General features: G+C 39.2%; 1 protein-coding gene across 1 annotated transcript; it reads right to left on the reverse strand.

The window, feature by feature from the left end:
• Nucleotides 1–214: 214 nt before the first annotated feature.
• On the reverse strand, nucleotides 215–36,256 carry zmp:0000000896 (caspase recruitment domain-containing protein 10). Its single transcript, XM_049473459.1, has 25 exons — nucleotides 36,088–36,256; nucleotides 33,441–33,470; nucleotides 24,499–24,738; nucleotides 23,719–23,856; nucleotides 21,957–22,143; nucleotides 21,628–21,766; nucleotides 19,195–19,368; nucleotides 17,675–17,794; nucleotides 17,413–17,538; nucleotides 16,257–16,439; nucleotides 14,910–15,005; nucleotides 14,736–14,772; nucleotides 13,239–13,276; nucleotides 12,920–13,008; nucleotides 12,138–12,184; nucleotides 11,380–11,482; nucleotides 11,074–11,245; nucleotides 9,971–10,094; nucleotides 8,239–8,479; nucleotides 8,064–8,130; nucleotides 6,845–6,947; nucleotides 5,601–5,759; nucleotides 3,702–3,814; nucleotides 3,440–3,555; nucleotides 215–2,440 (listed from the first exon to the last, which is right to left on the reverse strand). The coding sequence occupies exons 1-25, from the start codon at nucleotides 36,092–36,094 to the stop codon at nucleotides 2,236–2,238; spliced, it is 3,054 nt and encodes a 1,017-aa protein (XP_049329416.1). The 5' UTR covers nucleotides 36,095–36,256; the 3' UTR covers nucleotides 215–2,235.
• Between the last annotated feature and the right edge of the window lie 17,026 nt (nucleotides 36,257–53,282).

Here is a 53,282-nt window from a genome sequence, read left to right on the forward strand (position 1 = left end):
GTAGTAAAATTCATGGTATAAACTCACTATATTTACACCACCAAATTTACTGATATTTAATCAAGAGAATTCAGGCCTACGTTTTAGCCTGTCTGCATATCCTTTTATTTTAAATTATTTCTTATGTCCTCTTTAAATTTCCATTGATCTGTGACCACGGTATTCAGCAGCTGATAAAAATACCAAAAAGAACAAATAAATACTTTTTTATTGTTTATTCTTCAGTCATCACAGTTTATAAACAACTTGGCTCAGTAGAAAATGTCAAAAAGGACTTACATATAAAAACACTGGTATAAAAATAAGATTATAAAGTTTAAGGATGATATAAAGTAAAGATATGTGATAAAAGCTTCTGAAAGACCACAACTAGCACCAATTTTTCACCAGTTAATTATTAATATTAATATTCCTCATTCAGTAACTGCTATAAATGATATGGTAACAGAGTAAAGCCCTCTTGACCTTAATGAGGTAATGTGCAAACCGAGTGAAGCTGAGAGCATCAAAAAATGTCTGTTTATACATCTGGCTGACTCCTCTGGATTAATCAGATTCTAGGGGAGGCTAGTGATAGAGATCAAAACGGATTGGGGTCGATGGCTATATTCACATTACCAGAATAAAGTGACTCAAATCTGATTTTTTGCTCAATGTGGCTCAGATCTGATTTTTTCATGGCTGTGTAAACGTGCCAAATCTGTTTTTTTTCCCAAACCAGATTTGAATCACTTTCATATGTGGTCCTAAATCGGATACATATCTGATCCATGGACATGTGAGATTAATGTGAACGGTCAAATCGGAATTCATGCATCTTTTGCACGGTTTGTTTTGTTACAAACAGCAGAGATGTAGTTATGATACAGGACGCTGATAAACATAAAAATTTAATGCTGAAATACTTTGTATTATGTTCTTTAACAAAGACATACCTATGGTATGGCATATTAATAAATGTTTAAATTATTTGTTTTTAATATTTTAATGAAGAAACAAGTTTTATTGTTAATTTGAAATTATTTCACTCTGACAAACACACACACACACACAGACAGATTTTCTACGTTTACATACTTTCAAACAAAAAGTTACTGTTTCTAGGGGCGCCGAGTGGTCCACGGGTCTAAAGCGAGTTTGCAGGTTCGAATCCCCACTCATGCAGCTTTGCCATCAAGCTGCCGGCACTCAGAGGGAGCAAAATTGGCCCTGCTCCCTCCGGGTGGGTAGATGGCCATCTTTCCCCACATCACTCCTAGGGTGATGTCCACAGCATAGGGCGTCTGTGAGCCGATGTACCTGAACCGAGTCGCTGCACTTTCCTCCGAGCGTTAGCTTAAATAGAGGCGGTGGATGACTTCACATGTATCAGAGCAAGCATGTGCTAATCTTCGCCCTCCTGGTGTGTTGGGGCATTACTAGTGATAGGGGGAGTCCTAATGAGTGGGTTGGGTAATTGGCTGTGTAAATTGGGGAGAAAATGGAATAAAATTTAAATAAAATTATATATTTAAAAAAAAAGTTACGTTTTTTTTTCTTTACAGCTAAAATAACAAAGATGCAGAGCTTTTAGACCTCAAAACAATGCAAAGAAAACAAGTTAATATTCATAACGTTTTAGGAGTTCAGAAATCAAGATTTGGTTGAATGACCTTGGTTTTGTGGCATAGAGTTATCCAAAAGCAGCGTGTAAGACTGGTGGAGGAGAACATGCCAATATGCATGAAAAACAGGGTTATTGTACCAAATACTTATTTCTGAAAAAGGTATGAAGATTAACTTTTTTTTCATTATTTGAGGTCTGAAAGCTCTGCATCTTTTTTTGTTATTTCAGCCATTTCTCCTTTTTTGCAAATAAATGCTCTAAATGACAATATATTTATTTGGAATTTGGGAGAAATTTTGTCCGTAGTTTATAGAATAAAACAACAATGTTCGTTTTACTCAAACATAAACTGATTCAGAAACTAAAGTGATCTCTTAATTTTTTCCAGAGCTGTATGTGCATGTGTGAGTGAAATAATTTTAAATGAACAATAAAACTTCTTTCTTCATTAAAATATAAAATTATTTCATTTATAATTATATATTACATATATACTTATATATTACATTAATATAAGTATACAAATATATAATATAATTAAAATACGTATATAAATAATAAGTCTGTGCTTTTGTGCAAATTGAAAAGAATAAGAAGTGGAGACTCTGCCCCCTGGCGGATCTGCTGCTCTACTGCAGCCTGTCCATTTCCACCCAGGCCACCGCCCCCTGCTGGCTGTGGATGGTGTTGCGCACGGCGGTCAGGAGCTCCTCGGTGCAGCTCCACATGTTGGGCTCCACTGTGCAGCACAGCAACGGCAGAGTCTCCAACTGCAGCTCCTCAGCCTGCAGCTCCAACATCAGCTCATCCTCACCCCCACACAACAACAACTTACTGCACACACAGAGAGAGAGAGAGAGAGAGAGAGAGAGACAGAGCAAGAGAGGGAGACAGAGAGACAGAGAGAGAGACAGAGAGAGAGATGATAAATGTGCTGTAATTTTTAATGTAATTGGGAGTATTATTTAAAAAAGTTAAAATATTTATTAATCTAATTGGTAATATAATGGCAATATACAGGGGTTGGACAATAAAACTGAAACACCTGTTTTTAGACCACAATAATTTATTGTCTCAATGGACAGTTCTGGTGGAAACAGGAGAGTTGAGGTGCACATTGAATTCTGCCGTGATTTTGGCAGCTGTGGTTTTATGTTTTTTGGATACAATCCGGGTTAGCACCCGAACATCCCTTTCAGACAGCTTCCTCTTACAGCGTCCACAGTTAATCCTGTTGGATGTGGTTCGTCCTTCTTGGTGGTATGCTGACATTACCCTGGACACCGTGGCTCTTGATACATCACAGAGACTTGCTGTCTTGGTCACAGATGCGCCAGAAAGACGTGCACCAACAATTTGTTCTCTTTTGAACTCTGGTATGTCACCCATAATGTTGTGTGGGTTGCAATATTTTGAGCAAAACTGTGCTCTGACCCTGCTAATTAAACCTTCACACTCTTAATCTTGCAATTAATGAAGATTGGCCACTAGGCTGCTCCAATTTAGCCATGAAACCTCCCACACTAAAATGACAGGTGTTTCAGTTTCATTGTCCAACCCCTGTAATTGGTAATGTAAAGGTAATGTATTTTCAAATGTAATTGTGTATGTTTTGCGATGGTAATGTGATTGGTAATGTAACTAGTAGTGGAATTATTAATGTAATTTTTAGTGTAATTGTTAAGGTAATAGGCAAGGTAATTTTATTGTGTTTGTAATGTAAAGGGTCATTGTTTTCTATTGTAATTGTTTTGTCATGGTATTGTGCTAGGGAATGTAATTGGCATTGTTATTTTTAATGTAATTGGCAATGTAATTGTATTGTAATCTTACCGGAACTTCCTGCCCTTCTTGTCTTTGGGTTTGATATGGATGACGATGGGATACAGACCCTGCCTCAGGAGACCCTCAACACTGCTCAGTCCCAACTCCAACAGACAGTGCTTGTCCTGACACACACACACACACACACACACACACACACACACACGTAAACAGATAAACCAAAATATAGATATTTAAAAGTAATATTTGTATTCATATTTAATGTGTCGTGGGCTTATGTGTATAACTGTGTGTGTGTGTGTGTGTGTACCTGGTTTATAACCTCCTGAATGTTCTGCAGTCTGATTCCCAGGGTTTGGTCTGATGTTGAATAATCGAGCAGGAACACACTCTTATCCTGCTGCTCACACACTGAGATCGGCTCTGCAGGAGAAATCAGCAATAACATGACGCTATAAATATCATTATTATACTCTACCACTCAAAAGTTTGGGATCATTGTGAAATTTTCTTGTTTTCAATGAAAACACACTTGAGACAAAGAAATATAGCACATAATAAGAATATGCAGGCATGTATGACAAAGTAAAAAATAGTGATTTTAATGGATGTGCTGCCAGATACTTTAGGGGATAGGGAAATTTAAAAGCCAAGATTTTATCCTTGCAGCAAAATATAAAATAAAAGGACAATAAATTCCTACTCGCCATCTCCCAGGATACCACTTGTGAAAAGACTTTAATCTTTATATCTAAAATTTGATGCTATTTAGCATTTGTGGGAGCATTTAGAAATACAACTTGACAATGAAATTGATTACAGTAAAACAATCAGTGATTTATTTTTCAAATTTATATCCTATTTTCTCCCCAATTTACAGGGTCAATTACACAACCCACTTATTAAGACTCCCCCTATCACTAGTGATGCCCCAACACCAGGAGGGTGAAGACTAGCAGATGCCTCCTCCAGTACATGTAAAGTCAGCCAACGCCACTTTTCGAACTGCTGCTGACATAGCATTGCCAAGTGGCGACTCGGAGGAAAGCGCAGCGACTCGGTTCTGATACATCAGCTCACAGACACTTTGTGCTGATCAACATCACCCTTTGGAGTGAAGTGTCGAGAAAGCGCCATCTACCCACCCAGAGAGAGCAAGCCCAATTGTGCTCTCTCAGGACTCCGGCAGCCGATGGCAAGCTACATGAATAGGATTCGAACCGGTGATGTCCTTATCATAGTGGCAGTGTTCAGCCTGCTGGGCCACTCTGAGCCCCCATCTGATGTGATTTCACACCATGCTTTATGGAACATCTCCCACAACTAGGCTTAGCTTGATTCAGTCTTTCTCCGTAACATACACTCAAGCTCCTCCCACAACAGCTAGAGCAGTCCACAGTGTATAGTATAAGTGTAGTACTTATTGTGGTAGATTTCCTTCTTTAAGGTCCTTTACACTCTTTATAAAGCTTAATTTTACCACCTCCAAAGCATCCGCAGACCATCACACTGCCTCCACCATGGTTGACAGATGGCAATAAGGATTGGTCATGCATCTTTTCATTGGTTCTGAGCCTCACAAATATGTTCTTCTGTTTGATCCAAAGACCTCAAACTTGGACTCATCTGACCACAACTCCTTCTTCCAATCTCCCAGTTCCCAATTGCTTTTTTCCCTTTGGCCCATAACAGTCTTTTCTTTTTATCGGCCAGTGTGAAATATGGCTTTTTCTTGGCAATGCTGCCATTAAATCCAGCATCCTGAAGTTACCCCATCATGGGGAATGTTGACAATAGTCAGCATACAAACTTTAACCTATTATAATATAATAAAACTAGTACAAATTACATTAGAAATACTCATTTTTTTCAGTGACAAATGTGCATTATTTATTTTTTATTTCTCTTCAACAATTGTGTCTGTCTCTGTCACATCTTGTGTCCCAGAAGCAGTTCAGGAGCTGCTGGGCCTGAACAGGTTCTCCTGAATGATGTGGTAAAACTCTCTCTGCTTTGTCCAAATACTTCTATTAAACATTAACATTTTCTGTCCATGTTCCTCAGTTTTATCTGATCTTTAGTTCAGAGCTTCAGTAAATATCAGTCAAGCTGAGTAGCATCTGCATCCACATGAGTTACAGATCAAACAACGGTAGCAAAAGAAAATTCATTCTTTTGTGTGTGTGTGTGTGTGTGTGTGTGTGTTTACCTGGCTGGCAGGTGTTAAAGTGCAGTCCGGACTCTGCAGGCTGCAGTAATCGCTCTATGAGTCGGCGGGAGAGCAGAGAGGGAGAAAACACCACAGGTCGTTTACAATCAACCTCCACAGGCTGCACCAAACTGTAGGGGATCAACTGATCCTCATGTCCTACACACAAACACAAACACAAAAACACACATTATTCCAGACAGCAAAATTCCCCTGCTGGAGAGGACAGTATGGGGGTGGTGAGTGGTCAGAGAGAGGTGAGAGGATGGAGAGTAACCAGTAAGAGGATGGAGTGTGAACAGTGAGAGGATGGAGAGTGAACAGTGAGAGGACGGAGAGTGAACAGTGAGAGGATGGAGAGTGAACAGTGAGAGGATGGAGAGTAACCAGTAAGAGGATGGAGTGTGAACAGTGAGAGGATGGAGAGTGAACATTGAGAGGAAGGAGAGTGAACAGTGAGAGGATGGAGAGTGAACAGTGAGAGGACGGAGAGTGAACAGTGAGAGGAAGGAGAGTGAACAGTGAGAGGATGGAGAGTGAACAGTGAGAGGAAGGAGAGTGAACAGTGAGAGGACGGAGAGTGAACAGTGAGAGGACGAAGAGTGAACAGAGAGAGGACAAAGAGTGAACAGTGAGAGGAGGAAGAGTGAACAGAGAGAGGACAAAGAGTGAACAGAGAGAGGACAAAGAGTGAACAGAGAGAGGACAAAGAGTGAACAGAGAGAGGACGGAGAGTGAACAGAGAGAGGACAAAGAGTGAACAGAGAGAGGACAAAGAGTGAACAGTGAGAGGACGGAGAGTGAACAGTGAGAGGATGGAGAGTGAACAGTGAGAGGATGGAGAGTGAACAGTGAGAGGACAAAGAGTGAACAGAGAGAGGACAAAGAGTGAACAGAGAGAGGACAAAGAGTGAACAGTGAGAGGACAAAGAGTGAACAGTGAGAGGATGGAGAGTGATCAGTGAGAGGATGGAGAGTGAACAGTGAGAGGACGGAGAGTGAACAGTGAGAGGACGGAGAGTGAACAGAGAGAGGACGGAGAGTGAACAGTGAGAGGATGGAGAGTGATCAGTGAGAGGATGGAGAGTGAACAGTGAGAGGATGGAGAGTGATCAGTGAGAGGATGGAGAGTGAACAGTGAGAGGATGGAGAGTGAACAGTGAGAGGATGAAGAGTGAACAGTGAGAGGACGGAGAGTGAACAGTGAGAGGACGGAGAGTGATCAGTAAATGGAGAGTGCTCACGGTTACTAAGTGTGTAGAGTAGCGGGGAGAAGGAGCCATTCTTGCGGCAGCTCGTAGACGCCGGTTTCACCAACCGCATACGCTCAGGAGTCTTCCTAAGAAACTGTGCACACACACACACACACACACACACACACACAGACACACACAATCACACACACACGTGTCAGAAACCATTTCTGGCAGCAAAGGACTCACTGGCCACTTTAATTAAAGTAGGGTTGCAACGATTAGTTGACATACAGGGGTTGGACCCTAAAACTGAAACACCTGGTTTTAGACCACAATACGGACAGTTCTGGTGGAAACAGGAGAGTTAAGATGCACATTGAATTCTGCCGTGATTTGATCAGCCGTGGTTTTATGTTTTTTGGATACAATCCGGGTAAGCACCCGAACATCCCTTTCAGACAGCTTCCTCTTACAGTGTCCACAGTTAATCCTGTTGGATGTGGCTCGTCCTTCTTAATGGAATGCTGACATTACCCTGGATACTGTGGCTCTTGATTCATCACAAAGACTTGTTGTCTTGGTCACAGATGCGCCAGCAAGATGTGCACCAACAATTTGTTCTCTTTTGAACTCTGGTGTGTCACCCATAATGTTGTGTGCATTGCAATATTAATATTTTTAGCAAAACTGTGCTCTTACCCTGCTAATTGAACCTTCACACTCTGCTCTTACTGGTGCAATAATGTGCAATTAATGAAGACTGGCCACCAGGTTGGTTCCATTTTGCCATTTAGTTTCAGTTTCATTGTCCAACCCCTGTATATGACATTGTTAATTATAAACATTTGTTAAAATGCAATGAGTTTCATTGGTCATTATTTAAAGTTGCTATGGGAACTTGTTATGGTATGTTAAAGCAGAGACTGGAGAACAGGTTAACATTCACAGGTGTGCAGACTGTAGGTGAGGTAAATCATTCACTGGAACAGAAGCTGTGCTCACAGGAAGCAGAGGTTGGGGGGGGGTGGCAGATATAATTTGTTGACTAAGCAAGTAATAAAAAAAATAAAGGATTTAAAATTAAAAGATTAGTCAACTACTAAAATACTCATTTTAGAAACACCTACATTTCTACTTCCGTTCATGAGCCACGTTATTAGTAGCTGGTTGTTCTAGTGAGAAAAGAGGATGACTGAATTATATATAACTGTTTGACAGGGATGGATGGATGGATGGATGGATGGATGAAAATATAGTAAAATCTTACCTTTTTCTTGCTGTCTTTATGCTCCAGTGTCATCGTCTGCAGCCTCACCAACATCAGCTGCTGTGCCCTAACACATACAACCACACACACAGAGAGTGAGGTATGAAGGTTTGCTCCATTGTCCTCTAATGTGAAGGGCAGTAAGTGTGTGTGAGTGTGTGTGTGAGTGTTGTACCTGTTATAGTTTGGCACAGCTCCAGCCTGCAGCGCTCTGGCGGAGTGCGTGTCGACCCGTGTGCAGCGCCACTGGTACCTCCCGTTGTATCGAGTGTCCGTCACGTGCAGGATGTCATTACAGCTCAGGCGCAGGCAGGGCGGGTCACCGTGTGGACAGAGGTCCAGGTTCACACGCACGTAAAAAGAGTCAGCACCCGTGAAGGAGGGAGAGGAGAGCTCACTGTTCAAACGAGAGTAACCTGAGAGAGAGAGAGAGAAAGAGAGAGAAACAGTTTACACTTGGCTGTTTCATCCATTTGTAAGAATAAGGTTCATATCTGATTTTCACCAGTGTTTCACAAGTGTTGGTCTATTGGAAAATTCTGTACAGTCATAACTTCACTTCACATAACTCACTAATTTGGAATAATCGCTCCATCACAGTAAAAAACAAATCCTTGTATATTAAGGACTAGATGGAAAAAGGTATTTGGTCTGTATTACATTTACAACTCTGTTGTCTTACAATGCTTTGTCATCAGTATAATTTTAAAACAAACCAGAAAAAAACATTTAAATCCATTATTAATGTTATTCCTAAATCTTTTTTGTGTTTAATTGTACTTTTAAGGACTCCAAACTTTTTGATAAGGTAATCCGGCACTACTCTGTATCCCACTCTTACATTTGTCAAATTTACCCACTACAATCAATTCAGAAGTCGCGTACCAGATACCTCAAATAACCAATTGTTCCAAAAGCCAAAGAAGTCCACTTTAAAACCTTAAATGGAATTCACAATTGTAATAAGCCTTGGAATTAAATAAAGGCATTGAAATAAACAATAGAAATAAACCACAATGGAAATAAGCCTTAGTGCTTTATTGTGTTTTAGTCCTTAATGATTTGAAGTGCATAAATTTGTTGTCTGTGTATGTACTTTTTGAGTCATTAAATAAATTCAATTCAATTCAATTTAATCTATCCTTACAGCCACTTTATTCAAGGTTGGTTTGGTATTGAAACACATATCTGTGTTTGTTGTGATGATACTGAAAAAACTGAGCATTTATTTTTTCAATGCATATATGTTGAAACACTCTGGTCTGATATTTTTAATTGGTTATCTTCCAAAGTTCCTTTTCTTAAAATGTATATAATTTATGGAATTGTAAAAAAAATGTTGGAAAACCATTTAATTCTATATATGGACAATTACAATGATGACTTTCTCATCCACTCTTAGACTGATACATGGTAAAAACGCCCACCTACTTTGTTCTTCAATAGAATATTATAATTTAAAATCAAGACACTAGCTGCCCTCCTTCCCCCCCGCCCCCTTTTTTTATATTGGTGCACCTATCCTTTGTTCATGCACCTGTCCTTTCTTCAATGTGTAGTAGTATTTTTATTTGTGCCGTATTGTATGTAAATTGCACATTTCTCTGTATGTATTTCTGTTCGTTATTCAATTAAATAAAATGTCTTCTGTCTGTGTTATAAGGCCTGTACGCAGCTGCTTGGCCATGGAAACCCATTTCATGAAGTTCTCTACACTCTACTGTTCTACAGCTAATCTAAAGTCTGAATGAAGTTTGGAGTTCAGTAGTAGTGGACTCTGCAGAAAGTTGTAGATCTCTGTGCACTATGCTCTCTGAGCCGCTTTTGTTACCTGTTGCTTCTATTTTGTTCTAACAGCACTGACAGCGGACTGTGGAATATTTAGTGTGTTAGACAGAAAGACTCACCCTCCTCATTAAGCTTGTATTTCAGAGAAGATGGTTCAGTCCACCACTGCAGAGAGAAATGAGCCACTTCCCCTGTACACTGACTCAGATCAACCCGTCCACCATCAAACAGCTCCTGCTCCAGCTACAGCACACAGAGAAACACCAGATTAAAGCATATAGACTACAGTATGGATTTTAAAACTAGCACACAAATTACATCACAGAGATTAGCACAAGCACAGAATGCAGTAAAGAGAATAACACCAGCACACAAGTTACAATATAAAAATTAAACTAGCACACAGGCTACAGAACAGAGATTAACACCAGAACACAGATTAAAGTACATATAATAAAGTACAGATATTAAAACTAGCACACAGATTACAGCACAGAGAACACAGTAAAGATAACAACACCAGCACACAAATTACAGTTTAAAGATTACAGTGTGGAGTTTAACACCAGCACACAAATTACAGTTTAAAGATTACAGTGTGGAGTTTAACACCAGCACACAAATTACAGTAGGGAGAATAATACTACAACATTGGTTGCAGTATAGAGATTAACAACAGCACCCTCAATTCAGTACAGCAACTACAGTATAGAGAACTGTATAGAGAGTATCACAATATTAAACAATGCAGGACCTGTGATAGGAGCAGGGCTGGTGACATCATGGGTCCGGCATTGTTTAATATTGCGATATATATTTCCTGGAAAAAAAAGATTCAATATCATGCAGTCCTACTATAATCTGTGTGCTGTAAAGTGTGTTCTGGTGTGAGATCCAGACCAACCGAGAGCTAAATCAGCACTTTAATGTCAGCCAAGCACTCAAAAATCGAGAAAAACAGCAAAACAACAATAATCAAGCATTTAAATGGCTTTTAAAAAGGTAAATATACAGTAAAAGTTTTATCCAGGATTAAAATTCGTGATTAAAAACATTGCCACATGACGTGTTTGTAGGTAACATCGCACGTTCTGCAATGTGACTATTGCACACTGTGATGACGATGCTTAAATGATATATTGTGCAGCCCTAGACTATAGTATATGAATTATTATTATATTGATGCACACATACTATAGAACACGTTCTTGCTTTATCTTACCTGCAGAAGCTCACTGCCCTCTCTGAGACCAGCTTTATCTGCCGGTGAACCCGCCCTCACCGTCTGCACAAATATTCCAAGCCGGTTGCCCCCCACAATAGTGATGTCATTAGCCAGGCCCACGTTCTTGGGTGGAGAGGGGGGTGAGGGGACGACAGGCAGGGGCTCTGAACTGAGAGACAGAGAGAGAATATGAACTGCATTCTAATGATAAGGCTGCATCCAGCATCCTAGCCTTGTTATACTGTCACACGTGTAACACGTGTGTGTGTGTGTGTGTGTGTGTGTGTGTGTGTGTGTACTCACAGTAGTAAAGGTTTGCTGGTTTCTGTCTGGTTTTCCAGATCAGGAGGGAAAATCTGAGATGATAGAGAAGCGCAGGACACCCACAGAGACGACTCAGAATCATCTACACACACACACACACACACACACATTACAGTTAGATTACAATTACACAAAAAAGGTATATAACCTTTCCAAAATTACATGTTCATCTGCATTGCGTTTGGTGATGTAAAGCTTGGATGGAGCAGCTTGGCCACAGAAACCCATTCGATGAAGCTTTCTACTCTCTACTGTTCTTGATCTAATCTGAAGCTACATGAAGTTTGGAGGTGTGTAGTGATGTGGTGAATCTGCAGAAAGTTGGTGAACTCTGTGCACTATACTCCTCAGCATCCGCTGACCCCACTTTATACTTCTCAGCATTACACTGACAGAGCACAGAGTCGCTGTTGTTCCCAGTCACTTCCACTGTGTTATAATATCACTGACAGTTGGCTGTGAAATATTTATTAGTGAAAAAAAAAATTCACAACTGGATTTGTTGCACAGGTGCTGCATCCAATCACTGTATCACACTGGAATTCACTGAGCTTCTGAAAGCGACTTATTCTTTCACTAATGTTTGTAGAAGCAGGTGCTTAGTTATACACATTTACACACCTGTAGCCATGGAAGTGACTGGAACATGAGTTCAATAAATTCAATGGGTGAGTGAATACTTGTTAATACAGTGTATCTTAACAATGTGTCTATGTAAGTGTGTGTGTCTGTCACACCTGTAACAGTGTCAGTCTCATCACTGCCCCAAGAGTCCATATCAAACCTGAAACACAGTAAACACATCCTGTCACACACTGACACACTGATTGGCAGGATCAAAAATAGGAAGATTTTACAGTAAAAGTAGACATTGTTTTAAAATATAATTTGGGTTTATTATCTAAAATTTATATTACAAAACGTCAAGTTTCATTCTTTTTCCTAAAAGCACACCATCGTAAAAAGTGCTTTCAGTAGTGCATTGTGTTCCAGAGTGTGCTGTTTGAGACACAGCCATTTAATTTATTAACGTTTAATTTATTTTTATATTTTTTTATATTTTTTTTATTATGTAATTTCAGCAGTATGCCACAAAATAAAAAAACCCAGGACACAACAGAACAGAGTTTTTTTTTTAAAGAGTGGAGTAAACGTAAGTATACAACAGAACTGACATGCCAATACATAATAATAACAATAATAATAAAAAACAAATCTGTTATATTATTTTACATTTTAGCTGATAACTGATTGTTTTTTTAACAACAGTAAATGTGGAGTAACATGTTTAGGTTGTAAAGTGACCTTTAGTTGGATTTCACTAATAATAACAACAGTACAGAAATATATATTTAGTTTTTTTGTGATAAACTGTAATTCTGCAAATATTTTTCTAAGTCACTTAGGGTGGGCTTTGATTCATATTAGCTAATGTGTTGCTCCTACGTCTTTGGACAGACTAATACCCTCATTTGTAGATGCGTGTGTGTGTGTGTGTGTGTGTGTGTGTGTTTCTTACTCAGTGTTGACTCTGCGGATCATGGAGTTTGTGCAGGGGGGAAACGGGAAAATGGACAGCCTGTTTATGTCCTTTGCAGTGTCACACTGCTACACACACACAGACACACACACACAGTAACACACACACACACACACATGACAACTTAATACAACAGCTTCACCTATTTAAAAATGTTCAGATGTGTAAAAAGAGAAGATTTGAGTAGATTTGGTGTAAAACACTAGATAATATAACTCAGTCAGAATAGAGTAGAGTGGTGAGGAATAGAAGCGTGTTTTGTGTGTGTGTGTGTGTGTGTGTTGGTTTGGCTACTGACCGGACTGAAGATTTTATCCTCAGAGTTGGAGAATGAGTCTGAAACACACACACACACACACACACACACACACACACACACACACACACAAACACAGACAAAATATTGTTTAAAAAAAGGGTTTTGATTAGGGGTGTGCCATATCGTATCAGATCACCTACCCCTAATTATCACATCATGGTACTACTGTTTTGCTGTTTTTAGCAAAAAAAAAAAAATCACACTGTTCTCATTTCCTATTATATCTACTATCTACTAGAGACAGATTATATCTGTCCAGTATCATTTATTTCACTTTAATTCTGGATATATGGAGATATTTGGAGTGCATTATTATTAGTATCATAACATTCTGAATCATTGCCTTCTGTTACAAATCTGATAAATTCTTGTATTTTTTAAATATCTCAGTTAGGGGTGTGCCATATCATATCATATGCAATAAAAATAAAACATTTGTCATATTTTAATTTTGTTGCAGTAGTGTATTTATTAAAATAATTTGTGCTTAAGTGTTTTGTCATATCGCCAAAAATATCGTTATCGCAAAAATATCATGAAATATTTTGTATTATTTTAGGGCCATATCACCCACCCCTAGTTTCGATTAGATCAAGGGTGTCCAAACTACGGCCAGCGGGTCGGGTATTTTAGAAATAGAATGAAAGTTGGCCCGCTGTTAAGCAGGTTTTTATAATGTGAGATTCAAAGTTTGAACGCTAGGTGTCAGAAACGGGCCAAAGAGTCTAAAAGCAGAGAGTGCGCATTTCTAGCGCAGAAAAACGGTGCAAAAGAGTCTAAAAGCAGAGAGTGCGCATTTCTAGTGCAGAAAAACAGGACAGAGTCTAAAAGCAGAGAGTGCGCATTTCTAGTGCAGAAAAACAGGACAGAGTCTAAAAGCAGAGAGAGTGCGCATTTCTAGCGCAGAAAAACGGGGCAAAGAGTCTAAAAGCGGAGAGATGAAATATGAAATGAAATAATCAGGAAAAAAATATTATTTAAAGTGGTATATTTCATTATTTGTTTTATTACAGAGTCTGTGGCCCGTGACTTCAAATATATTTCTCCTTATGGCCCCCAACAAAAAAAGTTTGGACACCCCTGGATTAGATCATAAGTGGGAGCAGATGTGTTTCAACAAGAAGAAAGTAAAACATGCAGAACACCAACCTAACTGAACCTCTCTGAACACACCTGAGAACACCTGATTATAGACCAATAAATCATCTGTTCTCTTTAAAACCCACCTACAGAATCCTCACACTGACGTGCTCAACAAAAAATAGTGTGTTAAGTTTGAACAAGCTTGACAGAATCCTGGAAAAACCCAAACCCCAATCCAACCCTACTGAGAGACTGTAGCTCTGTAGACTGCAGGAGTTTTGAACATAGTGATTTGTGAGTGTTAGTTTGAAACGCTAGATAATGTATAAAAAAGTATATAAAAGTATATACTGTAGGTTTTAATGATTTTCAGGAGAAGACTGACTCTCTTACCTTCTGACTGTTCACTGTACTGGCCAGTAGAGGGCGACTGTATATAAGAGAAATAATAAAAGTACTTCAGCCATAAATAAACTAAGAATAAGAATAAATAAAATTATAAAGAAAGGGGAAAGTTATTATTCATTGTATGTTTGTGTGTGTGTGTGTGTGTGTGTGTGTGTGTACCATGCAGAGTATCTGGTGTGTGCCGTTGTGGTGGTTTAGGCTGAGAGAACAGCAGGGTCCAAAACACTGATCCTCACTGAGCAGAGAGAACTCAGACTAGAGAAAGAGAGAGAGAGAGAGAGAGAGAGAGAGAAAGAGAGAGAGAGAAAGAGCAGTTTAAGGCAGTGCTAAACAACAAAACCACACTTTTAAAACAACAGAAAATAATAAAAATTTGCTTCACATTATCATAAATAAAATCTAAGTATCCTCTAAGGCAATTCTAAACAACTTATGCAATTTATAATAAATGACCAAATATCATTAAAGACATATTAGTGGTATGCATGAATTATGTTTTTTTTTTATTACTTTAACAACCTCGAAGCACGCAAAAGACATATAGTTATTCTCTTAATTAATCATGAGTGTGTTTTGGGCATAACATAAAATAAACCAATCAGCGTGTCACTTACCATTCCCTTTAAGAGCTAGGTGCGCTCTGACTTTGGCAGATTGCTATGTTAATGGCGCAGCTACCTGAGATTAGAGTGTACTGCACCTTGTGTATGCGATGCATTAATTTCTGAAGACGTTCTGAATAACCAATTCTTCAGACACAGGATAGCTTGCCAGCCATCATGCACATGTGAACATGTTAACAGCAAGTATGTTTCTTGTAGTGGTGTAATAATGCACTCTGCTCACATTTCGATTCGATTCAAGATACAATTCTAACAATTTTTAGAACAAATATTAAAAGACAAAAAAGTTCAAATAAATACTTTTTAAATTTTTTTTATATCTTAAGGATAGAAACAATGACAAAAGCACCTTGTATAAATGTCCCCTGTACTGGTTTAAGCGTAAAACTACTGTTTACTATTTCTCAATTAATCACTTATTTATTTTGTAAATTTAGAGTAAAATTATCATTGTCAAAGTGGACAGTAACAAATGAAATATAATTTGTTACTCTACATAAGTGAGCATTTTGTGTATCTTTACTAAAGTATTTTCGTAAATTTTTTTGGTAACTTTTCACTTTAATTTGGCTGCATTTAAAAATTCAAACATCTTACTTTTTTGTAAATAAATTTTATTCAGTTTTCAAGCAAGAGAAGCACATATAGGGAAAAAAGAGAAAAAAAATAACAATAGTTCAGTCCTAAATGATTGTTATATTCTAAACAATTTGCTTACGCCCACTGGTTCTTTGGTCTCTGGTGGAATTGTTTGTTCACATGATGCAAATCGTCAAATTATTCTATTGCGATGCATCGAACAATGATGTTCCATTACACCACTAATTTCTACCCTAAGTAAATCTTTTGTGTGTGTAAAAGAACAGTGGTGAGCAGTACTAACCCCGTGCCTGCAGGGGGCGCTGCTCTGATCTCGGATTCTCTCGTTTTTCTCCTTCTCTTTCCCCAGTTCTCTCTGCTGCTGCTCCAGACTGCTCTGCAGCTCTGCTATTCTCTTACGCAGACGGTTCTTATCCAGCAGACAGTCTGTAAACTCCAGCTGCAGACTGTCCCGACTGCGCAGAGCCTTAACACACACACACACACACACACACACAAACACACGGATATACTATTTTTTGCATACTTTCAAACAAAAAAGTTATCGTTTTTTTCCTTTATTTGTTCAAAATATGGTTAAAATATCTGTATTGACATTTGAAATGCCGGTGGGTGTGGCCTAAACCTGATGTTTATGGCTGTGACCGAAATGTAAAACCAGAATATGTTTTACATTGCTTAGATGACAGCTTTGCACATCTTGGTTGGATTTTCTAAGTCAGCTTTATGAGGTAAAGTCACCTGAAATTCAGGCTTTCAGTTAACAGCTGTGCTGAAATCGTCAAGAGTTAATTACTTAAATTTCTTGTCTCTTAATGTGTTTGAGAGCATCAGTTGTAAAGTAGTGAAGAGGTAGAACGACTCAACTAAGTAAAGAAAAAATACTTTAAGAAATGAAGGTCAGTCAATTTGAAAAATTTGAAGGACTTTGAAAGTATCCTCAAGTGCAGTTGCAAAGACCATCATAAAGTTATAATGAAACTGGCTCTCATCAGGACCGCCCCAGGAAAGTTACCAGCCTCAAAAAACGCAAGTTAACAGCACCTAAATGCTTTAGAGTATTTTGGCTTGTTTAAAACTTTTAAGTTACTACAGGATTCCTTTATATGTTCCATCATAGTCTGGATGACTTCAAACTCATTTAAAATGTAAGAAAAGCAATATCTCACTCTTTTCTACTAGAAAGGCAGAAAGGCACCAATTCATGGGCATTTATTAAGGTGCATTATCAAAATTCCTTGATCTAGAGGGCAAATCACCTTAATGTAGTGTAAGAAGGGGCATTTAATCAAGTTTTCCCAGATGCTCAGTCTCCTTTTTGCCACTCTAGAGGGCATTTTAGTAATCAAAAAATGTATCTGTCTATTCCCAGTAATGCGTTTCTATTCGGTTAAGCATGTGTGTGTGTGTGTGTGTGTGTGTACACATGTGTGTGTTACCTGGTCCCTCTCCCTCTCTAGTTCCATGATCTGATTGAAGTAGGACACACTCCTCTTCTGCTCCGCCTCCCAGTCCAGCTGCAGGGTCTGCATCCTCAGCTGCAGCTGCTCACAGTGAGCCTCCAGCTGTGCACACACACACACACACACACACACACACACACACACACACACACACACACACACACACACACACACATTCACAGGTCAGATGGCTGATCTTGGGTCAGCAGAGGAAAAGGTTCAAGGTGTTCAGTCTGACCTTTTCTCTGGCTGCCTCTGCGCTCCCCAGCTCCGCCTGCAGTCTGAGGACGGTACTGCACAGCTCCTGCCTCTGCTCTGCTGCCTCTCTGCGGTCCTGCTGCAGGATATCCAGCAGAGCCTGAGGGAACACACACAGACACACAATCTTAGTGCACTATTTTAGCGAACGTTAGTGCACTGGTCAATTGCTCATTAAGCAGCTTAATTGAGGGTGTGTCAGTGTTTCTTTGGAATCGAAAGGATGTTTAAAATACACCTTGCGCAGCTCGAAATGCACAAACGACATGCATTAATTAACTTAATTAATGAGTGTGTTTTTGGCGTGATGTAAAATAAACCAATCAGTGTGCCAGTTGTCATTGCCTTTAAGAGCCAGGTGAGCTTTGACTTTGGCACATTCTTCTCTTAACAGCACAGTGCTTTTGTGCATCTCAGCAGAGGATACTGACCTGTGTGTTCATGCTGTGAAGGTACACCAGCAGCTCATTTAAGGGAACAGCAATGATATCTTATTCTTTATTCTGTTTATTGTTGTAAAAGCTGAATTTGCACACTGAAGCATGTTTATTTGTGTGTGTAACGAGTGAAGGTGTACGCACACTGAGCGTGCGCAATGCACACAGCATTAAGGCATGACTAAGAAACCATTGGTCAGCAGACTGTTGACTGTTGTCAGGGTTTTAATCAGTCAGTGGTGCACCTGTATTTCCCAGTGCCAAGATAGAAACACGTCAGAAACTTTCATGAACACACCTCACTTCCAGACCACCATGCCCATCAGTGTAGATATATTCCTAAACTCTGACGTTATTTTAACGGCATGGGCGAAAGGCTGATGAGGGGGTGTCAGATAGCAACGAGCATCGCAACACACCTCGGAAGGTTTAGGATAGGGCTCTTAATCTTAATTATCTTTATAAGACAGTGTCTGATCACAAACATAATTAAAAAAAACAATTTTCCATGGGTTAGGTTACACATGTAATGTGTTACCTGTTTAAATATGTCATTAAAATATAATCTAATTGATTACTATCTATGAAAAGTCTCATGAAAGTGCTTTTGGATAGTGTACCTCTTGGTGAAAGATTGCTGACTGCTAGACTTGCCTAAAGTAACTTTTGCCCAGATGAGACACGTTGAAAGGAGGTGCATTATTAGACTGAAAGAACCAGTATGGTCTTTCAAACTAATTGTGAGCCACCGTCACCTTCTTTTGTGTTGTGTAGTAACCGAAACTACAACAAACTAGTATTAACATTGTCTTTAGTGATGAATCCACATTCTGTTTAATGATAAGTTAAAGTATAAAGGCCTCAATCATGCCTTTGCTGTGGAGTAACACACTGCCTCAACTGCTGGTGTGATGATCTGAGGAGCCGCTGCATACAATAGTCAGTCACCCCTAGTAGTGATACGAGAGACACTAACAGCTCAGCACTATTTGTAGGACATCCAACTGGTATTTTTCAGCAGGATAATGTTTGTCCACGCACAGCAAGGGTTTTATATTTATACCTGAGTTCCAGTAAAGTGGTCTTTCAGCGCCTCAGTGGGCAGTTTTGTGTTTTGTCCAGCAGGGGGGCTCTCTGTGTTTACGCACACTGTGCTGGTCCTCTTGATGGAAAGGGTGGAGGTGGGGTTTCCAGCACTTTTCTCTGCCTCCATCAGTCTGTTCTTCAGCTGCTCCACCTGCGGGGAGCAGATGATGATTTAAGAACACACAGATTATAAACAGACTGGGTATTTCACACTTCCCCACTGACTTTTGATGACTGTACTGAACTGAACACACCCAAAATGCTAGAATATGCAAATAGTAAATGTAGACGTATAATGTCAGGCTGGTCTGTATAGATCTCAGAGAGCTGGAGGTGAATAGCACAACACATATTAAAAGCAACCCTACAGACAAAAGGCAGATGTTAGATTCGTATACAAATTTATGTTTCACCTTAAATCAGGGGTGTCCAAACTACGGCCCGCGGCCCATTTCCTTTTTTGGAGCAGCCCGCGAGGTATTTTAGAAATAGAATGAAAGTTGGCCCGCTGTTAAGCAGGTTTTTATAATGTGAGATTCAAAGTTTGAACGGTAGGAGTCAGAAACGGGCAAAAGAGTTGGAGAGGGTGCGCAATTCTAGCACAGAAAATCATGGCAAAAGAGTCTAAAAGCAGAGAGAGTGTGCATTTCTAGCGCAGAAAAACGGGCCAAAGAGTCTAAAAGCAGAGACAGTGTGCATTTCTAGCGCAGAAAAACGGGCCAAAGAGTCTAAAAGCAGAGAGGGTGCGCATATCTAGCGCAGAAAAGCGGGCCAAAGAGTCTAAAAGCAGAGAGGGTGCGCATTTCTAGCGCAGAAAAACGGGCCAAAGAGTCTAAAAGCAGAGAGGATGCGCATTTCTAGCGCAGAAAAACAGGCAAAAGAGTCTAAAAGCGGAGAGGGTGCGCATTTCTAGCGCAGAAAAATGGGGCAAAGAATCTAAAAGAGGAGGGTGCGCATTTCTAGCGCAGAAAAACGGGCCAAAGAGTCTAAAAGCGGAGAGAGTGAACCTAAACCTATGTTTAAGTTTACATTTAAGAACTGGTATCTTACCACAAAAGAGCTTAAGACAGTATGTTCTATTTTGAATAGTCTGTTATGGTAATCTGTTTGTGTTGTAACATCTGCTACCTCCCGCTGTCTGTCCCACAGTCCAGTTTCTACACCCCAGGTTGCCAGTTATGGAACACAAAAAGCTAAATCAGCAGCGTAAAACAGTAAAACATCTGTACTGGAGGCACCAAGAGCGTTTTCACACCTGTAGTTCGTTTCTCTGGTCCGAATCAGTTAATGAGTTTGTTTACTTGGAGCGTTTTCTCGCTCTGTTCGGTCTGATTTCACATAGGCATAAATGTAAACGCACCAAAATGCGCATTAATAAACCACGTGAGCAGCCTGTGTCCTCTGATTGGTCAGAGCTGTCTGACATGGGAGTATGTTAAATATAAATATACGAAAAAATAAATACAGCGAGAAGATTTTGTGTTCCAGCGCAAATATCTGAATGCAGCGCAGACGGCGCTGGCATGGACACAGTGTTTGTTCTTAGCTGTGGTAATTAGCGTTATCTGGCTAATATATCAGTTTAAACTGTGCTTGCTTTATCAGCAGTTTAGCTCAAATAAATGGATTATATTTAATAGCTGGGTCGGATCGAGACCGGATCACGTTTTCACCACAAGCGAACCGCTCCAGAGTTCGTTTGGTACCGGACCGAGACCACCTCCTCTAGCTGGTCTCGAGCCGGTTCTTTTGATCCGCACCCGAGTGCGATTACTGTTTTCACACCTGCTCAATCGAACCGCACTAAAGTTACAAACGGACCAGAGTTTGTTTTAAACGGACCAAATAGTGCTGGTGTGAAAACGCCCTAAGAGCACAGAAGAACTACAAGGCAGATACTGATCTGCTAATTTTACAGTGTTTTTTGCTGTTGCTAAGACCCAAAAACTCATACTTGTAGCACATTTTTGGAAACTACTAACTTAAAAAGCCTTTCTATTATCCTGGTAAACTAAACACAGCCTGTCTAGTTCCTGTACTTTCAATAGAATTGTACTTTCTTGAGCATATAAACAAACATGAACCTACTGACACCACAGTGTTCTGTGGAGTGATGGAGCTCCATCCAGTACACTATTGGATTAAATAAGTTGGAGAGTTAGGGGTGAGGTGGAGTGGTGACCAGCATCCAACATTCTGAGTTAAGTAAAGCATATCTTGTAGTCCAAAGCAATGGATTTCTCACAGTAATTTTCCACAATGTAGTAGATAGGACTGTAGAAACACTTAATCTAACAATAGCAGCAATAGAGCAGGTGTCCCAGTATGATCATATAGTTTTTTTAAGCACATTAGAATACAGGTGAAAATATTTGAAATTGTACAATGTGTTTTACAGTGTGTGAGTTACCTGTGTGAGTAACTCCCTCTCACGGGCGGAGGCCTTCCGCTGCTCCTCCAGGGCTCTGGTGTATTTCACGGCCTGCTCCAAATGCCTCTCCTTCAGTCTGCCCAGCTCTCTCGCCCCCGCCTCCCAGTCCTGCCTCAGCCTGACACACACACAGACACACACAAACACACACACACACACACACACACACACACACACACACACACACACACACACACACACAGTTAGGCCAAGTATTTCTCTATTCATTGATAATGCTTCAATGCTTGTGAGTAATGTGTGTTTGTGTATGTGTATATGTGTGTGTGTGTGTGTGTGTGTATGTGTACCTCTCCATCTGTCCTCTCTCCTGTCTGAGGTCCTGTGTTTTCCTCTCGGCTCGGCTGCGCTCCTCCTCTGCCACTCTGCAGCGCTGAGACAACCTGCGCTCACACAGCCGGGCGCACCTCACCTGCTCCCTCAGCTTCTTCACCTCCAACAGCAGGAACTGAGTCAGACCCTCCGGACCCTCCTCATCTACAAACACGCACATACAAATTTGAATATCATTGAAAAGTTACTTTATTTTAGTAATTCAGTTCAAAATGTGAAACTCATATATTATATAGATGTATTACACACAGAGTGATCTATTTTAAGCGTTTTTTTTTTTTTACTGTTGATGATTATGGCTTACAGCCAATGAAAACGCTGTGAAAAGTCCTGTGTGCCAAGTCCTGCTGGAAAATGAAATCTGCATCGCCATAAAAGTTGTCAGCAAAGGGAAGCATGAAGTGCTGTAAGATTTTGTGGGAAAACAAAACTGCACTGACTTTATACTTGATAAAATATAACACAGTGGATCAACACCAGCAGATGACATGTCTCTCCAAACCATCACTGATTGGTGGAAACTTCACAATAGACCTCAAGCAGCTTGGACTGTGTGTCTCTCCACTCTTCCTCCAGACTCTGCTCCCTTGATTTACAAATTAAATGTGAAATGCACTGATGATCAGTGATGGTTTGGAGAGACATGTCATCTGCTGGTGTTGATCCACTGTGTTTTATTATCAAGTATAAAGTCAGTGCAGTTTTGTTTTCCCACAAAATCTTACAGCGCTTCATGCTTCTCTCTGCTGACAACTTTAATGTGCCAAGTCCTGCTAGAAATACAGATTTAATTTTCCAGCAGGACTTGGCACACTGCCCACACTGCCAAAAGTACCAACTGGTCTTATATAATATTCTAATTTTCTAAGATACTGACTTTTGGGTTTTCATTGGCAGTAAGCCAAAATAGATCACTCTGTGTGTAATACATCTATATAATATATGAGATTCATGATCTAGATTTTGCTTTTAGCCTGGATAAATACAGGTTCCGTAAGGCATCCTGCAGTACTTTTGTACACAGAATGTAGATTCTGCTCTACAGGTTGTTAAAAAGGTGACATCCCAGCTGATCCTATAAATGCTAAACTGATGATCAATCTGGCAACCAGGCATGCCAAGAAAAAGTAGTGATATATCTGGGAAACATTTGCTGTGTGTGGTAGAGCATTATCCTGCTGAAAATTGCCAGTTTGAAACACTGCCAGTAGCGATAGACACACATATTACTGAGCTGCTAGTTTCCCTTGTATTACAACTAGGGGTGACCGACTGTGGTATGCAATGGCTCCCAGTTCATCACACCAGATGCTGGGGCAGTGTATCACTCTGCAGCAAAGGCAGGATTAATAAGCTCACCCAAATTAGCCTAGATAAGGTACTAGTCTATTGCAGTGCAGGTTTTTCATTCAAAATGCCGGTGCAAAATGAACGAAAAATGTCTTGCTTAGAGGTGGTCTAGATTGCTGGCAATTCATGAAAATTACCATCCTGCTTCTCTCTGTCCAATGATGCAGACCCTCTCAAAGTCTGTCAAATGGGCTAAATGTCTCGAGTGCATTGTAGAGGCATTCCTAGCAGTCAACGATCTCTCACCAAGAGGTGCACTGTATATCCTCGTGTGGCAATAACCAGTTTCCCAGTTTTGGCACAAATATAGAACCCCTCAACCCTTAAAATTAGTGCAATACAACAACAAGACAAAACACAAACCCATACCGAGCATCATGGAGCAGCGCTGTGTGGCTTGTTGGCCTGTGAGCTGTGTGTACTGTTCTGGATGGTAAAATTCCAGCGACTCCATGAAAGCCTGCAACCCTCGTTCACCACGTCCCCTGAGGATGTCCAGTAAACGACCTGCATAACAGTATCGCAACCAATCAGAACACTCCAAACTCAGACACATCTCAATCACCTTTACACAAAGTGGGGGTCAATCAGAATTAGCTAAGGAAAAAAGCATGTCTCATTGTGATTAAACTGATGTTATTAAACAGGTAAATTAGGGGGTTTCCAAGTGCAGGCTTAGCAGGCTAAGTGCTGCCACTATGATCAGAAGATCGCTGGTTCGAATCCTGTCATGTAGCTTGCCATCGGCTATCCAAGCCCTGAGAGAGCACAATTGGCCTTGCACTCTCTGGGTGGGTAGATGGCGCTTTCTCCCCACATCACTCCAAAAGCTGATGTCGAACAGCACAAGGCGTCTGTGAGCTGATGTATCAGAACCGAGTCAGTGCACTTTCCTCCGAGTGCGCTGTGATGCTACTCGGCTACATCAGCTGCAGTTTGTAAAGAGGTGGTGGCTGACTTTACATGTATCGGAGAAGGCATGTGCTAATTTTCACCCTCCTGGTGTTGGAGACTAGTTATAGGGGGGGAGTCCTAATGAGTGGGTTGGGTAATTGGCTGAATAAAATGGGAATGAAATGAGGAAAAAAAGGTAAATCAGGCAGTGGATGCTGGGGGTGCGAGATGTGAGGGTCAGTAAAGAGTTCTCACCAGCCTTGCTGATCCGCAGTGGAAGCTGACTGGAATTCAGCACCTCGTCCTCGTCCTGCTCGTCGATGACCTTACACTGCCGCAGGTACGGGGTCAGCTTAGCCGGGTTCAGGATGCGGGTCAGCTTGTGTCTAACCCCCTCCACTCGCTCCCACATTTCCTCATAAGCCTCCTCACCCCACGGGGGCACCTGCGAGCTCTCAGCCTCACCAGCATCAGGTAAAGACCACTCACACACACCTGCAGAGAGAAAACAAGAGAGAGTACACACCTGGTGTTAATGTGTCCTGGATGATTTACATTACATTTAAGGCATTACCTGACGCTCTAATCCAGAGTGATTTACAAGGTTATTCCTATTAAAGAAGTGGGTCAATATAGTGTAAGGAGTCTTGCCCAAGGACTCTAATTGGTATAATTGGCAGGTAGTGGTGTTATCCATTGCACCACACCAACTATACGATCACAAATAATTGCCTGGATCGTTTTTTTGTGAACACTGCCATTAGTTAGCGAGGAGTTGGGCAGTTTTCCACTTGTAGGTCATGTTCTTGGTATTATATTTGATGCACTGAACTGATGCACTATGAAATAGACAGTAGACAGAACACTGATAGGTCTATTGACCAAAGAGTCAGGCCAATAAGGATGTACATCTCACCCACAGAGTAAACTGATAGGTCTACTGTTCACAAAGACAGACCACTGCTCTTTTTGTCATTCACTTACTACTACTATCGGTCCCTCACTCTGTCTCCCTTATTCATTACCAAACAGTACTGTATCATATTTTCTCATCTTTACATTTTTTAGAATCAACCAGGTTTAATAATATTACAAGTTCTTAGTCTTGGCTCATGCCAACTTTCACATAGATATTGTGAATAAACAACAGCAAGAAACAAGAGCAAGAGAGTAAATATAGCGAGAAGGTTCTGTGTTACAAACCAGCGCATATAGTTGTGCAACGTGAAGCTAAAAAATTTGCCACGGCACTTTTTTTAATAGGAAGCGCAGCGCAGATGTCCATGTAGTAAACAGAGCTGCGAGCAGTGAATGCTGCACATACCATGTTCAGTGTGTAAATGGAGCATGGAGCAGCATAGACAGTGTTTGTTTATTCCTGTGATTAATTGCGTTAACTGGCTAGTATATCAGATTAATCTGTGGCTTATCAGCTGTTAAGCTCAAATAAAAAGAGCATCATTGACAGTGGGGTCGGATCGTAACCAGACCAGTTCTCACCAACTGCTCCGCTCCACTTTGTTTGCTGTGTAAAAGCACAATTATAGATGATTCAGACTTTTAGACCAATCATCACCTATTAAACAATAGAAGAAGAAAAAGAACTGGCTTTCTTGTCCCTTGGGTGCAGGTGCATGACGCATCAGTACGGGTCTCACCAGAGATTACACTGGTGATCACCATATCTACTGTAACTGTAGATTAACCCAGAAATAAAAGGAATCAGAGGGGAATCGGTTACTCTCATTCTGCGTATCTGCACTCAAAGTGAATCTCATTCTACAAACCAATCAGTGTCCAGTATTTTGAGCTGCTGGTATAAGTGTATATTCTAATAGACTCTGGTATTAGAGTATTTTCTTCTAGGGTATGGTTGGCATCAGATGTAGCAGCATCTACCTAGAATATCAACTCAAAACACACACACCTGCTTTATGTTTTACAGCCAGGATGCATGCAAAATGATTAATATTGAGTACTATTTACTATTTACAACTATCCAGGCACAGTAAATTGCGGTGGACTGATCTAGAAGCAATAATATATAAACCGAGTGTATTACACAATGGATACCCTATTCTAAAAGATCATATTGTTGATCAGGCTATATTAGTTAATGCTTCTCAGGCTATAGTTGTCAAAAAGCAAGGTGATTGGAAGAGATCTGATAGTATGTCAAACCTCAGTGAATTCAACTGTTTTGGACTAAATATTTAATGCAGGCTTTGATTAAATCACAGTGCTGGTATGCAGGTGGATTCCCTGAGAAGGATTATTGGGTATCAGTAGAAGGTGGGTGAAGAGGGAGTTTTTAAGCTTGTGGGATCTTCCCATTATCTCATCCAGAGCAGATGTGGAGGTTTCTCGGATGGGTAGAGCGCAGCATAATGCTGAGCTTTGTGTTTTGCCAGTAATTTATGAGGATCTCATCAACGGGGAGGACGTCTGTCTCACTTCTCAGGAATGCAAACAGCACCATCCAGCCCTCCCCTTTACACTGCCTGATACTCATCAGCGAGAAGAAAGAAACAGAGTAAAAGAGAAGAGAGAGAGAGAGAGAGAGTGACAGTGGAAAGCTTTCTGTTTATGCCTCTCAGTCGCTAACATCAGAGACTGTGTGCCATGGTCTAGGCACGCAAAGGTTGAGCTGTTTGTCTGATAAGGCCTGCATGGCCATGCCTCATCTGCTTTTCCGGCAGCCTGTGTTTGGAGTCGTGGGTGTTTGGGAAGGGGTGGTGGGTAGAAACAGTAACCCTACACCCTCCAAAAGCAAGCCCTTGAACTCAGCCATAACATTTCAGCTTTATTCAAAAAGACTCTATGCACTATGATTATTGGAAATAAAAATAATTTACAGTAGTTTAGAGTAGGGCTGGGGCGACGCGTCGACATAATCGACGTCATCGATTACGAAAATACATCGATTTGCATAACGTGCGTCGGCGCGTCGTAAATATGTTAATTAACACGGCAACATAGAAGCATAGAACTATTATTTAATTAAAATGATTTTTAAGAACAGCTAAACACAGTTCTGCAAGTCAAACGCGGAGGAGTTCACGTGCGAGAGAGAGAGAGAGAGAGAGAGAGAGAGAGACACACACACACACAGAGAGAGAGAGAGAGAGAGAGAGAGAGAGACACACAGAGAGAGAGAGAGAGAGAGAGAGAGAGAGAGAGAGAGAGAGAGAGAGAGAGAGATTCGCTTGTTCTGGTGAGAGCTCATATTCTAGTCCCATACATAATTCTGCAGCTCCCTCAGTGTTTTCTGTCGGATTTTGCGGCTAGCGCGAGCGCTTACAACTGACACCGCGGACCGCGAGGTGCTGCCGCGCTTGTGCCGAATCCGACTCTCTGCTGAATCTGACTCCCGCTTCGCGGACAGAATCGGCACAACACCCCCGCTGTAGAACTGCGGTAGTGCAAACAGCGCTTATAAATAAATTAGTTTAGTTTCACTTTCAGTTTTCGTTATTTCTTTTTTTTTAATAAAAATATAATTAAAAAACAGACGCCTACATCTCGGACTATTTTCTGGAGCCCGGGTCGGATTTCGGGTCGGACCTCGGGTCATGTCGGGTTCGGGCAGAGAATCTAAGTTCTAGAGAGCATGGACTCCGGAGAGCAATCTCCAGCTACAAAAAAACGCCAGCGGGCATCTAAAGTTTGGGAGCATTTCACGCAAAAGGGCAACAATGTGGTCCTCTGCCATATGTGCAAAAGGAGCACTTGAAGCGCAAACATCCAGGAGCACTATGTCAACAGGGTCACACAGTAAGTTACCGTTTACATCAGGGTCTCCGCGGGTGTCCTTAAAAAGACTTAAGGCTGTCTACCAAAGGTTTTAAACCTGCCACAGGCAGAAATTATACAGTTTTGGTTTATATTTGTGCATGGCATTTCACAGTTTCCAGAAACAGTAGCATTATTCATAAGTTCAGGTGTTTAGCTAAGCTAGCTGCCTTAAGTTATTTTAGCTAGCGCCGTCGGCGCTGCGGTGTTACACCGTTTTCTGTCACCGTCGGAATTTTGTGACCAGTGCTCACGGTTATGAGCGTTCATTGGCAAAACGGAAGCTTTCTATACCTACACCTTACCCTCAGCCCTAAACTTAACCGTTTTGGCCAGTCGGGGTAAACATTAGAAACGAACACGTTTCGAATCGGCCAGTGCACCGGTCTGCTGAGAACTACTTGCCCGTGGTCACAAAATCTAGCGGTCACAGAAAACAGTGCAACACACGGTTGTGATGTATGGGAGCTTATTCATTTTTAGCGTTATAGATCTAAACGTGTTGTACATGTAAGTGATTATAAGTGTGGGGTTTGGTTTAGTAGGCTTGTGTTGTTGTTGTTGTTATTATATATAAATATAGTATTTTATCGTTTGCTTTAAAACGTAAAATAATAATTATTTAAATATGTTTCTCAATAAATAGATTAGTCGACTAATCGAAAAAAATAATCGTTAGAATAATCGTTTAAAAAATAATCGTTAGGGACAGCCCTAGTTTAGAGAGTCACATGAACATGATGAGAAAATCAGTTCTGACACTGAAGTAAACTTCCAGTGAAAATCTAAAATAATGAAAAGCTAAAATAATGTAGCATCCCAAAATTCCCTTAGAACAACATTTTCAAAAGCTTTCTATAATTCTAAGAATATCCTTAAATTCTAAAATGGCAAACATTCAAAAATTTTGGAGTTTTACAATTTTAACTGAATTTTGGGGGTTTACAGCTGGTGTTAATGAAATTCTATAATTTTGGAGCTTCATGTCTGTTTTCAGATATTTCTAAGGCCATTGCACACTAGATATACATCACACTGCCTAAAAATTCTAAACCATTGTTTTTAATTGAGGAAGACAAAGCTCTTAAGGACTTAGAGCACAAAACACTATGCAAGACATTTTTTGATTGTTACATTAAATTAATTTATAATATATGACTTCTGATTTAAAATCTAAACGAAAAGCAAAAAAGTCACAGAAGAGAACTGTGCACAATTGCTCTTTTTTTGTTCCAGCAGTGCAAATATTTTTGTTGGTGGATCGCAAAATATGTTTGTTGTTGTGCTGATGCAAAATGATGCATTAAAAAAGGGTTAAAAATGCAACCAAACAAAAAATACAGTTTAAATTTATCTGAACAAACAGATTTTTTTATGTTGAATGGACTCTTTTTATTATGTTTTATTTACTAACACCCTGAATCATTTTTAGAGTGTTTGTGATATGTCTTGAGTTTGGCAGAATTTAGTGACTGAACATTTTGGAGACTGTTCATAGAAATGTTTGGAATTATAGAATTTTGTAAGTACTGTAACTGACCAAGGAAAAATGTTTATCTCTATTTTTAAATAAGTTTTCATCATTCCTGAACACTGCATATGACCTTTATATTGTCTCAGAATTTCATTGTAAATGGACCAACGGAAATGCTCCATAAATGCTTACTTTGACTTTCATTGACTTCTCTTGCAATCTTCTGTAAATTTGTCACTTTGGAAATACATAAAATGTATTTCTTTGAAGAGTAACACCATAAACATAAACTCTTGAATTCTAGAATTTCTAAAAAGTCTTAAAACATGTAGATGTCCTTTACTAAACTTTACTAGAATTCTTGGATCAATATCAACATTTTTGCATATTTGCATATTTTGCATATTTGCAGCTCTTCAGCTGTTCATTTCTATATTTAGAAAACTATCTAATGTAAGTTTGTAATTTACAGCTGGTTTTGTTTGAATCCAGATGGAGTCCTGCAGTAAACCCCATCATTTGAGCTGGTGTGGCTCAGCTGTCACTACTGCTGAGGCCTATTTACTTCTTTGTGCCTCCAGGGCAGATGATTCAGGCATTTCTCAACGTCTCTCTCTCTCTCTCTCTGTCTCTCTCTCTCTCAGTGCTGTACACAGATACCAGGCAGGTCGGGGCAGGATGCTGGAATCTGTTGAGCCTGAGTGTCCCACAGGTATTCCATTGCCATTCACTAAACAATATTGGTCGGGGCAGGATGCTGGAATCTGTTGAGCCTGAGTGTCCCACAGGTATTCCATTGCCATTCACTAAACAATGTTAAATAGTGTCTGAGTCTCGTTCAGGGTTATTTGTATTCAATACGGATGCTCAGTGAAATTTCCAATATTCAAATATTAATTATATTCTGTCTGTATGTCTGATTCCATCCAAGACACTATAATTCACCTGCATCTGTGACATCAAACCAAGCTGGACATCCGAGCTATTCTAGATAAGAGTAACATCTATAAAACAGTAAGTATCTATATAAGAGAGTTATAGGGCTGTTTGACAGTTTGTCACTCAGTAAAATCATTGAGCGACCTGTTTTTGCCTGAAATCACAGCAGTGATACCAGTCTTAACTTAAAAGTTACCAATTTAAGTACTAGATCCTCAGATAACTGAGTTAGTTGTAGGGGTATAATGGTATAACACCAGAGTGTGAATTATACAAGGATAATTGGGGGGTCAAGTATTTCTTTGGGGTGTAAATGGAAACCAGTACAGCAGAGTCTTACAATCCTTACAGTGTCTCGCTTCCTTGTAATGTCCACAGCATGTAAACGATGCATCAAGAGATACATTACATCAGCTAATGTAGCATTTACATACCACACAATAACCTTTATAGTCATTAATAATATATTATACAGCAAAATACACAGTTAATCCTGCAAAAACACACACACACTTCTATTGGCTGCTATCATCAGCTTTCTTGCAAAAAAAAAATAAATTTTACATAAATAGACATACTAATGTAACTGAAAATGTAACTGAAAATCCCTGTAAGGCCCAGACACAGTGACTACAATATTAAATGTAATGGGGAAATGTAAAAATGCATTTATATAGCTTAGCTAGTGCCTTTTAAAAAGCTTGTTAATTTTTTAAGTAGCCCAATAAAAACATAGAAAATAAGTTAAAAAAATGTAATACACCAGTTTACTGTAAAACTACTCATCTAATTCCTAATGAAATTCTACTCAATCTAATTCCTAACTAGGTCAATTTACTGCAAGCTTTTAAAGTTTCTTGTTTACATTTCCCTTCCACCTTAAAACACATTTCCTTAACAGTTCCCTGCATTAAAAAAATTTCTCCACGTTAAAACACAGTTCTCTTTTTAGACTGTAGTAGATGATAAAGTGTTTTAAGAGTTTTACACATTTCTGCTTCGGTTGTGCAGAAATCACAAGCAGTCCATATAAAACAGAAGGTGGATTCCCATTAGAATCTTCTGGTCCACCTTAAAAACGCCACAGTCTCTACTACAGCCTGAAGCCTGGGTGCCGCCACGGCAGCATTTAAGGCGGAATTGTGGGATAGCAAATTCACGTGAGTTATTTATGGATGTTATTCAAGGAAAAAGTGTGTTTAAAGTTTATATTTAAGGAAGCTAAGTAGATAACAAGCTACTTACACGTAATGCTGTAGCTTGAGCAGCGTGCGTACTACCGTAACTGAGACGCAAGTCACGTGACCAACAACGAGCCAGCAGGCAGGTAAACGAGAGGAATGGTTAATAACAGGAAATGGTATGATCCACTTTAGGGGGGCTGAAATCGTATCACAATATTCTTCCAGGCAAAGATACTGCATTGTTTTTGTAGTATTTAACATTATATGTAAGAAGTATATTTAAATGTTTTGACCCCCCCCCCAAACTATTGTTTTTACCGTTTTAGGGGTGTTGAAGTGATAATTGACCTACAGCTAGTTTGCTGTATCCAATCAGCAACATTTAACACTATGTTGATGATTGGATACACAGCAGTCTTTAAGAATACTACGAATGGAATTTAATCAAGATATTAATATTTAATGTAAGTATTATTATAAGCAGTACATTGTGATGATGGGTGGGGACATCATGACATAGACAGTACCCTCCAAAATTTAGGCAAAAGATCAATATTTCAGATATTATATATTTTTTTCTGTATCTGATACACAGTTCAGAAGATAGAACCTTCTGTCTGAACCCCCACCCATTTTTCTTGTGAGCAAAAGTATTGTAACATATAAACTTAAGATGAATTAAAGTGAATAAGACTCAAAATTTAGTTGCAAATCCTCCGCTTTCAATAACTGCATCAAGCCTATGACCCACTGACGTCACTAAACATCTGCATTCTTCTTCAGTGATGCTTTTCCAGTCAGTGACTTTCGAGTCATTATCTTTCTGCATGATGAAGAATCTCCTGATCAGTTCGGTTTCATCATTCTTTAAACTGACAGACAAAATATTTCTGTAGACATTCCATAATAAGCAATGTAAGCCCAAATCATGACATTGCCTCTGCTGTGTTTCACAGATGAGCTGGTATGTTTGAGATCATGATCAGATTCTTTCTTTCTCCAAACTTTAGCTTTTCCATCACATTAGTAAAGGTTCAGATTTGCCCCATCAGTTCATATTTATTCCATAGGCTTGTCTCTGTACTTCTTGGTAAATTCCGGACTGGCCTTCCTATTCTTCTTGTTAATAGTGGTTTTCATTTTCTGATGAAACCTGTGTACTTTTATTCATGAAGTCTTTTGTAAACAGTAGATTGAGATACTTTCACTCCTGCCTCAGGAAGTTGTTGCTGATGTCACTAACAGTTGTTTAAGGGACTCTCTTTACAACACTCTCATCAACGTCTGTGGTTTTCTTTATCTTTTCTTTACCTGTTCAACATCTATTACTCAGTACACCAATGACGACTTTCTTCTACAGGACATTTCAAATGGTTGTACGGCTATGGCTAATCGTTTTTCACCCATTAATATGGTTTTCATGTTGGTTACACCTCTAGCTATAAATGCACAGTTTGCACAGATAAAAGCCAAATCTAAAATTCAGTGTAGACATTCAGCACTGTTTACTGTTTAAATAACTAATGTATCAGGATTCAGGACACACCTGGGCAACAAAATACACCTTACAACAGTTACTTGTGCCAATGCTTTTGCTCACAAGAAAAATGGGTGGGGGTTCAGACAGAAGGTGCTATCTTCTGAACTGTGCATCAGATCCAGATGTAAATACCTGGAAATAAAGGCTGATATGTAGATCTCTTGCAAAATGTTTTCAGTCTACAGCAGAAACTATGTTATTTGCCCCACTGTTCCAATAATTTGGAGGGCACTGTATATAGTGTTTCTATTAAACAAAGAGTACTTACGTGGGGTCAGGGAGTCATGATGAGGGGTACCTATAAAAAAGGATATAATTAATATAATTATATATACATAAGTATTTGGTTTATTTTATGTACACAATTTGTTTTCAATGGCCATTGGTGTTTTTTTTTTGTTTAGTATTTGCATGACTGTTTTTTGTCTTAAATGTCATTAGTACATTTTTTTATTTTATTATTTATTGGGAGACAGGCCCTAGGTCTCCACTGCATAACAGGAGGAAGGGAGGAACATGGGGAGCTCTTTTTTGTTTATTGTCCAAGTACTCTCTGGCTTAAGTAGCTGCCCGAGGTCGGCTTAGGAGAGCTGGGTTACTTAATATTGGGTCATTGTTGATTAATGTTCATCAATGCATTTATGATGGGAAAATCAAAGTTAATTGAATGTATGTATGCTATCTGGAAATAATATTATTTATTTTTGGTTTGACATAAGGCCACTCTACCCCATAAAATATGAGCTATACACTGTATAGATACCACTGTAGCTAAGGTAGTATTGTTTATCAGTGAATGTATGTATATGCATATAAACTATATGCATATTTTAAAGAAATACCAATAAGTAGGTAATGATTAATGCATTGAAATTTACAAAATTACACAATGGGCTTAAAACTATTCTATTTTACTTTGACAGAATGCAGTTAATATATGTATTTAATCATTTTTCAGACACAAATGCCACACATCAAAACGAAATAGATTTTTGTTACGTCACAATAACACAGAAGTAAAAAACTTGCACAGTCTACTACCTTACGACCTATTAGTAGTAAAAACACACTATATGCAAGAATCTAAAAATATAGAATACAGAAATATAACTTACACTATAGATACATTACTGCAGATTTAAAATTGACAGGTATTAATATGTAAACTATTAATGTTACATATAAACATAGGATAAGGTGTGAATGCAGATGTGTGTGAGGTGGTGAGTAGGGAGAAAGTGTGTGATTACTACCTTTTAGTGCAGCAATATATTTGTATCAAATGAAAACAGATGAGGTATCTAATTTTTTCAAAAGAACAATGCGTCTCCATTGTTCAGCCCTCATGAGTTTACAGTCATATGAAAAAGTTTGGGCACCCCTATTAATCTTAATCATTTTTAGTTCTAAATATTTGGGTGTTTGCAACAGCCATTTCAGTTTGATATATCTAATAACTGATGGACACAGTAATATTTCAGGATTGAAATGAGGTTTATTGTACTAACAGAAAATATGCAATATGCATTAAACCAAAATTTGACTGCTGCAAAAGTATGGGCACCCTTATCATTTTATTGATTTGAATACTCCTAACTACTTTTTACTGACTTACTGAAGCACAAAATTGGTTGGGTAACCTCATTGAGCTTTGAACTTCATAGCCAGGTGTATCCAATATCAGAAAGGCAGAGAAGAAGAATGGTGAGAACAGTCAAGGACAATCCACAGACCACCTCCAAAGAGCTGCAGCATCATCTTGCTGCAGATGGTGTCACTGTGCATCGGTCAACAATACAGCGCACTTTGCACAAGGAGAAGCTGTATGGGAGAGTGATGCGAAAGAAGCCATTTCTGCAACCATGCCACAAACAGAGTCGCCTGAGGTGTGCTTTTGCATAATGAGAATATATATATTTTGCATAATAAGAAATGGCTTCTTTCGCATCACTCTCCCATACAGCCCAAACGTTTTCATATGACTGTAAAAACGTAAAGCATGTCGCAAACCGGCGTGTCCGTGTGTGGCCGTCAAATAACATAAAGCAAAACCTCATTATGAAGCTTTTTTTGTGAAGATTACTTTATTATCACTTATATAAACCGAGTTTATGCAAAGTGACCACGCCAATACATTTTATCGTAGCCTACTTTATATATTTGCATTAAAAATTGATTAAATTACTGTAGAAACGGTAGGGACGATAGAAGGTAAGTAGCACAATAGACACTTTTCTATCGTCCCCACAATATTTATCGTCATATAGCACAGCACTAGGGTGAGTAGAGAGAGAGTGTGTGGTGTGTGCAGAGTGTGATTATATTATATTATATATATATTATGTTACTATATTATTGTATTATATCATATTATATTATATTATATTACAGATTGAGTTTATAAGGGGTGCAGGTTGTGTTCAGGTCAAAAATAGGAATGAACTGAAGGTAAAGAAGGAGTAGACAGCAGATCAGTGACAGGAGGATTTGGTTATAAACATGCACAGCTCTGTGTCTGTCTGCTGCTCCTCTTCTGGATCAGAGGAGATGCTGTGTTCAGTGATTCTCCTCTGTGAAAGGAGCTGTAGTGGTTCTACTAGCTGTTCGTGTATTTGAAAATAACTGGCTGGAGGGTCTAAAAGGTCGATAATTTAGCAACACTGGTCTCAACACTAGCCTTTAACACAGGGACAGAAAAAACATATGCTCTCTGACTTTAAAAATACACAGTTTTTGGGGGGCATGTCCTCCTATCCCCCTCTTGTAATATACACCAAAAATGAATTATTAATTAATAATCTGGAATTACAACTCTACTCTCTACTAGTATAAAATTAATAACATTTTAGATGATAACTGGGGTTTGTAGTAGTACAGAGTTTTTATTAAAAAAAAAACAATGCAGAATCACTCACCACTCATCTCTCCTGCTGGAGTGGAGGAAGAGTCCTAAGTCCTGTAGAGTCCTGTAGTCCTGCAGTTCAGAGTCACACTCTCTCCCAGAAGAATCAGAGCTACTTCAGAAGACTGGAGCTACGACTTTACCCTCCTTACTCTACTCTACTCACACATACCTCCCTCCCTCTCTCTCTCTCTCTCTCTCTCTTTACTCACACCTGCACACACTGTACACTCCCCTCACACCAGACACACACACACACACACACACACAGCTCCACTCAGGACTGCAGGGGAGTGCAGTCTTTGTTTTCACTCTGCCAATAAGGTCAGCCCACTGACTTTACTCCCTTTTACTGCTCAGATAACAGTGCAGAGTTCTCCCAGACTGGGCTATAGTCAGTGATGTCAGTAACGCGTTACTTAGCAACGCGTTACTCTAATCTGACCCTTTTTTTCAGTAACGAGTTATCTAACGCGTTACTATTTCCAATCCAGTAATCAGATTAAAGTTACTTATTTAAGTCACTGTGCGTTACTCTCTCTCTCTCCACCTCATCTCCTCCACACACACACACACACACACACACCGCTCCCTTACCCATTCCCCCTCCGCTCTTCCCCAGTCACACGCGTCTCGCTTTCTCCCCTGTCTCTCTCTCTCTCGCGCTCGGCGTGTCTTTAGTTTCCGCCCGTTTTCTTTTTTCGCCAGTTCTCGGGCTCTTTATAAAGGCGTTTTTTTTGCGGCCGTGTCCCAATTCACTAGCCAGGGCACCGGTCTGCCACAAATTTGATTGGCAGAGGAGAGCAGCAGTAAAAGATTTTACACCACACGTGATTGGAAGTTCACTGTGGCGCAGAGCGCACATACCGTAAAGACAAGAAAAGTTCCGGTGCTTTAAATGAACACTGTCAGAATTAAATCCTTCTCAGTAGTTGGGTCCGGTATGGGTCCGTATTGGACAACGTCTGGGTCCGGACCCGGACCGCAGTCTGCAAATATGTGATCCCTGGTCTAGACCATATACACGGTTCTGTTTTCTAAAACCACTCCTTGCTGCCCTGCAAAGAACAACAGGTTTAATGTTCAGTTTTACAGTGTTAAATATTTCAGGTCAAGAAAGACTTTCTTTATTTTATATATTTTTTATAAAAACAAGTATTTATGTTTAGTAAAATCAAGAAAGACCATATTTTATTTTATTTTTTAAAAATATGTTAAGTAAATTTTTTTATTTTTATATAAAAAAAAAAATTTAGGAAATAGTTCAACTTAATAGAGATACATTGTTGCTGTTAAAAATGCATTTTCCAATAAAGGGAGTATTGGCAAAACTGGTTATAATTTTTATGTTAAGGCGGCGGGAGGTGGTGTCTGCAGCTGCTGAAAGTAACTAATAAAGTAACTTAGTTACTTTTAAAATCAAGTAATCCATAAAGTAACTAAGTTACTTTTTAAAGGAGTAATCAGTAATCAGCAATCTGATTACTTTTTCAAAGTAACTATACCATCACTGGCTATAGTACTAAAGCAGAACTACTTCACTACTGTACTTAACTACTACAATGCTGTATTTGTTTACTGGGGTATTATTTTATTCCTATTTTTCTCACTTTTATTTCTACTACATACTTACTACAAATTTTGGACAATTGCAGTACTGTACTTTTACTTTCAGTACTTCAATAGTTAATTTACAATAAACTACGTAAAATACTGAATTACAAAAAATGTAGAATACTTCAGCACTTCTACTTAAGTGTGGAGTCATAGACTGTGTATAGCTGGACGGAGCATCGTCTCTCAAAAGTGAAGCCACCACAGGTCGGCCGCCCCCTGCTGTGAGGTTTCAGAAAGCTGTGTAACCCCACCCATCCCCATCGGTTTCAATGGCAAAACAGACAAATTTCAATCACGTTTTTTTCTAATACACTGTAATTCTACCTCCATTATTTAAATGCAACAGCTAGTGTAACCTCTGCTTATATTGTTAAATATGTTAAGTTTTTTAAAACATTATTCAGCTCTATTTAAAAAAGGTGTGGTTATTGAAAAACGGCTGGTTAAGGGCGGGACCAAGAGCTCCGCTCGCTCTGCTGCCTGTGACCTCGAGGTAGCCCTCAGGGGTGGGGATATTTAAGTGAGTAGACTCGGGTTTCAGGATTGCCAACATGGAGGAAGATTTTGGCTTCATTTTCACTGAATGAATTGGAACGGAGACACGATGTCCATCTTTTTTTACAGTCTCTTTGTGGAGTTTACAATTTTTCTACATTGTATGCACACAAAATGTGGAACTATGCTCACAAATCCAAAAACATGAAGCTTATGTGTCAACATTGTGACTCCAAACTGCTAAAATCTAGCACAATTCCACATGTTCTCACTCAAATATCATTCTAAATCACAGCTCTGCAAATCGCTAAACACAAACTGCATCATTTAGAACACCTTGGCCACCTGAGAATCACTGACCTTCAAATACATAAATTATAAATACATTTTGTTACCTCTTTGTATGTGAACTGATTTTCCTCATCATGTTTCTCATTGTACTTACATAAGTGAAAATTAGTTTTACAACAAACTACATCCAGAAAAATGGCTTCCATTTGTGTCCCATATACATGTAGTACTGTAATGCTACACTCTAAAAAACAGAGGTACGATATGAGTACTTTTTTGTACTCAAAGGTTCACTCTTCATAATTGTCTCCTCAAAGGTATAATATTGGTCTTTACAGGGTCAGATTTGTTCCCTCTGAAGTAAAAAGTCATTCCTAACAGCAATACGTACAGATTTGTACCATTTAACCAGACAAAAGGTACATTCAGTATTCTGTATCACTGTACTAACAAACAATATATATTTTATTTGCACATTTTTTATTTGAAAGCCAGGCAATTATGGGTCACGAAGTTCTTGACACATATTCAATTGATGATCATGTTTATAATCTTTATAATCTTTACTGGCTCAAAAACCATGGGTACAAAAAAGGACTTTCACTGAAAGGTACTTTTTTGTATCTCAATATAAGGTACAGCCCCAGCGACAAGCTTTGTATTCTTATATTTCTTAGTGTGTATATGGGGGGTCCTACACTGCACCAAATAAATATATAAAAAAACAACAACATATTTCCATGGACTTGAATGCATTTGAATTTATACAGTGGCCTCATGAAGTCAAAAACAAAACCAAATACTTCTGATAATAGTGATTTGAATTGATCTTGTCAGTGTTTATTTGATGCTCTGCAGGAGATAAGCATATAAATAGCTGTGTGTGTTGTTTTGGTAAAAAGAATCAGGTTTGCTAGAGGTTTGCTACTTCTATATTTTTTGATAGAGCTCTTTTACGCCTTATACTCAAACCTGGGTCTTCAGTACTTTATATGTTATATATCTGGTTACCAGAGAGAGTCTGTGCTGCAGTATTATAATCTCATACATCTCATACTCAGGCTGTGCCTCCATTCTGGTCAATATTTAACTAACATATGGTTAAACAAGCGGGCAGAGGTATGAAACTTTAACCGTAAGGAAACAGGAAATGTACTGAAGAAACATGGAGAAGACCTTTCCCTAACCTCAAACTAGAGCAGGACAAAATGACCCTAATGGAAACACTTTTCAATAAGGGTATATTACAGTTTTTCCCAAATGTATAAACGCATTTCTATAAAACTTGGCTCAATTTCTCAAAACTCTAAACACAAACTGAAAATTATTAACTGCTTTGTTAAAACTCTACAAATCTCCAGCAAAACTGATTCCTTCCACCAAAACAACACACACAGCTATTTTATGCTTATCTCTCACAGAGCATCAAATAAACACTGACAAGATAAATTCAAAGCACTTTTATCAGAAGTATTTGGTTGTGTTTTTGACTTCATGAGGCCGCTGTACAAATTCAAGTGCATACAAGTCCATGGAATATGTTGTCTTTCTGTTGTTTTTATTTATTTGGTGTGGTGTAGGACCCCCCCTTTTACAGTACTACACAAATGTAAGCTATATTTACTGCATGCAATATGTTGCAAAACTGTAATTTTCACCTATTTTCACAATGAGAAACATGATAAGGAAAATTCACATACAAAGAGGACACAAACATTTATTTATTGCAAAATGCAAAGAAACAGATCACTGTTCATCAGACCTCTGATCTCGGTCAGGCAAGAAGACCTCATCTACATCAGCTGCAATATTCTCCCTTGACAAACAGTGTGGGAAAAACGCCACGCATGGCAAATCCATCCATGGCAATCATCTGCGTGGATGTCATCACATGCCTCCCCCATTACATGAAGTAGAGCCACACGCTCGTGGGGTCTGCGTTTGTACACTTTCCACCTCCATGCAAATTGAGAAATAGGGAATATGGTGGAAGGTGCAGCACAACAAACTATGGATTTAGAGAACCAATCATTGACCAGAGCTGCCCAGTGGAAACTTACATTATCCCAGATGAGAACGTAGGAACGTAGCTGTATCAGTCACGTGAGGCCTCTTTTATACTCTGACAAATGATTGAAATGTTCTTCTAATTAAGTTTACAAAGCTGCAACTTGTGTGAGACTACTTGGTAATTAGGGTTTTGTATTTGAAGGTCAGTGATTCTCAGGTGAACAAGGTTTTCTAAATGATGAAATTTGTGTTTAGCGATTTGCAAAGCTGTGATTTAGAATGATATTTGAGTGAGAACATATAAAATTGTGTTTAGAGTTTAGCAGTTTGGAGTCACAATGTTGACACATGAGCTTCATGTTTTTGAATTTGTGTGCATAGTTCCACATTTTTTGTGTAAACATTTGGGAAAAACTGTAATTAACAATACCTATGACAGAATAATAATGTCTTAACTAGTGTCAATTAATAATTAGCTAAGACATTGCTTACCCAGTTAACAATGCTTATTACTGTTGTAAGTACTGATATATAATTTTTGATGTAGGGGAAACAAGCAAATAAAAAAAAAACTTCAATGTGTAAACTACTACTATTACAGGTTGCAAAATTGATTTAAGTACAGTTGCTTCACTGTTACAACCATCTCAGAGTACAGGGACTGTTGTAACAGATGCCAGGGATGGTTTTAACATGTCTAAAGTATACATTAACCATTGAAATGTTTAAAATTAAAAGATTTTTTATCATTCATATTGTGCCTATTTATTTGTTATTTTGAACAGGACTAATAATTACTTTTTCCAAATCAAATTATAATTCAAGAAAAGAGCACACATTACTATGAGTCACAGTTGTGACAAGTGTAAAAGTTACTTGTGCTTGTGTGCCCTAGGCCACAGTTAAGGTCACATTAATCTAATCAGAAAAATCTTAAATTTTGGCTTCCTGATGGGTTTTGGCACTGAATTTCTGCTCTTCATTTTTCTCTTAGTATTTTATTTATATTAATGATCTTTTATTTAAAAAAATATACGAAAGTCACTGACTATTTAGTTCAGGGACGATTATAACAAGGCATTACAACCGTCTCAGTATCACCAGCCATGATTTAACCTGATGTGAATTAACCTGACATCAAGTCATCTGATACATAATAATATATATATATTTTTAGCTTATAAAAATACTTTTTTGGATTCCTAGAAATATGATCTCAGGACAATATCCCTAGAATAATTACATTTTTATCTTTAAAAAATCACTTTTGATGATTGTTTGGTGTTATTTTGTGGAAAACTTTACCTTTTTTGTTAGCAAGAAGACAGTGTAACTGAACATGTGCTTATTGGAGGAATTCAAGCTGTTACAACCGTCCCTGGTCTCCCTTACCCTAAGTGTGACCACAATATTATATCATATTGTTAAACAATTTATTATCAATGTGTTTTCAATCACTAATTAATTTTGCAAAGCTCTCCTAAAAAGAGTCAAGTATTTTTATTAGTATTTTTACTAATAGTCTGGTTGGTACATCAGAGATATATGACATTAAATCAGAAGAGCTGCTGATGAAATTAGACATATCCTTTGTAGTGCTGGTTGGGGCCATAGAAATCCGATACTGAACAGGACTGTACATTACAAAAGTACTATTAGTCACATTTACATTTAAGTTAATAAAGTAAAGCTAATTTTGAATGTAAATGACTGTACTAAGTATAAACGTCTACTTGAATAACATTGGATTGAACATTTAAATTGTTTAAAAAAAGTCAGATTCATTACTAATAGATAATAATGTGTGTCATGAAAATGTCTTTAAATATCATGATACTATATGAACTATCACCAATATCAACCACCCTTACCCCAACCCCAATAGCATATTGGGACAGTAGGAACTCCTTGAGACAGAATCAGTGTCACGTCCTGGCCTTGTCTCATGTCTCTGTGTGTTCTCCCCACGTGACCTGTGCTCCTGTGTCCCCTGTCTCAGTAGTTTTCCACCACGTGTCTCATTTGTAGCTCCACCCCTTCCCCAGGTGTTCCCACTTCTAGTGTGTTTCATGTTAGTATAAATAGCCCTCCTCTGTCTCTTGTCCTTCGTCGGTCTTTGCACCTTCACCTGTCGTTTGTCTCTCTCTGTGTTTCTAAGCTTATCTCAGTGTTTTCTTGTCTCTCATAGCCTTAGTCCCTTGTTTCTTGTTTTTTGCTTGTTCTCTTGTTTATAGTCTCCTTCCATTTATTTATTAGTTTATTCCCTTGTATATATATTTCCCTAGCCCTGTTAGTTTATTTCTAGTATCTCTTGTTTGTTTAGGTTTATGTTATTTTGTTTCACTGTTTATTTTGGTTATTGTTTTTTTGGTTTATCTTTGTTACGTGTTTACTTGTTCCTTGTTTCTTTGTTATTTATTTATTAAATATTTATTTCTTACCCGCGTTTCTTACGTCTGCCTCCACGTCTTCCCTGCACCTTTTCATGACAATCAGTGAATACATTAGATGCACATATTCACATAATTAATTTACTGCAGAATGTCTTAGTGTAATTTGATTAATGCATTTACATGAACTTGGGTAATCTGCATATTTTTTCACTATAAAAGGTTTTGCAAGTCATCTCACTGGTGCTTTGTTAAACCTTAAACCAATGTAACTTATTTCCGCTACCATGGCCTGTTTTCATGCATGCACAGACTGAGAAATTCCAGAATACTCAGGATATCCCAGAATAAATTGGATTACCGAGCTAAAAGTCAGGTTTCTTCTCTTGCGTGATTACAGTATGAGCACTGGGAGGAGCTTAGTCACTCACTTCCTTCTGACCAAGTTTTCCCCTTGATAAGAGTGTGAGTACAGACTGATTACTAATGCTGTTAGTCTGCTGGAGGGCAGTCCAGTCATGTAGGGTGGCACTACATCAAACTACTGTATACAAATACTAGCAACAACATTTAATAACACTATGCCCAATACCTATCATACTCTACATACATACATAGTAGACGGAATTCACTGAATTAACAAAAACTTTTGCCCGTTTACTGTAAATACTGTATGTGTAATAACCTACATGCTGTACTATAGAGATAAGAATGGATGTAACAGAGGTGTGTCTTCGCCGGGCAGGTGAGGACATTTAGTTGTTGTCAGTAAACTGAGAGAGTAAGAATGACCTTTGCCCTCATGATCAGTCACTGGTGATAAAACTTTGACATTGTGTCACAGAGAGGCCCTGTTTTTTATGTATCCACCAGTGGGCACTCTTGCCTGTGGTCCGTGAGCCAGTCAGGGCTGGTCTGTAGCTCACTGAGATTGGAGTGTGTGTGGGAGAGGGGGTGGTCTGTACCACACTAAGAGTGGAGTGTGTGTGGGAGAGGAGGTGGTCTGTAGCTACAGTAAACCCTTTGGGATTACTTGGATTTCTGCATAAATGGGTTATTATATGTTTGCATGGTTTTATTAAACAAAACATGTTAACATTCACAGTGAGGGGGGGAAAAGTATGTGAACCTCTAGGCTAATGACTGTTCTAAGAGCTAACTGGAGCCAGGATGTGATGAGATTGGATGTGTTGGTTAAAGCTGCCCTGCCCAATAAAAAAACACACTAGTTTAAGTTTGCTGTTCTTAAAAAGAATTGTTGACTTGCATGAAGCTGGAAGGGGTTACAAAATTTTCTCTAAAAGTCTTGATGTTCATGCGTCCACAGTAAGACAGAGGGTCTACAAATGGAGAAAGTTCAGCACTGTCACTACTCTCCCTAGGTGTGGTCGTCCTGTAAAGATGACTGCAATAGCACAGCGCAGAATGATCAATGAGTTGAGGAAGAATCCTAGAGTATCAGCTAAAGACTTACAGAAATCTCTGGCCCCTGCTAACATTTTTGTTGACAAATCTACAATAAGGAAAACATCAAACAAGAATTGAGTTCATCGGAGGACACCACGGAGGAGGAAGCCACTTGTTCAAAAAAAACATTGCTGCATGTTTGAAGTTTGCAAAAGAGCACCTGGATGTTCCACAGCAGTACTGCCTAAATATACTGTGGACAGATGAAACCAAAACATAGTTGTTTTTTTACCACCACGCAAACCATGCAATTGCTTGGGGCCTCCGGGATCAGGGGGGGCCCTCGCTGGCCAAAAGGTTGGCAAAAAAAAAAAACGAAAAAAATAAATAAATAAACGCAATATTTATTTTTGTTTGACACCAAAGAGACACCTTACATGCAAGTTAAGCTAGACTAAGGTAGCTTCGGTACAACCATGAAGCGTCTTATCCCAGCGGTGCCCAAAAAAGAAAGAAAATTAAGGAAAGGAAGTCCAGCACGTCGTCAGAGCTTTGGTGGAACGAGGCGATTTTCAGTTAAAAAAATAATTGAAGGTTATTTGCCTAGTGATCTTTTGTGTCATAGTTTTATTATTGACCAAATTAAGTTGGATACTCTACAGATAGGTTATACATTTAGAAAATAAAACTTATTTAGCTTAAATTTAATCTCCTTCTGCTATTACCAAACACAATTCTGCTTGTGTTCACATAAATATAATAGCATCTCTCGCAGTTTGACAAAAAGCACATCAATAATTTTGAGTAAATGTATGTATAAATGTTCTCAGTAACTGCCTAATCAAATGAATAGGGCAAACATGCGGTGAAGAACATTGCTATTTAAATTGTGTGAAACTGACACCAATTAATTCATAATTCCTGCTATTTACTTAGTTAGAAGTATTTTTTTCTCAGTAGCATAGTCGCTGTGAAGTGTGGAGAATAATTTTGCGATATATTGATTATCGCTGAATGGCAGTTTTGAGATATCACCATTATCATTAATTTACCACAGCTAAAAGGTGCTGGAAAAACTTAAAAATAGGCCTTGAAAGTGTTTAAAAAGTGCTTGAATTTTACCTTGTAAAGGGGCTGCTTTGTTGTCTCAGGGCCTGGACGGTTTGCCGTCATCAACGGAAAAATTAATTCTTAAAGTTAACCAAGTCATTTTGCAGGAAAACTTAAGACCATCTTTCAGCCAACTGAAGTTCAACAGAGGATGGATGATGCAACAGGACAACGACCCAAAACATAGAAGTAAATCCACAACTGAATGGCTTCAACAGACGAAAATATGCCTTCTGGAGAGTCCTGACCTCAACACAGTTGAGATGCTGTGGCATCATGACCTCAAGAGAGCGATTCACACCAGATATCTCAAGAATATTGCTGACCTGAAACAGTTTCTCCTGACTGTTATGCAGGTCTGATCTGCAACTACAGGAAACGTTTGGTTGGGGTTATTGCGGCCAAAGGAGGGTCAACCAGTCATTAAATCCAAAGAGTTCACATACCCCCCCCCCCCCCCCTCACTGTGAATGTTAACACGTTGTGTTCAATAAAACCATTCAGACACATTCCGACATTTATTTATTTGTGTGTTATTAGTTTAAGCAGACTGTGTTTGTCTATTGTTGTGACTTAAATAAAGATCAGAACACATTTAATGACCAATTTATGCAGAAATCCAAGTATAATCCCAAAGGGTTCACATACTTTTTCTTGCAACTGTATCTGAGTGTGGAGTGTGTGGTAGAGGGGGTGGTCTGTAGTTTATTGAGAGTGAAGTATGTGTGGGAGAGGGGGTCTGTAAGCCACTGAAAGTAGAGTGTGTGGGTTGAAGCAGAAACTGCTGGAGGGTCTTTCTGATCAGCTGGGATTGTATCACTCAGTCTGAGTCAGGCTCCTCAGTGAGTCACGGGGCTCCTCATGACCTCAATCTTTATTTAATCACAAACACCATAGTGAGGTGAGGCATGCCCCCACACGCCATACAACACCTCACACTGATACCAGCCTTAATTCCCTTCATTACTGCTGTCATCATCCAGCCTTCACCACATCCTCCTCAGTGCCAAGGAGTTACAGCTTTTAGCACTATTATTATTAATAGTAATTTTATTGGTCATTACTAGAATACATAAGTAGTAATAAAGCAGTGCTTTCAATCAGATAGAAAGAAATTGAGACACAGACAGAGAGAGGGAGTGTCTGAAAGAGAGCGAGCGAGAGAGAGAGAGTGAGTAACAAGAGTGTGAGCAACAGAGAGAGAGCGTTTAAGTGAGAGAGAGGGAATAAGAGAAAGTGAGAAAGAAACAGGGAATGAAAGAGAAAGAAAGATTAAAAGAGATACTAAGAGAAAAACAATGAATGAGAGAGCAGGAGAGTTTGAGACAGTAAGAGAGAGAAACAGGGGAAAAAAAGAGAAAGAGAGAGATTAAGAGACAGAGAAAGAGAGAGAAATTAAGAGACAGAGTGAGAGAGAAATAGAGTGAGAAAAAAGCGATCAAGAGACAGAGGGAGTGAATGAGAGAGAGAAAGAGAGGTTAAGGGATAGTGTGAGAGAAAAAAGAGAGATTAAGAGACAAAATGAGAGAGAAAAAGCAAGATTAAGAGACAGAGTGAGAGAGAATGAGTTTAAGAGATAGAGTGAGAGAAAAAGAGGGAGAGATTAAGAGACAGAGTGAGAGAGAAAGAAAGAATAAAAAAGAAAAAGAGAGATTAAGAGTCAGAGTGAGAGGAAAAGAGAATGAGAGAGAAAAAGAGAGAGATTAAAAGACAGATTAAGAGAAAAAATGGGAGAGAAAAAGAGATTATGAGACAGAGTGAGAGAGAAAGAGGATGAGAGAGAAAAAGAGAGAGCTTAAGAGACAGACTGAGAGAAAAAGTGAGAATGAGAGCGAGAAAGAGAGAGAAATTTAAAGACAGTGAGAAACCAATAGAGACTGAGAGTGAGAGATAGAGTGAGAGAGAAAGAGAGAATGAGAGAAAAAAGAGAGAGCTTAAGAGATAGAGTAACAGAGAAATATCTCTCACTCTACCTATTAAGATCTCTCTCAGAGCAAGAGATTAAGAAAGAATGAGAGGAAAAGAGAAAGAGATTAAGAGACAGTGAGAGAGAAAGTAAGAGATTAAGAGACAGAGTGAGAAATTAAAAGAGAAAGAAAGAAAAATATTAAGAGACAGAATGAGAGAGAAAGTGAGAATGAGAGAGAGAAATAGAGAGATTAAGAGACAGTGAGAGAAAGAGAATGAGAGAGAAAGAATGAGAGATAAAAAGAAAGAGATTATGAGACAGAGAGAGAGAGAGAATAATATAAGGGAAAAAGAGAGATTAAGAGGCAGTGAGAATCCAAGAAAGACTGAGATAAAGCGATTAAGAGAAAGAGAGAGAGAATGAGAGAAAAAAGAGATTAAGAGAGAGAATGAGAGATTAAAAGACAGTAAAAGAGAATAAGAGAAAATAATGATGAAAAAGAGTGAGAGAGAAAGAAAAGATGTGAGAGAGATAAAGAGAGATTGTGAGGGTGAGACACACATAGAGAGAGAGAGAGATGTGTGTATTTGTGTATTGGTGTAAATGTGTTGCTGTAGGGAAAGAATGTTGTGTCCCAGTAAGTCAGATCTGGTCCAGAACCGAGCCCCCCGTGCCCCCCGAGCCCCCCGGTCTCAGGCCCGTCTCTGTGGAGGAGCAGTATAATCACAGCTCTGTGTGCTGAAGAATGGGTCTCTCTCTCACTCCGGGGGGAGGCAGGGGATAAAGGAGCCGGGCACTGCACACACATTTAACCCAGCCTGACATCAGCCAGCAGCTGTCCACTGCTCCAGGGCGTGATGGACGGGTGCTCAAACACAGCCACAGTACTGTGGGGTCCGGACTGTGAAGCCCCCACAGAGCAGAGATCCAGTTCAGGATTCTACATCCGCCTCCCTCAGACAGACTGATAGAAACAGAAAGAAAAACAGAGACAGAGAGGTAGACAGACTGACAGACAGATATACATACAAATAGATGTAGAGCGTGTGGAATGTGAGGACTGTGGAGTGTGAGGATGATTGTGTGTGAGTGTGGAGTGAGTGTAGAAGTGTATGACGTGTGATAAGTTTGAGGAGTGTGAGAAGTATAAGATGTTTGCAAGAGAGTGTGAAGTGTGTAAAATGTTTGAGGAGTGTGTAGTGTGAGGAGTGTGTGGAGTGTAAGGAGGAGTGGAGGGGTTTTCTGGAGTGTGTGGAGTTTGTAGTGTGAGGAGTGTGTGGAGTCTGTGGATTGAGAATTGTGAGGAGTATGGGAAGTTTGAGGAGTTTGTGAAGTTTAAGGAGTTAATAGAATGTGAGAAGTGTGGAGTATGTAAAGTGTGAAGTGAGTGGAGAAGTTTGAGGAGTGTGAGAAGTATAAGATTTTTGCAGAGTGTGAGGAGTTTGAGAAGTGTAAAGAGTGTGTGAAGTGTGTAAAATGTTTGAGGAGTGTGTAGTGTGAGGAGTGTGTGAAGTGTTGTGAGGAGGAGTGTGTGGAGTGTAAGGAGGAGTGGAGGGGTTTTGTGGAGTGTGTGAAGTGTGTAGTGTGAGGAGTGTGTGGATGGAGGAATGTGAGGAGTATGGGAAGTTTAAGGAGTTAATAGAATGTGAGAAGTGTGGAGTATGTAAAGTGTGGGGTGAGTGGAGAAGTTTGAGGTGTGTGTGAACTGTGAGGAGTGTGTGGAGTGTGTGAAGTGTGTGGAGAGAAAAATGTGAAGGGTATGTAAAGTTTAAGGAGTATGAGGAGTGTGCAGAGTGTGTGGAGTATGGAATGCAGTGGTGTGCAGTAAGGCCCTTCTAATCCCTCAGAGAAGGGGTGACAATAGGTGCATGTAAATCATTACATAATATTTAATCAGGAAATATATATTATAGTTATTGTAAGTGTAAGCATATGTGAGTGAGAAATGTGAGAAGTGTGAAGTTTAAGGAGTGTGTGGAAAATAAGGCGTGTGCAGAGTGTGTGGAGTGAGAGTATGGAGTGTGGAGTGAGTGGAGAAGTTTGAGGAGTGTGTGAAGTGTGGAGTGAGTGGAGAAGTTTCAGGAGTGTGTGAAGTGTGAGGAGTGTGTGGAATGAGAAATGTGAGGAGTATATAAAGTTTAAAGAGTATGAGGAGTGTGCAGAGTGTGTGGAGTATGAAATGCAGTGGTGTAAGGAGTGTGTGAAGTTTAAAGTGTGTGTGAAAAATAAGGTGTGTGCAGAGTGTGTGGAGTGAGAGTATGGAGTAGGTGAAGTGTGAAGTGAGGAGTGAGTGGAGAAGTTTGTGAGTAGTGTGTGAAGTGTGTGGAGTGTGTGGAGTGAGGAATGTGTGAAGTTTAAGGAGTGTGTCAGACTGATCAGACTGCTGATCTTTAATAAGCCGTGTGTTGTAATATGTCTCAGGCCATGTTTAATCCAGCTAAAGGGAAGATCATGTGATTTATAGTTAAACCTCACACTCTTAATATGGGACAGTAGATCACACTGAAACAGAAAACATAATGAACATTAATGTGTTCATACAGTGTATCAGATGCATTACCTGTAATGATAAACAAATAACAAAATGCAGAATAATAAAAGAATAGTAAAATTCTTACTACAAGATGTTTTATAAATACACCCTCCTTTCTGCCCTCTACTGAGGTGCCAACTAGCCTAGTATCGCCAGCAGCAGGCGCTGTAGAGGAAGAGCAGCCTCCTGAAGACACACAGGCTGTTCCTCAAAGAACAGCTCATCACCCTGCACAGTGCTGAGGAAGGAAGAACTTCAGTAAACAGAGAGTTGAGTTTCTCAAAGCTCAAATAGTTTCTAGGCTCTATCTCTGATTAGCTTATTTTTACTCTCAGGCTCAGGCAAAAATTGAACAGTAATATGCCTAATTTGATACAGGCTCTGCTTTTCTGTTTCCAGTGTTGTGCCAGTTCACAGCTTTTCTGAACTAGTTCAAGTTCAGTTCATACATGCTCAAAGTGAACAGTTCACATTCAAAGTTCACAATTTTAATTCTGAACTAGTTCAAAGTTCAGAACCAATTCACATTCAAGTTCTTTATTTAAAAATGTGTTGCGTTCAGTTCAACGTTCACAAAAAAATAAGCGTGTTCAATGAACGTGTTCTTTTGAACTCGTTCGTGCACAACACTGTCTGTTTCTACATTTTAATCCCAACCAAATCTGGACAAAATAAAATAAACAGTTGATTCCTTTCCTGTGTTACAGACTGTGTGCAGCCTCATATACAATACAACAGTCGCTCTATAAAGATATTAGGCCGTAACGTCCACTGTGAGAGGACATTTATACCTGACATGTTCATACTTGACATGTTTTCAAGGAAGCAACAATCCATGCAGCACACTCCTGTATGAAAGCTCTATGCGTAGGTCTGTTTAATGAGTCATGGAAATTTGTTATGGTTTACACTAAGGAAAGCAACAACTATCAAGACAGCAGAAATTACTTCACACATCGAGACACACCCTCCCGTACAAACAAAGCTCTGTGCATAGGTCAATCTTTGCGTCACGAACATGAACATTTTCCTTTATGGTCATATATTTCCTTGTGCTTAACATCAGCAGCCGGAGTCTGAGAGAGCACAAGAGAGTACAACTGGCAGTGCTCTCACTGGATGGGTAGGTGGCGCTCTCACCCCTCATTACTCCTAGTGTGTTGTTGGTCAGCACAGGCATCTGTGAGCTGTGAGTATCAGAGCTGGGGTGCTGCGCTTTCCTCCAAATGCACTGGCTACACAATGATGCTGCATCAGCAGCAGTTGGAAATGTGGCAAAAAGACTCTGAATTCACTTGTATCGTATCGTTTATCCTTCTTGTGTAGAATGAAGGGATGGAGTAACTGGCCAACAAATTGGAAAGGAAAATGCAGCCAAAATTACATAACATGGACACTTTTCTTATTGTATAGCAGTGCCAGTGACGGTGATGTGTATAAACGCATTCAATAAACGACTCAGTTTACAAATAATAAACATGAATGTGAGCATCATTTACTTTTGCCTGAAAAAATGCACAGCGAAGTCAGAGCAGTTTATGGAGAGACTACCCACTTTTTATTTCCCTGTTATATCCACTAGAGGGAGGGTGCGAAAGAATCCAAAATGAATAGGAGTGAATGGAGCTAGACACTACAGGCCCTATTTTAGCGATATATTGCGCAACGGTCAATTGCGGGTTGTGCAGCTGGATTTAGGGCATGTTAGTGTGTCTTTCGTATCGTAAAGGCGCAAAATGCGCAAAAGGCATGCATTAATTCTCTAAATTAATCACTGTGTTGTTTGGGCGTAAAGTGAAATAAACCAATCAATAAGTCACTTTTCACTTTTCATTGCTCTAACTATATTTGTGCTCTGACTTTGGTGTGTTTATATCTTAACAGCACAGCGCTTTGTGCGTCTCAGCAGAGGATACTGACCTGCTTGTTCACGCTTTGAAGGTACTCCAGCAGCTCATTTAGATGAACAGCAATGTTTTTTATTCTTTATTCTGTTTATTATTGAATTAAAGTCAAGTTTGAGCTCTGCAGCACGTCCGTGTGTGTGTGTTTAACGAGCGGGGGTTGTACGTGGAATGACAAACCTATAGATATGGATATGGTTCATTACAATCATTGAAACACCTGTGTTTTCCACCTCCAAAATAGCAACATTGGCATGTATTGGCATGAAATGTACCTGAACACACCTCAGTTCCAGACCAACACACCCATCAGTGTAGATGTATTCCTAAACTCCAAAGCTATTTATAACTTAAATAAGGTTATTCCTTTAAATATGAATAGCAGATTAATGTTTTTCGCTACAAAAGTTAATAAAATGTGCCTATATAGTTCCTTTTTTCTGCTGTAAACAGGTTTATGCAGTAAAGGAACTAGCATCACTGCTACTGAGTGCTGATTGTTAGCTGAGCTGATGCTGAAGTTACAGTCAGAGCATGTTTAAAATGTTTATAACTGGTGTTTAAAAGCCTTTAACAATTATCTTTGTGGTACTGAAACATTTGATATTATGTTGAGGAAATGAGTGTAAGTTTTAGTATAAAATCAGTATAAAAATATTACACATCTTATACAAAAAGCTCTACACCTGGCAGGAGATTCTAACCACCCACTACACTACACTTCTTCAACCTGCTGCTATCAGGGAGGAGAATGCAGAGTTTCGGGGCTGGGATCAGCAGACCAGAGGAACAGCTCCATCCATCAGGCTGCGAGGATGCTCAACTTTCTCCCTGCTTTACTCCCCCTGCCTCCAGCACACACATATTCAGCATCCTGACCCCCCACCCCCACCCCCCTCCAATCAATACAGTACTGGAACTGTTCAAGAACTTACCTCTCCATACAACTGTGAACTTTTAAATAACTCTTATGCACTTATATCACTTTTATCAGCCTTAAGCTTCTATACATCTTTATTTGCACTACTGTTTACATGGGTTCTGTTTATACTGGTACTGTCATTCTCCTTTTAATCCCCCCATCATACCTAACTTGTACAACGTCACTCTTATTTTGTACTATTGTCTTGTGTTTCTTGTCTTACGTATCTCCACATCTGTGTATCTGTTGTATTGTACTTTTAGTGTCTATTTCATTCCTATTTATTATATAATTGTACTTTAGTCAACAATTTTTTTGCTATAACTTTGTGAAGGAGAGTAACACAATTTCAATTCTCTATATTCTGTACATATGCAGTATTGAAAATAAAATCTTAAAAACTTAAGTGATTTAAGTTAAATCTACTTGACTTGATGAGTAGCAATAATTATGGCCTGGTGATGGGTATTAAAAAGGGATTCTATTCAAAAAGAATAGGAATAAGGGAAAAAATGAATCAACATGAACTAGTTTTTAAATGTGAATTGGCACACTGGCCAGCGAGGATACCAAGCAAGAAAACTGTGACTTTTGAAGAGAGGCTGGTGGCAGAAATGAGG

The sequence above is a fragment of the Astyanax mexicanus genome, unplaced genomic scaffold (genome assembly GCF_023375975.1).
Source record: "Astyanax mexicanus isolate ESR-SI-001 unplaced genomic scaffold, AstMex3_surface scaffold_38, whole genome shotgun sequence".
Taxonomy (NCBI): Eukaryota; Metazoa; Chordata; class Actinopteri; order Characiformes; family Acestrorhamphidae; genus Astyanax; species Astyanax mexicanus.

What these genes read in the sequence shown, in the direction of transcription:
- zmp:0000000896 (XM_049473459.1), bottom strand. An exon ending in ACCACTTTACTGGAACTCAG is followed by an intron (nt 17,795 to 19,194) that starts GTATAAATATAA and finishes GTGTTCCCTCAG; the next exon opens with GCTCTGCTGGATATCCTGCA. An exon ending in ATCCGCAGAGTCAACACTGA is followed by an intron (nt 12,185 to 12,919) that starts GTAAGAAACACA and finishes ACTGTGTTTCAG; the next exon opens with GTTTGATATGGACTCTTGGG.